Source organism: Haemaphysalis longicornis, unplaced genomic scaffold (genome assembly GCF_048455015.1).
Source record: "Haemaphysalis longicornis isolate Haplotype H1 unplaced genomic scaffold, Haemaphysalis longicornis Haplotype H1 scaffold_8, whole genome shotgun sequence".
In the NCBI taxonomy this organism is placed as follows: domain Eukaryota; kingdom Metazoa; phylum Arthropoda; class Arachnida; order Ixodida; family Ixodidae; genus Haemaphysalis; species Haemaphysalis longicornis.
In genome coordinates this window covers 97825177-97897265 of record NW_027526445.1, presented here as the reverse complement: position 1 = coordinate 97897265, position 72089 = coordinate 97825177, and the positions used below count along the sequence as shown (strand labels likewise).

The window sequence follows — 72089 nt, the reverse complement described above, 5'->3', positions numbered from 1 at the left end:
CCCTGCTTAATCTTGTACAGTGCCACATTAAATGGTATTGGTCAGGTAAAACTTGTGCCCCGCCTTAGGTCACGCGGGTGCCGATGTAGAGGGTGGGGCTCCATTGAACCATTTACGTCTGATGTAGGTCGTGTAGTGTGCGTTTCAATAAGTTTTACTGATAACTATATCTTCTTCCCCATCTGCGGGCTCCCGTCAGGCAGGACCCTGGTCAATCAACCAACCAATCAATCAATCAATCAATCAATCAATCAATCAATCAATCAATCAATCAATTTTATGCAGTACTCGATCACATCGTCATCAGACAGAAGCCTCGACGTAGCACCCTCGTCAATGAATGAATGAATCAATCAGTAAACAAACTAATTTTATGTAGTGCTGGATCGCAAGCGGCCCATTGGAGACTTGGGGCGTTGCTAGAAGCTTACACTGAACTTTTTCCCCCTTTCCGCACGGAATTAGGGGACAATTATTCGTGTTCTTCCTTTCTGTTTTAAACGCCAATGATGGTAACTATTGTGCAAGGTATTTTTGGGTTTCTATAAATATGGCCTGCTGCAACATTGTAAGGGAGGTTATGTACTAGAAAGGGATGAGTGAGCCCTGTAGTAATGGAATATTGGTGACCTGTTTGGTTCCAAACAGAACCCGTCTTGTGAGACCCAGTTATTCAAACTCCCCACAGACCTGCACTGTGGATGTTTATGTACCCACAGGCCATGCTTGCTTTATTTTTGGATGTGGTCCACCATCGGCATTACCTCGGCGCACTGCAAGCTGTGGCCTTTGATCTTTCATTAAATAAACTAGTACAAGGCCTTCTCTTTGAACAGAACTTACGTTTAAAAGTGGACACTACGATTTCCTTCCTTTCTACCTATGGGGATAGCATCAAGCAAGCGTTCTGGACACCTTTCTTGATAATGTTCGTTTTGACAATATGCTGCAATAGAGTCGACTGCACGTTTTAGCTCATAGTTGTGCTTTTTGTAAATCGGCATGTTCTCCATAATGGTAAAGTACCCAATTTAATTCACTAGGAATGTAAAAAATGGCAGAATAAAACGGGGCACAGCAGCATTTCAGAGCTGAGACTCGAGGCTCAAACGCACAAACTTTCAGACAGCGAAAATATTCGGCTCTCAAGGGCGGGAGTACGATAAGGTCCCTGGCACAGCCAGGTTGTGAATGCGGCACTGGCTTTTGTCCCTACGCGCGGAATAGTTAATATTATTCATTACCACCATCATAATCATCATCATTGCCGTCGTCATCACCCTAAGGATAGTTACGTCAAAACAATTGCTTTTAAAATGCCCCTATCCCCATTTGTCCTATTCTATTTGCCTCTTATTTTTTTCCTATCTCACCTCTTTATCGATTCATTCATCTCCAAAATTGAATCTCATCACTCGTCAGCCACTTTCTTACCCTGGTGCGACACACGTTCTCAGATCTTTGTAGTGTATTTCTAGCCCTGCTCCATACCTCTCGCTCAATTTCAGCTGGATATATCAAACCAGTTCTTTCTTTTTGACACACGACAGTCACTCTGACTCAGGACAGGACTGGAGTAACGCTTATAGCAAAGCGTTACTCCCCTCACTCGGCCGGCAGGCATGTGTTTAGCAGCGCAGCTGTTGCAGGTCGGGCATTTTCGTCCGTCTGCTGAAGGTCGTTCGTGGCGCAGACGTATGAGCAGGGTCTCATACGCGCGGGCGGCTTCTGTCGGTGGTTCTGCGAACTTCCACGTGGGCGCTTTCTATAGAGAAAAATAGAGGGCGCAGTGGCCAAACAGAGACTAGTGTTCCTGTATATTGCTTTAGGGGAGCTATACACAGGAACTCTAGCAGAGGCAGTCCCCTCTACCTTTGCTATGGGAGGAAGTGGAGTAGGATCTTTCCTCCCGCGACGTTTAGCTACCGATTCCTTTGGCTAACCTGCAGAATTTGCGCGGTGATGGCGCAGTGGTTCTCGGCAGATCGCCCTTTACGTTAGCGATATTTGGTACCAAGATAGCTACAATGTCGGCAGTTCCGGTACAATGCACAATGTTCATTAAACGTGTTGATATGCCGTGCCCCATGTCTAAAGAGACCTAAAAGATACAAAACCACTTTTATTTACGAAAAAAATGCGGAGAATTGAGCTAACAGAACGTAACAAATCAAATCACGACTCCCAGAAAAATATTGGCATTTACGGGGCCCAGACGCTGGGATTTGTTTCAAAACGCATGGTTACACGGCCTAGGATACCGATGCCGAAGAACGCAGGTGTTTCAGTAGGTTCATACAAGCATAGAAGGAGTGCTTCAATCGAAGCAGTAGATAGGGTCGGATGTGCACTGGAACTGCCTGTCTGGTACCCACAAGGCAATAGAATCACGCTTGACGTTCGACCCAACACAAGAGAACCATGGATCCACCGTTTCAGCAGATTTCACACTGTATGCAACTGCGTTTAATTTATTGCCTGCAGCGCAAACTAATGCACCAAAGCACACATTAGCTTTGGTCAGCCTAGGAGGCACCGTGGTGCAGCTGCTTAAAGGCGAGGCGAATATAGACAATCGGAGCTTTCTTGGTGCGGAACAACCACACACGCAGTTCAGTACCGGCAGCCTGCAACGCAGTCCTCCGCTGGCGGACGATCCTCTGCGACCCTGAGGATGCCGACATGTTTTTGTCCTTCGCGCGCTACTTTCTGTTGAATTGGGATGAACTATGTTGTTCCTAGAAAGGTCGACACACCAAAATAATAGCATTACGCGAAGCGATCTGCTCTTGTCTTTGACGCTTGTAAGAGCAACCAGGGAACTATCAGAAGGGCGTATTTCCGGGGAACGTTACGTATTACTTGAAATCACCCATTTTAACGTTGCTCCGTGCGTCGCGTTAATCAATAGTAAGAAAAAATAGGAAAAATAACATCGTACAATATTTATCGTTGTCACACTTTATCAATATCACATTTCTGTAGGTGGGGTAATTGGAGATAACGCAGATGCGATGAAGGGCCGATTTCTTTCACTTAGGAGGTATGCTGTAGTGTGTCCAGCTATCCCTAAAATTCAGTGCACAGTCGATTATAGAAATTTATAAGCCCAGTGTTATCTGCCAAAATGAACTAATGTAGGGTACTCGCAAGTTCGAAAGCAACTAAAGGTTGACAACCCCGCACTACGTGTATGAAGGCGCAAACATGAGGGGCCACACCAGTTGACTACACCAAAATTCTAATATCCGCTCCTTAGTTTCAGTCCCTGCATATTGCCACCAACATTTTAAAGAACGCCTCAGGAGACGTTATCACGTAAGAAAAACGTATAAGGCGGCAATGTTTTTGGAGTACACAGACCCGAGACGGAAACAAGGATTCATTTGGTGTTACGTAACGTAGTTACCACAGTAATGTTCTTGTCATCTTTTTGTCAGCCGGTATAACACAGAAGAACGAACTATTGCCGTGTTCATCATGCTAGTAGCACGAGGCGCATTTTTTTGTATCAGTACTGACGTAAACAAGGGGAGGGGAGGTCGCAGTATTTAATCATTTTCATTCATTCCAAATACAAAATACTGTTGCCCTAGATATTACAAAAACACATTGTTCCTAAAACGAGTTCAAATATATGCGCTGTTCCCTGCTCAGGGAAATATCTGAAAGGATCTCTTCCAGAACAGAATACGTATTTATGTATCCGGACGCACTGCTTGTCAAGGTGGAAAAAATTTATCCCATATTTCTGAAATACAAAACTTCGTAAAAGATTCGTAGATCCAGCATAAATATTAAATGCATGCGGCTCCTAGTGATGACTTAATAAGGATTCCGCTGGAACACCAAACAGCGAGCACATGTGGCTGTCGGATGTTGCCGCTCTTTGCTTGCACTGGAAAGCTTCAGCGAACCCGTTCAATACTTTGAGGGGCCCGTTACAGTCTCTGTTTGGTTCTCGCAGGTCACACTGAAACATACACCAAAATATAAAAAACAATTGCGTCTCTGTCAGGTCCTCGTGGTTGGGAAGTCTTAAAGGTCGTGCACTTGGCCTCGCCTGCATGAAGGTCTCGTACGGGATGCGAGCTGCCGTCACCCTTCGCAGAAACGTGAGCTTCTCGATAGCTACCACATCCGGGTGGCCAATGGAAAACTTGTCGTTCCCAAAGCAGCGAATACTATCTGCCACTGTTGATACGTTTTGATGCAGTTCTATAATTCTCTGAAAAACGAGAGAAGATAGCGCGTCTGCAACATGCCCTCCAATCGCACCGTATTGAATCGCCTTGGCACCCTGGAAAGTCGAATCGACTGGGAACCATAGCATTTCGAATGCGAGAGGCAGCAGCTCCAGGCGACCATTTCCATCAACGTTGACTAAGTTCACAATGCGTTCGTGCGCGAAGCTCGGCAGCCTAGTGTTACTGTGGGTCCGACGGCGACCAAGCGTGGCCAGCTGAACATTATCAAAGAAGTTGTCCGTCATGCTGGGGAAATGCTGGTACATGGCTTCTAAGTATTCAGGGTTATTTTCTTCGGCGAGGTGAAGCGAGTAGTCCTCTTTTACAGAAGGGCTAGTGGCCTCCACAACAGCAGCAGCGTCGGGCCAGGGTGACTTCACAATTTTACTCCAGAACCTTCTCCGAATGTTGGCCACAAGTTCGGAGAGCTCGGCGGTTCTGCCCTTTGGGAGTGGCTCCGTCACGTATCCAGCGTACAAAGCTAAACCCATGTATATCTCCGTCAAAGACACGCAGTAGCGGGCACGACCTCGGCTCAACTTCTGCTCATTCACGTAAAAGTACGACGCGACTTGAGGATTAGTCATAAATGACAAGGCTTGTGCGAGCACCCAGCCATGGTAGTACGCCATCTTAGCCTCACCCTTGCTCCCAACCAGTTCAAAAAAGCGGTCGATAAAGCCGAAGTTTTGAAGAACTGCGACTCGCACTGCTTCCACTGAAGTGTTCAGATGTTCGCGCAGGCTCTCGCTCCAGGCGTGTCGAGGGATGGCATCCGTAAGAATACTTAGAACCGCATCCATGCTCACATGGCGGAGAACCTTCGGCTCTGTCTTCCTGTACGCACTGTCCAAGTGTGGTACGATTTCCGACTCGAGCTCGAAAAATTTCTCGTAAGTAAGTGGCTCGTTTTCTAGAACTGGTGATATCTTGAAGGCTTTCACCATATCTTGAAAGTACTCGCGGTACTTCCATTCACGGTTGTTGCGCGTCAAGTATTCTCTTCTTCGCAGCGTCTCGAGAAAAAAGGTCGAAGGCGCAATCATGAACCAGCCGGGGCGATCCATAGTGAACTGAACCACGGCTCCACAGTTCCAAAGGGCAGTCATACGGAAGATGGTGTCGAGCAGACGAGATTTGTTTGAAAGGACAGGCCAGTGGATGCCAAGGGCGGAAAGGTGGAACTTTACCTTTCTTCCAAACTGTCCATCCGTGCCCCCGGCATAAGCTGATGTACAGGACTGATAAAACTTGGCCGCCTTTTCTGGAGCAGTCTGCCGTGTGGAAGGGATGAGCATCCCTTCAGCCGCGGAAGCCAAGTCGTTTATGTACCTGCGGCAAAACAGACAGTTCATTTTAATACTATAACTTCGAATATAGCAATAAAAAATTTAAGACCTTTCCGGGACGACGCAGTTTCACGGACTAAACCAAAAATTCCTTCTAACACTGTCAAATTAATTTGGCTGTAAAATACAAAACATCAAAGAGGTGGGCATATGCTTTTAAAAGAATTATTTTAGTGCATACATTTTTGTAATCACACAAAACACGAATTCGTCAGATGTAAAAGTGTTACTAGGTATATTGCTTAAATGGCCATAAAGAAAAGAAAACTTTCTTTCATGAAGAAAACTTCGTGTATCCTAATACCTTCGGAACTTCTGCGGCATACAATGACGCATTTTTGTAATCACACAAAACACGGATTCGTCAGATGTAAAAGTGTTACTAGGTATATTGCTTAAATGGCCATAAAGAAAAGAAAACTTTCTTTCATGAAGAAAACTTCGTTTATCCTAATACCTTCGGAACTTCTGCGGCATACAATGACGCTCTATAGATTGAGAAGTTTACTCATTAAGGACAAATTTCGATTTCGCCGCTGTTATAATTGTTTCAGGAAGTTGGCAATGACTTAATGCAAACAAGTAGCAAAAAACGGCAGTTACGTTGACTTTTCCCGGAATGCTATCGCTCCAATATTAAATAATATGGAGCTGATGGTGACACCATAAAAAGACTGGTAATTTCTTGTTAACCCATCGATAAAGATTCTTGTGGCAGTTACAAAGGTGCACCCGCTGGTAGATAGGCCTTGATACCAAATGAAAGACTTGCGCTTGAGAACACATCCAGCTGGCGTTTTAGTACATGAGACAGGACGCAAAAACGAGGTACCCACGACGGCCGAACGCACGGCGTCAGTATAGCGAATGCACACCTCGCGATCACGTCTTCCTTGTCGTGACAAATGACCATAGGGTGGCACGTTTTCGGCGCGCGTGCCTTCCTCATACTCACATCCCGAATTTGGCGCTCGTTATGGCATCGAGTGGCAATGTAACCAGACCCATTGTTTGACCCCACGCCGGCCTTTGAAAATGAACGCCCACTGCATACGCCAGCAAGATGAAGCAACTCTAAAGCGCCCACTTCATTGCCGTGTGCTTTTGCAAGTGACACAGCGATGCACCGGGCCATATATTCTCGTTACTATAACCGCCGCTTTAAGGCCGGTACAACTTTGGCGTGCCACTGGCAACTTCGGGAGATGCCATTTTGGTTTGAAAGTTCCGGCGAGCAGAATGGCGTTGCCTTGAGAAAAATGCAATAGATAGCGCGGGGACGACGTTGTGGACGTGTTGCTGTTTGATTTAAATCATAAACCAAGTGATGAGCGAAAGATATCACTGGGTTTGTGTGTGCCACTGTGTTCTGCTTCTCATGAGAAAGGGTAACGGATGTTGTGCTGCCTCCTTAACAGCGAGGGAAGAAAACAATGGCTGCGTATCTGATGCTTTCATTGCAAATGTCGACCGAAGACAATTGTTGACTGGCGCCTTACTACAACGGCCTACTACGACGTTTATAGAATAACGTTGCCCTACTCCACTAGCTTTCAAGCTGAATGTGGATCCCATCTAGTGGAACCTTTCGTTGATGTTGGCGGCGGATTTTTTCAATGTCGCCACGTAGCGCGGGAGACAGCAGGTGACGGTTTTATATAGTTGGTGTAGTATTTCATTTGCTATCGCAAAAACCAAGCATCCTGATTTTTTAAATGAAGGAACAGTGCAAATGTCACTCATGTATTGATCTTCTTCCCTATATTTGGATAATATATTGTTTTTGTTCAAAGATGTTGGTAAGTATGAACATCACCAGACTTACACGTTTAGATTTGGCTGTGGGTATGCAAAACTATTGTGCAGCCTCTGTTTTGCTTTGGCCGGGTGGCTGAATGGAGTCACAGAGGCGGACAGACAGACCAAAATTTATGCGTTTAAGTAGCCAAGAAAGAGTATAGTCTTTAAAAAAGGGAGGTGCAAGTGAAACGCAACTGCTGGCAAGCGACAGACAATGCCTAGGTATGCGAGGTGAATTGCGAAGTATTCGTAGCATAGGAACAGCCATTTTGGCTCGTTTTCGTGACAGCATTTACTGTTTGCAGTGGTTCGGCAGGGCAATGGGGCTGGACGCGTGAGCCCTGTTACGCGTCAGCGCAGCTCATTCGAACACAAAGGATAACGAGATACAGTTAAGGCGAAACCACATGCAACGTTTTGGTCGTGTCTAGCGCCCGTCTGCGGCGCCTGGCGCCGACGCGGAACGGGCGTTGGAGAGGGCGAGCAACTACAAGAGACGCGCGAAGAGCACTTCTCCGATCCAAGTTGCCAGACTTACTTTGGTAAAGTCATCATCGTTCTGTTTAAGTCATTCCTAATAAACTGAAGAATAATCAAAACTTCAACAAACAAAACACGTTAAATTGATGTTCTGTTAAATAAAGTGCTAAAGAGCCGCCAAATAAAGAGCCGTCATGTTGCGTGCGGAGGGGGACCGGAAATTGAGGATAGCAACATCCGGCGCAGACGCCGAAAACGGAACGAAAATCTGGAATGCGCAGACAACGGCGCTCCGAGCGCGCTGCTGTGTATTTGGTGGCGGGCGCTGAACGCGCGTCGCCGCGGACGGTCTCCAAACGCGACCAAAACGTCGCATGTGGTTGCGCCTTTATTGCGATGAAGCCATGTGGTTGCCGCCGAACATTTATAAGCGAATTACAGCTGGTCTTGCTGCTGCTGAATATTTTAATGATGGAACCTGCTGTTTCTTTTAAAGCTATACTGAACTCTTCCAATGTTAGGGGAAAGTCCCTTTCTTGTGGGTTCTGGTGAACTATTTTTAAGGAAGAACTGATGAAATATAATGCAACATTTATTTCTCAGAATGACAGCGCAAAAGAACGGGACAACAGAGGAGTAGAATAACAGTAATACAATGGGATAACAGAGGAGTAGCGTCACAGTCAGAGTAACACAGTGCTATGTTAGTTTACTCCTATGTTGTCCCGTTTTTCTGCCCTGTTATTCTCAGAAATATGTACCAACTCTCGCCTACTATCCGTGTTGCAGGATTCGAACGGAGAAATCCAAAGGTTTTGGTTAATTTTCAACAAAATTCCTCAAGACGTGTTCATTTCTCCGAAGAAAAACTCTATGAACTGTTCGAGAAAATACAAATTTTTTTGGCTTTAGTTGCTTTATTACGAGTAAATGATCCAAGTCCTAGCTTGAGCGGTTTTTACAGTGCTTCCAAAACTTCCGTCAAAATGTTCGCAGGGATGATATTGAAGCAGGTTTGCTTCATCATCAGTGCAAGAGCATAGCTCCTATTTTTTTTATATAGATGGCGATCTTAAAGTCTGTCGGGAGAAACGGAATGAAATATGGCTGCGCTCTCGGGTCCGTCGTCGGCAGATCTCGTGATTCTAAGCAATCTTCGCTTCATTTTTACAATGTTAGTAGGAGCTGTAAATCTGAGTGAGGTAGATTTGGCTCTACTAGGGTGACAAAAAAAGGGCCCATCTCCCCCCGAGGGGGACTCGAGTAAATGCGTCGCATAGGGGGTGGGTGTATTGCGTTAACGTTTAGTGTTTGGGAGTTGGTTGTAGCGTTGTATGGGCAGGTTCTTGACGTAGTTTGAATGAGTTAAGGATATAAGGCGCGTTCGTAGCCTTTGATTCTGTGTCGGTTTTGTGGCGCAGAGGGAAGAGCACCATGTACCTCGCGTTCCGCCCACAGGTAGTGAATGCGTTGTATCAGCAGCTTCTTGGCGTAGTTTGAATGAGTCAAGGATATAAGGCGTGTTCGTAGACTTCCATTCTGTGTCGGATTTGTGGCGCAGTGGGTAGAGCACCATGTACCTTGCGTTCCGCCCGCAGGGTCATGGGATCGAAACCAGGCGCCGGTAAGTATTATTTTTTTATATAGTGTAGGGGGAGGGGTGCGGACCTGTTGTTGAAAGCGAGGAGGGTAGCGTGATGCGGGAGAGGAGGAGTGGGGGAGAGGGCGCACCTGGAAGGGCTGTAGCGGACGCCGAGGCAAGCCGACAACGCCGGGTGACATCGTGAGTTAAAGAAATGCTCTGCATTTGAAAACGTACGAATGTTACCAAGCGCACCTTCCCAACTAACAAACTCGCCTAGCATGATTCTCACGATAGTTGCGTAGCCCGCTGTCTTCCCTGCTGCAATTTACAGTACGTTTTTGCAGTGAGCCATCGCTTTGTGCTCTCTAATATGAACATTATCGTCGGTTAAAACGTATTTGAAGCAGTGAGGTACTCTATGAGTGCTAAAAACACCAGGAAAATGTTCAACATATGTTGATGCGAAAGGCCAACATCCGTCGGCCTTTCGCATGTAAAGAAGAATACAGTGGCACACAGAAGGCAGTTATAGCGTTGGGTCAGCACCGATTGTAATAATTTAAATCAAACAGCAACACGTTTACAACGCCGTCCCCGCCAAATATTCAAAGCAATGACGAAAAGAAAAACGTTTCTCTCTTCGTGGGGACATTGCCCTCTCCCATTTACCTGACCATCTGCGTAACCGTGGCAGCTGCTGCTACAGTTATCAGCGTTGTCACTGGTCGGCGAGAGCCCCTGGCTTAAGTAATTCATTGTGATGCGGTATGTTTTACCCCAATATAAACTAGGGGAAGGGTTAGCATTAAAGTACATAGACTAGCAAATTGCCTACAGACTAGTATTCAGTAGACCGATGCCGTGTCCAAAACGCTGCGTACTTGCTCATGATAAAAAAGCAGTGTCCCAGGCGGCACAGAAAGTGCGCCCCAAGACCGGCCCGTCTATGGCCGCTTTCTGGCATGTCCGGCCAGCATCCAGGTTCTGGCAGCCACTGATCATGCGTTGAACGGCCAAAATTCGGCAACCAGCGCTTCGGCATTTTTCCGTCCGCCCGTGTCCGGACGCACAACGGCAGCTAACCGGCTGCCAGATATTCAGTTCTCTTACGGCTGCCGATGTTGAGAAAGAGAACGGCCGAAGTACGGCCTTAGGGCATCCGTTTTTTCTTCGGGAAGCGGTAATCGGCCGAAGCACGGCAAGCGACCGGCCACAGAATATGCGTATTCTTGCGGCAGTTGGTGTTCGAAAGGAGACCGGCCGGAGTGCGGCTGCCGTGCATTCGTTGTTTCAACGGTGAACCGCGCGTCCGGCGGACGTGCGGCCCCAGAATATACGTTTTGCATTCGGTTAGCTGTCTTCGGCCGAATTACGGCCAGCGAATGGCCACAGAATATTTGGCAACCGGTGTTCAAGAGGAGACCGGCCTACGTAAGGTATCTGGTTATACGTCCTTTTTTCGGCAAACGGCATCCAGCCGAACAACGGCTCGCGCCTGGGCGCCGAGAATTCATGCACAGACGTGTTTGGAAGGAGACCGACCGGTTTTTTCCTGGGGGGACAAAGAGCCGTTAGGGAGCCGAACGACGGGGACGCGTTTTTCATCCGCTCCGTGTTTCTACGTTTTAAATGAACGAACATCGTTTGTCAAACAGTAATGAGTGTTCTCGGTGAACGGGCAAGGTGCAAGGACTCACTGGACATTAGCAGGGAACCTTTTAGGCCATCGAAATGTCATTTATTGCCACAAGAAGACTGTGCCACACCGACGGGTGAGCCAAGCCTCGCCAGTCATCGCCGCTACCACGCTTCTGCCTCCGGCTTCGTCGACGCATCATCTCGAGGCTATTCGCCCGCTCAAGAAATGGAGAGCATTGGAGACATCGATCCGCCAGAGATGTCCGATCCGAGATGGAGATGGTTCACCAAAATAACTGGCCTTCAAGGGCGTCGAGCAAGCGGCAACCACGCAGGAGCTAAACCGCCACCATGTCAAGGACTCCCCACCAAAGAAAGGCAAGTGCGAGCAAAAGCGCAAGTTATTCTGCTTACAATTAAACTGCGACAAGCAATGTTGCACTATGTTGTTGGTGATAAACGTAGAAGAGACTCGCTCGTGCATTGGTAGGATCAACTTCATGCCCTGCACTATGTTACTTCAGGGGATTTTACGACTGCCTATTTAGAAAAAAAAATTATTTTAAATTTGCGATAACAACAGAGCCTTGTCACTGACGAAGCCTAGCTGTTAATTTAGTTCCGATGTTTGAAGGTGAGCTTAGCTACTCTTGGGATATGACTCATTTGGGTAAACATAATCGCCAGCATCCTAGCAAACACGGATTTTGTCAGGATTTTCTTGCTCAACGCAGATTGTTGAGTTCACGCACGATTTGGCTCTTGCAATAGATAAGCTTAAAGTGGTTGACTGTATATTCTTGGACTGCAGAAAAGCAAATGATGGTGTTGCATATCACCTTCTGCATAGTACATTTCATCCTATGAACTGAATGAATCGGTTTTTGCATTGTTATTACTATTGGCCCTATAGCTTTGTTCAAAAGTACTGTGTAGTTAACCGGACTATAGCGAATGAACGTGATTCCGTATACCTGCAGCTTTATTCGCATTTAATAACATCCTGGTGTGCTGATTCAGAAAAGCTTTTGGATGCTAAACAGTGTGTTAACGGCACCTTTACAAGAAAACCTTCATTCCAATGGGATACGTATACCGTAAATTATGCTGCTATGACAACGGCCGAGGAATATAAATACCTAGGAGTTTATTTAGAGAGTGGTTAGAGGTTAAACAGGCAGGTTCACACCATAAAGTTACGGCTGCATATGTTTTTGGCTTTCTGAGACGAAATTTCAGTGAACCTCCATCTAACTGAAAAGAACAACCGTATTTCACTCATGTGCGCTCAATCTTGGAGTACGCATGTGTTTTCGTGGATCCCTACACCAAAGAGCTCGTTGATACGCTCGAAAACATACAGAATATGTCAGTGCAATTCGTATTAGGTAATTGGCACGCTCAACTTAGCATGAGAGAAAGTAAAAGTAAACTGGAATGGCAGGACGTGAAAGATCACAGACGAAACCACAGGTTTAACTTTTTTGGTAATATCTATCATTCGAAAACTGTTGTAGAAGGGGCGAAGTATGTCCAAGCGCCATTCTACATATCGCAAAGTGGGACCGCTAGCTTAAAGCAAATTATTAACTTTCCTTTAAAGGTGACGCCTTGCGCGATTCATTTAATTTGACATCAATACTGCAGTGTAATTATCTTCGACGTATGAATGCATTAACTGTTTATATTGACGATTTTCAGCGCGCTTTGTAGAATTATTTTGTTATTTTGTCTCGTATTTAATGCTTAGTGTTATGTATCTCCCATCTGTAATGCATGCAAAGGAAAGCGGGCATCAAATAAATAAATAAATAAATAAATAAATAAATAAATAAATAAATAAATAAATAAATAAATAAATAAATAAATAAATAAAAATAAATAAATAAATAAATAAATAAACAAATAAAAACAATGAATGAATAAATGAATAAAAATAAATAAACAAACAAATAAATAAATAAATAAATAAACTTCCAGAGGGGCAAGTCTGCCTCCGACGGGTTGAGAACCCTACGCATTCAACCTTGACCAATAAAATATTTATTGCCCTATTCGTTGGAGTATGCAAGGTTTCCTGTATACATGCTACCATTGCTATGTTATTGGTTTGAAACAAATTATGTAACTCTAATTTTACGCCTTTCCTTGCGTGAACACAAAGGGATACAACTGCAGCCACCTGAAGCAGGGCCTCATTCGCGACGCGTCTAGAATTTTTTGAACGTAGTATGACATTAGAAGAAAATTAAGCTCTTTTGGGCTATTAAGTGGTGTGGGCGTATACTCATGAAACCAACATTAAAATAGATTGAAAATGAAAGTACCTGTTCGCTCCTTCTTAGGATCAGCCCTGCGCAAGATCATCAGAAAAGTTAATCGAGTAGAAAATGTCTTTGCAAGAAAAATGGGCAAGAACTGGACATACTTTTTTGTGAAGGAGTTATATTAAATGCTCCTGAGTGTTTTGTTGAGAACCAAAACGCTTCGTAAAGGCATTCACGCCGGTTTTATATACATCAAAATTGGTCAAGCAACTGTTATAAAAATAGTTTATGTAGTCATAGCATGAAAGTGTTCTGGAATATTGCCCTAAAAGAAATTGGCTAAAAGCGGCTAATCTCTCTGAAATTCAACCCACTAAAGTATGCGCGCTCCGCCCCCCCCCTCCTCTTTCCCCGTTTATTACAGGTAAGCCGCCCCACAGAGGATATGAGGATCTGGACAATACATCTATTCAAGCTCTACAAAGAACTGAATATTTTCTGTGTTCGGCAGTAAAAGAGGCACAGCAATTAAATGACCGACAATTTGTGAGCACTGTTTAATAAATGAATTTTGCTGTCTACTGAGGCTGGTAATTAAGCCAAGCTGCGCTGAAAGCTTGACGGCTGGTGCTTGCGCGCGAACTCACTTTGATGTGGCTGCATTGGACCCAAAATGCTGGGTTTGTGCTGCTTCTGCACTGCGCGAATGAGTCATCTGCTTGCGCGACATGCAGTGACCGGCCTCAGTATACAGCTAACGTACTGTGGCTGAACTCCAATGCCCGTAGCACGGCCGTATTTCCGGTAGCTGTAGTCTGGCTGGAGTCCGACGACCGCATCTCGGCTGTCCTCCGGCGGACGTACTTCGGCCGTACACGGGTGGCTTTGGAACGGCCGGAGCCCTACGGCTGGAATCTGGCCGTATGACCGTAAGCCGGTCGACTGGCCGACGGACACTGGCCGTTGGACAGCCATCGGAGTACGGCCGTATACGGCCAAAAGGCCCACATTTGGACATGGGCCGAACATGGCTGCCGGAAAACGGCCGGACAGAAAATCACCGGCCAAAGTACACCGGCCTGTTTTAGGCCGAACAGTCCTGTGCTGCCTGGGGTGGTAGGACGAAATACACGACGAAAGAAATCAGACAGGACGAGCGCTGACTATCAACTGAAATTTATTGGAACGAAAAGACATAATAAATAAAATAACATTGAAACGGTGCATGCGCTAACATCCGTGCCATACCAAACATTGATAGAGATAAAAAGAGGAAACCAGTTTGCTCCTGCATTGTATGAACAACAAGAGAGATAGGCCACTTTTACATCATGTGAAGTAACGGAAGCCTGACTAATAGACTCGTGACCAAGCCCGTTTATTTTGAACGCCTCTGTTATTTCGCGCTTTAGCTGATCAAAACGACGTAACAGTAAGACCTTTTTTTCAAATTGGGGCGGACAAGAGCGCGTAGGTCACGAACGACAGTAATCAGAAAAAATTCCCCGCATTTCTCCGAGGGGAAGAATGTGAAAGTTCGAATGCACGAGTTGAATTTGCGCGGTTGGGTAATGTTCGCGAAAGAGAGATCACACACACACACACAACTACAAAGAAAGAAAGATGCATTTATTCACAGACACCTATTTGTGTTGTCGTTGTACTTGATTGCTAGAGCGGATCTCAGCTTTGAAATTTTGTGTCAGTACTCCTTTAAGCGGGTGCATTAGCCCTTCTCACGCCCGATTCCTGGCCAATCCCCCACGTGGGTATGTGCCATGTCAGCGGCCAGGCAGCGCGCGCCCATCTCCCCCCGTTGCCAAGGAAGACGAGGAGATTCCTGGCCAATCCCCCACGTGGGTATGCTATGCGGACATCGCCGGTGGACGCAGGTTCAGGGTCGCTTAAGAAGTGCATTGCACTTAAAATAAGATGTAGGTGTACCTTTCAAAGAATTGGAGTGCTCTCTCAAATGCACATTTACACATTGGCCCATTTGGCCAACGTACACCCGACCACTAGACAAAGTTATTTTATAAACAACACCAACACTACCCGGGATATACTTGTTCTTGTGGTTAACAGTGCAATTGTCAGAGCTAGCCGAATTTTTGTCTCGTTTCTTTCGGTCTACTGAGGCACAGACTTTGCCTAGTTTTTTGGTGCTAATATGACAACCTGTACCCCATATCTGGAAACAACCTTTTTTAATCTGTGAGTGGAACGGTGGATGTACGGAATTACAGCGAACTCTTTTTTTCTACTTCTTTTTGTGCGCTGAGCTTCTCGCAGCCTTTTACCATTCTAACAAGCTTATTGCATGCTGACGCCGGGACAGTAGTTGGAAAACCCGCTTCTTTAACTCGTTTACCTGTTCTTAAAAACTTCGTCCATTGAGTGTATGCATGATTTCGACAATGCTGACCGAAGGCTGAAAAAATGCTATAGAGTTTTTTAAAATCTTATTGTCTCCCGAATTTTAGTTCAGCAAGGGTTTTACTGACCTGGGTGCAAATTTTCAGCAAATGACGTTCGCTCCGAATTTTAACGAAAGGTCAAGAAATTGTATGCAGGAGTTTTTCATGGCTTCAAAGGTGAACTTAGGCATATTGCCTCTTTTTAAAAACCTTCAAGACATCCACAGTTGTGCGGAGGATATCACGCCTTTCAACAAACACTAAATAGTCGTCTACATACCTGTAAACCTTTTGGTGCATCCCCGACAGACTTTCATCCAATGCACGATCAACTTTACTAAGAAAAATGTCACTTAATACTGCAGCTACTTTTAAACCGATGCATGCACCAGATTTCTTCAAGAACACATCTTCGTTCAAACCAGCATACGTAGAGTTCAAATAGAACGAAAGCAGTTCAATAAAACACTCTACACTGATTCCGCTACTGTTTTGGAAGGCCAATTCGTCATCGTCACCCTAATACACTGCTCTACTGCAACCAAAAGATGCCTACCAAGATCTAGCTGCCATATTAAATGAATTTTTTTTAGTAAAATTGATCATGCCTTGGATGAAAATCTGTCGGGGATGGTACAAAAAAGTTTGCAGTTATGTAGACGACTATATAGTGTTTGTTAGATGCGACGCATCTCTTGCTCTGAGGCATCTCCCTCCTGCATCGGCGTCGGCGACGTCGGCACGCCACCTGCGCATGCGCGACTCTCCTCCGCTCTTCTCTCTGACAGCTGTGCGCAACACTCTCACTCCATCTCATTATAATAAACAGAGCTGCGTGCGCGCGCTTCGCTCACTTCTCTCCGCTCCCGTCGCGCAAGTGCGCGCATGCGCGACTCTCCTCCGCTGTCTCCTCTCCTTCAGGCGCTGTAAATATAAAGCCGGTAGCGCACTGCGGCGGTTCAGTCAGCGCTCGCTCTCGTTCGACTTCGCGTCACAACACGTTTCACCTGATTTAGAGAATCAACCCAACTGAAACACCAATTGAACCCCCCCGAGGCGTCACATCACGCCAAGAAGAAGGGCGTAATTTTGAAAGGCGTGATATTCTCCGGACAACTGTGGATGTCTTAAAGGTTTTTAAAGGAAATGGTATGGGCCTAAAGTTCACCTTTGAAGCCATGAAAAACTACTCTATACAATTTCTGGACATTTCGCCAAAATTCGGAGCAAACCATGTTAGCTGGAAATTTGCACCCACGTCAGTAAAACCCTTATTGAACTACACTTCGGGCCACAGTAAGATCGTAAAAACTCTAAAGCTTTTTCCAGCCTTCGGTCAGCATTGCCCAAATCGTGCATACACTCAATGAACGCACGTTTCCAAGAACAGGTAAAAAAGCTAAATGAACTGGTTTTCCAACTAGCGCGCGCGCGCCAGAATGCAATGAACTTCTAAGAATGATAAAAGGCTGCGACAAGCTTAGCGCACAAAAAGAAGCAAAGCAACAAAAATGTTCGCTGTAGTCCCGTACATCCACCATTCACCATACCACTCACAGATTAAAAAAGGTTGCTTCCAGATATGGGGTGCAGGTTCCCATATCATCACCAAATAAACAAGGCAAAGTCTGTGCCGTAGTACACAGAAAGAAACGAGACACAAATTCCGCTAGTTCTTACAATTGCACTGTTAACCATGAGAACAAGTATATCCGTGTAGTGTTGGTATTGTTTATAAAAGACCTTTGTCTTGTGATGGGGTGTACGTTGGCCAAATGGGCCGATGTGTAAATGTGCGTTTGAGAGAGCACTTTCTTTGAACGGTTCACCTGCATTTCATTTGTCTTATCACTGTGGTTCGTGTCCTACGAGCTCCTGTCAGCCCCATTTTGGAAGAAAAAAACGGTTTTACTGTTCCGTCATTCTAATCAGCTAAAGTGCGAAATAATAGCGGCGCTCAATATAAACAGGCTTGGTTACAAGTGCATTAGTCAGGCTTCCGTTACTTTACATTATAATGAAGTGCCCTATCTCTCTTGTTGTTGATACTGTGTAGGAGTAAAATTGGCTTCCTCTTTTTATCTCTATCAGTGCTTGATATGGCATGGATGTTAGCGCATGCACCGTTTCAATGTTTTTTTTTATGAAATATGTCTTTTCGTGCAAACAAATTTCAGTTGATAGTCAGCGCTCGCCCTGTCTGATTTCTATCCACGTGTATGTCCTTATGCCGCGCTTTTACATCATGTCGACGTACCAACTCGCCCAACTTTCCATCCTGCTATACTTGTTCATTCTTACATTTAGAATTCTTCGCCGATACGGTTACCATTTGTGCCTGAACGGAATTATGTAAGGATACGTCAAACGTAACGCCTGTATAATGAGGAACCAAAAATCAGCAGAAATGTTTCGGATTGGGACAGCTGGTTCATATTCACTGAAAATTGCAGCTTCAACGGGACAACAACGAATGCTGCTAAAGAAAAAGGAGCACAGACACAATGCTGCCTGTCAAGCTGGTTTACATCATAGTGTCCCTGTTCTTTGTTCATCTTATGTGCCTGCGGTTTCCCGTCCTACCTGAAATGTTCAGCGGACACAAATTTGGCGTTAGGCTTCACGCCTGACCGAGGAGCGCTTTACTCGCCCTCACCACGAGTACGCCTTCCACTTGATGGTGCTGGATTTTTTCTCCCCTGCACCCGAGCAGACGTGGGCGTGGAAATCTTGGCACGGGTCGGCCGATGCGTTCAACGTTTGGTCCAGCAGGTAGACGTAGAACTGGCAGTAGGGAGAGTCACAAGCTTGAAGGGTTTTGGCGTAGGCCGTCCTGCTGAGCCAGCCAACGAAGACTATCCCGAGAACTAGTACGACAGCGACGCACAGATGTAAGGGGAAGCGCCGAAGGAATGTGAAGCGTCCCGACCTTGGGCTTCCGGGGTTGGGGCTTCCGACTTGGCTTGACAGGCAGTCGCCCCGTGCGGTGTGCAGGGTGTTGAGCAAGTCCTGGAGACCCTTGTCGTCAAACGAGCGCACAGCCTTCTGCAAACGGGAACATCACGTGGCACACATGGTTTTCGATGTTATTGCTTTAATACGAATTATGAAGGTGTATCCACCCTGCTGTCTTTACAGAACCATGCATAGCCCGGTCCAGAGAGTCGCAAACAGACGTATGCCCGCGGAAAGCCGGCATGTGCGAACGCAAAATCACGAGCACAGAAGCACATACAGAACTCCGTTTTCTAGTTAGTTTCCTGAAGGTAAGTTATCCCCTTCATAGCTAGACTCTACTTATATATATGCGGCAATTATGACTGCTCGTGGGAAAACGGTGTGGCGCTAGCGAAGGAATCGACAATGTGTATTTACACACTAAAGGTATTGCGTTCGGTGAGACATCGCTTTAAGTGCTTAACACATGATAAAAGTTTGTAAGAATTCGCGGCTGTTCTGTCACAAAATAACGCCGCTTCACTACACCATGGCAGCAATAATTCATTGCATATTATTCCCTCTAAGTAAGAGCAGAAGACACAATAGGCTGTCAGCTTTTTTAACAGAGAGATAGCGAGAAACAGATAAGACAGTCTTCGAAGGCATAAAAAGCGAGCAGGACCCCTCCCAGTCCGCCAGCAACTACAATAGAAAAGGAACTGCAGAAGTGGGATATAGTAGCATGCGTGGCTCTCAGCATATACCCCTATTCCTTATACTCCACGAAAGACTCTGGTTCGATTGATTGATTGAGGGATTTAAGAAGACGAAGTTACCTCTAGGCTTTGAGGTGCGGTAAAGTGGTGGGCTCCATATTTGATTTCGCCACTGGGGCATCTTTAACGTCCCCCGAAATCTCAGCACACGGGCGTTTTCGCTTTCCGCCTCCCTTAGAAAAGCACCCACAGCTGTCGGGATCAAACCCGCGTCCTTGCGCAGAGCCGCACAACGCAATAGAAATGATACACCATGGCGGGCAGCCCGCTTTGTTTACCTAAAGCCGGCATTAACGCAAATGCACTGTGAAATGCTTCTCGCTAAGGCTTCGTTAAATTCTGCTAATACAAGCTGAGCATGTGTCATGAGGGGGTATGCGAAGAAGGGTCTCATAACACCAATGGCTTGTTTTGTGATGTCTTCAGCGAAAACAATAAATTACGCATTCGGAAAAACTGCCGCACCCTGGTGTACGGCGGCATTCGGAGTCTTGTGTTGACCTGTATTACCTTTATGAGATATTTGTGTCATGACATTGCACATCATCGATTATGCAGTCCAAGAAGGTCCGAGGACAGTCGGAGGACTGCCCTCGGATTGGAGGCTCCGTAGTAATGAAGGAGAAAAATCGAGCGCCAGTTCGCATTCAGGGCAGTCCGTGAACTGTCCGGTACTGATAATTGAGCAAGCCCACTGATACTCCACACTCGCGGGTTCGCGACTGCCCACCTCAAGGGGAGAGGTGGAAGGACATGAGAACGTAAAGGGAGAACGGCCTTTCGGGGCAGACTAATAAATTTCACAGTCGTTGCTCCGCTCGTCATTCATCCTCAAGTTTAAGGTGAACCTGTGCCACGGCTTTCCGTGCACTGCCAAACTTAAAAAAAATTATGAAGCGGTGCTCTACTGCTTACGAATGCTTGACAATTCCAAACTGCTAAGAAGTTCCTAGACATTCTCTGCGTTTGAAAGCAAAGCTTTCTACCTCTACCAGCCAACTGCACTTTTGCGGCGTGCGGGACAATAAACTCCCAACGCGGTTGAGGCAGCGGTGGGTTCACTCGCAGAGCACACTGTAGTTGGGGCTTAGAATGTAATCCACAGTTCCCCGCGTGGAGTCGCCCGCTCGCCGGTGGGCGCGTCGGCGATACGGCTTTGTCGTCTTGTTTAGCGGCGGTTGTTTAGGGCCTATTTTCGAGCAGCTGTGTGTCCATTGCGCGCTTCCGTCACACGGCCATACCTGTTTGACAGCACCCCCTGGGTAACCCGGACGCGACTGAATTAAGAGGTCGTGCGGCAAAGATACGTTTGGATTGGTTTGCACGGTGATGGAAAAATGTAGAGAACACATACAGACATCTGGCCGCTACAAAAAGGCTGCCATTGGAGCACTGCTTGCCATGAATGCGACTACGTTTTATGAATTGGTGAATACCAGTTAGGTTGTCTTTTAAGAGGTATTAGAAAAGGCGAAGGAGAATCTGGCTCTAAAAATAGCGATTATAAATGTTCTCTCAGCTTTCTTGCAAATAGCAAATTTGCTTAACCTACTATTTTTAATCGGAATAAACGGGAGTCACTTAGCTCACATGCCGAATTGTTTCGGTGCCTGCGCTTGTGCAGCGCGGTGGTGTAGCCCCGATGTAGCACATCAGGATGGCTAGGTTCCGCTGTATAACACTTCAAATGGCGCTCCTCTCCATTTTCTTTCCGACGACGCACTGCTTGCTACAACGGCGGCGTCCGCCCATCTATCATGGCCGTTGTCGACGCTGCTGCGTTCGGGAAACCGCCACCGCGAATTACAGGTAACGACTGGCAAAACTAGGGCGTTTGGTGGCGTATCAGTAGTCGTTTCTAGCTTGTAATAGTACGGGTATCGAGGCCACACTAACTGGTAGAAACCGCGGCTGCCATCAAATGCAGTCTCTTAGGCGCTTTTAAACGGACCCTGCATCAAATTTTTCAACTTTTTTGAAATCTTAAATGCTCCCAAAATAAAGTCACCCAACACATCCGGCACTTAGATTAGGGGGTCGCAAATTACTTCAGCCAAAAATTACTGCTAGATGTCCATCAGATAACTTGGAAACTCGCTTACAACTTTTTGCCCTCCTTCCCGGTCTTGTCGTTCTTCAGCGGCTCGACTTAGGTCACTAAGGTCATGTAGCCGCTGTTGGCCGGTTTTAGTTCAGCTACAGCAATGAATGGTTTTCGATAGCAACTTTAAAAAGAAAGACACAAAAACAAAGCAGAAATAGAAAGCGTATCTGCGGGGATGACCAAATCACGCATTGCCGCTCCGCGCTGGCGATAACTATAACTTTCGCAGTACTTCCAGACGAGAAGGAAAGAATAAAAGCGTTCATCGAAAGTGTTGCAGGGTCCCTTTAAGATTATTCAAGTACAAGTGGAAATACTGTAGTTACCTGATTCTAACGCGCACTTTTTTTCCGAAAAAATGGGTCGTAAAATCGCATGCGCGTTAGAATCGGATACGAAACCGAAACCGAAACAGCGGAAATTTCGTCCCACTCATCGCCATCGCCGTGTCAATATGGTGCTAAAGCTTTTAGCAACGAGTTTTCTGGCGCAGGAAGCATAGGCGCCTAGGCTTTTCTATCGGCGTTCACACAAATCGTCAAATCGTTCCACTTGCGCGCTTGATAACAGCAATGGCAGCAGCGACTCCCACGCGTTCCAAACGAGCGGTCGGCTGAAGCGTGCGCCTCTGGAGAAGCTCGCGGGATAGGCGTGTCAGACGTGGGCCACGATCGCATCGACCATGGTTGAACGTTATTTCAGAAGTGTGGCATCGCGAACGTGCTTGACGGCACCGAGGACGAGATGTTGTGGTCAGCCGAGAGCGACGAGGAGTAAGATGAGTGAAATTGCTTCGGGAAATAAATCACCCGTTTCTCTCGCATTCGTTTTCCTTGCTGACACAGTTCCGTGCGTGTTACAATCGGAGGTGCAAGTTTTTTCCTTTTTTTTTGTCAGGAAAATTCGGGTGCGCGTTAGAATCGGGGGCGTCTTAGAATCGGGTAATTACTAGTATTTTTTTGTTTTTTTTTAGAATTCTGTATGTGATGTGAAAGGTACGAATAACTCATCCTTTCTTTTTCCTCATCCTTGAAGACATTCTTATCTGAAATACACAAAACCGAAGTAAAATTCACTGATTACCTTATGAAAGCATGACACACATGGTTATTTCTTCTGCAGACAATACACCTGGGCGCTCTTTATTTGCTCACTCGGTCAGCTTTTCTGAGAATCGCACTGACACAATGTAAGCCCGTAAAAGCTACAACGACCACACAACAATTGCCCCTTTTCTAGATAGATGCAGAATGTTTTCCGTAGCCCCGTCTGAGCGTTTATCGTGCCGCTTAGGGGCCGAGTTATTACGAAAACACGCGCGTGACGGTTTTCTCTTTTTTTTTTATGCCAAAATATGAAGTTATGGGGTGGTACCTGGTCCTGAAGTAAAACGCCATCCCGGATACCTTGTAGGCTACACAAGAAAGGCTTAACAATACTTGGTAGGCTCTTGGGAAAAAAACAGCACTCCTTCACCAGAGATGGATCTGGCTACCCTGGTGTAGTAGTTGGCCGAACCCCCTCATGAGTAACCAACTGAAATATCGGCCCTCAGTCCACCAGCAGCTGTAGAACACCTGTAGACGGCGGCGGTCCGGCAAGTGATACAGCGGAGGGTGCTAAGTTTCCCTGGATCCGGACAGGCCACATATGGAACTTGGCAACGTTCAACGCACAAACCCTCTCTAGTGAGAGTAGCTTAGCTGTGCTATTAGAGGAACTCAAAGATGTTAGGTGGGATATTATTCGGCTCAGTGAGTTCAGAACAGGAGAAGGCTGCATAAAACTTACCAGCGGGCATATTCTGTGCTATCGAGGGCCTCACGAAAAGAAAGAGCACGGGGTAGGGTTTTGATCCACAGGGAAATAGCATAAAATGTGCAAGAATTCTTCAGTGTTAAGAAAATGGTCTGAGTCGTTATAATAAAGCTTAACAAGCTGTACAGGCTAAAGGTAAACAAGCGTAAGTACCCACAGCTAGCTAGTCGGATGAGGCCGTAGATATTTCTATGAAGACGTCGAGTCAGAATGAATACGAGAACCGCACAGTTCACAGTTGTTATGGGAGAATAACGCAAAAGCAGGTGAAAAGAGAGTAGGGGAAAAATCAGTGGTAAAGTTTGGAATAGGCACTCGCAACTGTCGAGGTGATACACTGGTTAGATTTGCGGACAGAAATAACCTAAAACTACTGAATACGTTCTTCCGGAAACGCAAGAGTAGAAAATGGACTTGGAAAAGTCCTGACGGGATTACACAAAACAAAAGTGACAACATTCTGAGTTACAACCCAGGTATTTTGCAAGACGTGGAGGTACTTAGCAAGATTCGGTGCAGTGATCATAGGTGCAAAGTAAGGCTAAATCACAAAAAAGAAACAAGGAAGCTCTTAAGTACAATACGCAGCGCCAGGTCACTCAGTGACACGTTGCCGGAGTTTCAAATAACCCTTCAGAACAAGATCGCGCCTCTAGGCGTTCAGAACGAGGACAGTGTTGACACCCTAAATGATAACCTAGCAGCAGCAATCACACAGTCAGTAACGGCTAATGCAGAAGCAGCATGTAGGAAACAAACTGGAAAACTCACTAGGCAAACAAAGGAACTTATTTCGCAGCGCCACATGTTCATATTTTCGCATGCGGTATATCAAACTGAGCCAGACGAGCTGTCGAAATTGATAAACAAAAGCAAAACTAATGACATTCGTTCGTACAACATGGCGCCCATTGAGGAAACGTTAGAAAAAGGAGAAACCTTGAACGCAACAAGAAGGAAGCTGGCTATTGGCAGAAACGGAATGTATGCGCCTATAGAAGAACAGGGTAACATTAAGGACGATAAGGAAGAGAATAAAAATTGCAGAAGGATTCTACACCAGTCTATACGCTAGCGACCCTGGAGCGGAACAAAGTACCGAGCCTACGAACGTTGCTTGCGATGCTCCAACAGTAACGAAAGAGAAGTAGAAAAGGCACTTAAGGGCGTGAACAGAGAGAAAGCTGCAGGTGAAGACGGCATAACAGTAGAGCTTCTAAAAGAGGATGCAGATACCATTCTAGAAAAGCTTGCTGGACTAGTCTCAGTATGTTTAAAGACTTTGAAGGTACCAAAAGCCTGGAAAAACGCCAAGATATGTTTAATTCACAAGAAGGTAGATAACAAATATCTTAAGAACTACAGATACATCAGCCTTCAGTCAATTGTATAAAAGCTAATTACCAAGATAACAGTCAGCGGCATAAGCATCAGCCAAGACTTCCAACAACCCAGAGAACAGGCTGGGTTCAGAAAAGGCTGTCTTCAATGAATTACATCCATGCCACCAACTAATAGAAAAATGCGCAGAGTATAACAAACCACTTTGCATGATATTTATAGACTATGAAAAAGCGTTCGATTCAGTAAACACCGCTTTAGTGATGGACACCTTAAAGGACCAAGGAAAAGGGAAGACCTACCTACGACAACTAGAAGACAGATAAGAGGAATGCACCGCCAGAACTACACTCTACAAGCGAAGTGAGATGTTCCCGATCCGAAGGGGAGTGTGACAGGGAGATACCTTCTCACCAAAAATTGTTCACAACATTTCTGGAGCGTTTATTCAGGATGATTGGCTGCGAAAACTTAGACTTACAGATAAACGGCGAGTACTTGAGCCACTTACGGTTTGCAGACGACATAGTCTTGCTCAGTGAATCTGCAGAGCAACTCCTAAAGTAGATTGAAGAATTACAATCAAAGAGCTTCGCTGTGGGGCTAAAGTTAAATATGACTAAAACTAAAGTGATGATAGATAAACAAGCCGAACGCGCCTTTTTTAAACTAGGAGACGAAACACTGTAACAAGCTTAAGAATACAAATACCTTGGACAGATGGTCAGTGTGGGCCCAAACCACGAAAAAAAAATCAGGCGCAGAATAGGAACGGAATGGGGTGCATTCGGCAAGCACTTGCAAATAATGAAAAATAAGACACATGTATCCCTAAAAAGGAAGGTATTCAACCAATGCGTCCTGCCGGTGATGACATACGGAGAGAAAACATGGCGACTTAGTAAACAATTAGGAACTAAGCTTAGGTCCGCTCAACGTGCCATGGAGGGAATAATATTAGGAGTAACGCTTAGGGAAACAAGACGAGCTACCTTGATTAGGGAAAAAACTCGGAGAGATGATATCATAGGTCAAATTAAGAATAATAAATGGACTTCTGCTGGCCATGTGGTTCGACGAACGGACAACAGGGGGACCACACGGACAACAAAAGGGACGCCGCGAGACGGGACTAGAAGAAGAAGAAAGCCATTAACTCGATGGAGAGGAGAACTAAGGAAATTCGGAGGCAAAGAATGGACATGGGCAGCACAGGACAGAAACGGGTCGAGGTCAATGGGGGAGGCTATTCGTCCTGCAGTTGACCTAAATAGGCTGTTGTTGTTGATGATGATGATGACTAGCTAAATCTCAGATTGCAATCTTTGTAGAGCCTAGTGTGTGAATTCAAGTGATATCTCATGGGCAATCGTTGCGGGTGAAAGCCTTGCATTCCAATCCCCTGCACAGCGTGGATAAGAGCCATTTTTGAATGAAATGGCGGGCAAATTTAAAAATTTGGCGAAATTTTCACTGGCCTCCTGGAATTCGTTTTGTCCATAAAACCGTACAGGATAGCGCCCCTAGCGCGACAGACACGCAACTTGATAGAGTGGAAACAAAGCAAACGCCAACAGCTTCGTAGAGTAACATGCACGTAATAAAATGGAGAAGATCCGAGGCCAGTATGTGAACATTTATTGCATTTTAGTTCGTAGTCTCCATTGCTCATACATTTCAAACCATTGCTCTTTGGGTACTCCACACGCACAGAAGTTGCGGGCGCTTTCGTGGTGTTTTGAAATTAGCAAGTCACCTAACGCACTGTGTGCCACCCTTATACCGGGCAACCGGCGTAATTCAAGCGGAGTCGCTGGCCCACCCAAAAAACTACACACCATGTTCCCACAACAATATGAAGACACATGACCGTTCTGTCGCCAAGAAAAAGGCACCTTGCGACACGTCATCGCAGAGTGTACGTCACTCAAAGCCCCCATCCCACAAATCCCATTCCCAACCACCACCCCCCTACCCCCTTCCCCCAAAGAGCGATGGGAGATCCTACGGTCCAGCCCCACCGCCACGACCCACGCGGCCCTAGTGGCCCGGGGCCTGGAGGTGTTGGCCGTTTATGGGCCCTGTGAATAAGGGACCACCCCGTCGGAGGCCGCCTCAACGGTGACCTCAAGGGCTTGAACAAAGTTCTATCTATCTATCTATCAGCCGTTCTTACAAAAACTATGCAGGGGCGCGCTCCACACCATAGAAAATACGCAAAAAAGTTGGAGCAGTTCCACTCACCCCGAAAGCTGTCCTGAGCAGAGCAGTGATTCGCCAGAGGGAATCGGCACCCCCTCTTGACTAGTTTTCGCATCAGCCTGGCGTTTATACCGATAGTAGTGAAAGAGGGCGCCGCGGCCACTTAAAGGGCCTATGAAAACACTGTGTTCGGTTTTGACTAACTTGGGGCAACTAATGCATTAATTCATTATTGCTCCTTGTTTTTCAATTTTGTGTACTTATTCCCGTACTGAAAACGGCATCCTCCGGGCCAATAGGTCCACCCAAAGATCACCCACAACAATTTGCATTTGAGTAATGCGTGCCCCTGTAGCAAAATGGCATTGCCATGGCTTCATAACGCGAGAAACACAGGTTCGATCACTCCCAAGGGAAAATGTGATCTTTTCGAAGTGTCTGTTTAGGTTCGTGACGGCACGTGACTGCAGTGATTACATGCCGTGAGACCGGACGAGCTATGACGACAACCGGGACCCGTAAAGTGCTCGGCACTTAAAAGAACAGCATAGCCAGGGATCCGAAAAAAGCACGACGTTTACTTCTTACTACTACGCGTTCAAAAATTGCGAGGACACTTAAGAAAGTGTTGAAGTTCCGGATGTGAGATCATTGTTACCCGCCGTGGGGACTCACCGTATAAAATGGCGCTGCTGAGGCGAAGGACGCGGGTTCGATACAGGCTGCGGTGGCTGATAAAAAGATAGAAGGGACCAGCGAAAAGTCTGTGTCGTGATTTCAGAGCGCGTTAAAAATACCCAGTTAGTCAAAATATACTCGTATCCTCCCGGTACGGCGACCTTCATAGCAGGAATTTTGTAGGAATTTTCTTTCCAAAAGAACTTTGAGCCCAAATGAGTGCCTGAGGTCCTTTCGTCCCGACCAGCGTTTTTGAAGGACCTCATCATGTCGCCGCTTCAGACGATTCTTATGTATTCGAAGGGCTTGAATCTCTCTCCCACGCTTTGGCTCAGCGCGTTCCAACCACCTCGCACTGCCAGAAGTGACGGCGATGGTGGATTTCGCGGCGTTTTTGTTCGCTCCCTTGGTGTGGTTCGTTCGCTCTCTCATTTGAAGTAGGGTGTACCAGCATACGAGGTTGGGTGGATCCCTTTATTTACTGCCGGCTGCTAGCGTACCATGAATGCGTCACGCTAGGAAACGCTTCATAGACACGTGGTAGAAAAAAACATTTTACCTTTTACATGCCGAAGCGGCTGAGTCTTAGCTATGATAATAAATTACTCTCGGTTTCACAAGAATATGTACCAGAAGAGAATCTCTGCACAGCCGGTGCAGTTCCGATCACGTGTGGATAGACTTTATGCCGCGATATTGATTCTGCGTGCCTCCGTTAACGAGTCTGTGTGGAGCCACGATAACTCGCAACTGTGTGTTTTCTAGTTTTTGGTATGAAGCGCCCTTTGCTGCAATTACGATTGGGGTTGCATAAAACTAATGTGATGTGTATTTTCATTCCATGCTACACTCTGTCGATGGTCCCTATTGCTTATTGCAGTTGAATGAGTTAATAAATTTATTTCTTAAGAATGACCTCATTGCCTAAGGGGCAAAGGGTGAAGAACTGGAGGAAAAATAGTCCAGATATTCATTCATAGTCCCTTCCACGAGCGAAGATCGACAGCGAAGGTCGACAGTATGAGCAGCGTGTCTACAACTTGGTAACGTCCCGGTTATGAAATCCCCCGACAATAAAATGAGCTGTCTGTTTCACCTTGTAATACCGGGAGGCTGGTGGGTGTAAAACCCCGGGAACACGGGAAAACAGCAAACTATCATTCGAAATGCTTGAGTTGTATAAAGTGTATCTGCGCTAATGGGAGAAAATGTAAATCCCTATTTGTACTTCTCTCAATATTTCCGTGGTTTTACCCCACCAGTGTCCCGGTATTTACGCGCGAAACTAACAGCACCATTGACTGTCTGGTCATTCCATGCAGCACCAGGATGTTAGTCTGACCATCAAGTCTAAATTAACTTGTGCTATATGGTCGTATATGTTAAGTACTATATGTAGGGTACGCGTTCGGGAGGGGCATGTAAAACAACCTTAAGTAACCTGACTGCTTACGTACAAATTTTAGATATCCTTGCGCGTGATCGCAAGATAGAACGCCCGCGGTTTTCTTCCGCCATCACGCGTGTGAGCCTTTTTAAGCGTGAGATTGCAATTCTTAGTATCTGCACACTGTACGAACGTATCTGCAGTGACGTATCTCCACGTCTCTCCACGAACGCATCTTCAGTGATCTGTGAATAGTGCACATCTGGCCAACATTCTGTAACACACCCTATATATCTAAGGTTAATTTTTTTCTTCTTAAAATAATTCAAGTTTGGAAACCACTGTAGGTTCGTCTTAGGAATAAATATAGCTCATTTTAAGGACTCTTCCCTGAACACCCAGACCGCCAGCCCTTTTGAAGATAGAATGAAGATCAAATTCATCCACTTTTGACGTGTGTATAATCTTTGCATAGTACTTAAGAGACGGCCTCTATAGAATGGTACCACTGCCAACACGTGGTAAATCGTTTAAAGAAACCCCTCAATTTTACCTTTTCACGATAGCTCAACTTTGGAAACGTAAGGCTAGGCAGGTATCTCCCCTTCGGAAACCAGGTTACCTAGCTTCGATACCTACGCTTACAAGCCTGGCAGGGGAGTTTAAATTGATCTTTTTCTTAAATAAGTGTCACAGAACACATGCATACATGCGCGAAAACTAACACCATTTTCCAGATAGCATTTTGGGAGCTATCGACGACTGTGTGTCACTGTGCTCTGATCTTGGATAATATGCTGCTGTGCATAGCGCACAGTGGTTTGATATTTCTAAGCTTCCGTCTTCCTTCCGGCAGTATAACAGAGCTGAGAATAATTACGTGGCGGGTGAGTGGTCGGCTCTCCCGGGTCTGCCGCTCGGTGGACGTCACGGTTAGTTTGACACGATCGGGGTCTTGGTCCAAAAGGTCGAAGTAGTTCGTCTGGAAAATCTGTAACGGCATGGATAGCGGAGAAAAAGGGCAAAATTCACCTCATTACTTCGGACGTCCGCAATGATTTTGAGTAAGGAAGGATGGACCCTCCCGCTAATGCAAACTAATGCGCACATAGATAAGGTACACATATGTAATGTGCAAAAAGTGCGCAGATAATTTGCGCATAATTTGCACATAGCCGGTATTATGCACATAGCGAGCAGTGCACTCCATCATTGACGTCCTGGCTGTTTGGATATCCGGCTACCTCTCCCAGTTTTTCTTGCGCCTTGTTAAGGCGAAGCCATTGCTGACACCCTACCCTTGTGGCCTTCTGTGAACGAGGTGAGCGGTTGCGAGGAACCGCGTTTGGCCTGTTCCCCGTTTGGCCTGTTCCGTATCCTTCGATTAACCTAAGGCATAGTCTACGCTAGCCAAATCTGGAATTGCGACGCGGTCTTTCTACTGGTGGCTGTGGCGGCGCTTTAAGTCCACGCGGCGACATTTACAGCTAAGATGTTACGTCACTCCTTGCGGTTACTCGTCTATATTCGTGTATAATGCGCACGGAAGCCATTTGGACAATGCACATGAAAGCTGTCTTGCCTAACAGAACCCCACAAACTGAAGAAATGTCGCACGCTAGTAGGTGACATTATGCGGTACACACCTGTGCAGGTGGCGCAGCGGTACATCATCGAGATTAGTACACGTGTATTTTTCATAACCAACCCTTCGTGCGGCGGCTTTACAACTTCCCATTTGGAAGGTAGCGAATGAGAAACGGGTGCGGCAAGCACGGTGCCAATTGGACATAACGTGTACGAAAACAACCAGACCGCATATAACACAGTTGCGCGGGCTACATTCAAGGTGGTCGCGTAAACAGAAACTTAAGCCAGCGTATACGTTGTGAACGTAAGCGTTGCTAGCATAAAAGCTTGCAAAACTTTTGATTTTCCGGTCAGATCAACGGTTTTTCAATAAAATTATCGAACACTGTGCTTCAAGCTTACCGATTTCCTCCGCTTCCTCGAAATCTTTGGTCTCTCCTCAATTGCATTTGTGGGATTCTTCTGGGTGCCTTGAGGCGGTGCTGGAGGGTCGCTTTTCGTCTCAGGACATTCAAATCCAGCGATGCTAGTCTGCGAATTGTATCCGCCGTTGCAAACGAACAAAAAAAATCAAAGGGTGAAGAAAAAAACATAAGAAAACAAGGCTCTGATGGTCATTACAGAGACGTTCTTCATTTGTTGAGTACCACCCCACGCCTGTGCTTTCATTTAAGTAGGGCTTCACCATTTATTGGACTTTTCGACCAGAAGCAGGTGTTTCCATAGCGTATGAGGAAATCAAAAGAACAACTGAGGGTTACTAATGCTGGGGGCATTCTTAAGGGAACCTAGAACAATGCCAATAAGTGGCCCCGTTTGCTTCCGGTCCGGTGTATTCTCGGATTATGCTCGGCGTAGGATTTAGTCGTTGGCTGGTTGTGGTTGGTGGTATATGTTCTATCATAAAAGGCGACATGGGCGCACACAGGGCGTAATTTTCGCCATGCATTTTCCTGTTCGAAATAATGTTTTGTACACTAATTTCGTAATTATAACACATACCTTTGAAAGTTTCGGCCGTGAATTAGCCCTATAGTTTGTTAGAGAGCCTTTTTATTTCACAAAATATTGTCTTGTGCTACTACTATTTCCTCACTTTATTTCTGGAAATACTTGTCAGAAATGCCAGCTAGCGGTGGATTTTTTCCTCTATATGTGCGTAATCACACACCGGATGGCGAAAAAGTCCTCAAGCGTCAGCAGGCGCTACTCAAAAGTACGGTAATGCGAGGCGCAATAAAAAGAAGTTCCTGGAACACACGCCCGCCAACACACAAATTTTGAATTAACTAAATACCACGCAATTTGACGCAGGCGATTTTTCAATGCACCCCAGTCATACAGACACTTCCTACATGCAGTCGTGTAGGGGGTGCCTGTAGGAGGGCGGTGTCTTCCGCTACTCCAGCGTCACTGGCAGCTGCAGTAGAAAATGCACGGAAAGGCGGGCAAGTTCATCGTTACCCGCTCCAAGCGACGAGCGTCACAGAACATCGGAATCGTCCACGGGAGGCAGACACGTCCCACATTACCACCTGGTTACTTTCGGTGCTCAAATCGACGCTCCTGACCCCCCTCCCTTCCCGCGAGACAAATTGGAGTGATTCTAGATCTATATGTGAATCATTAGAAACGTGTCCCAGCTTCGCTGGATGTTTTCTAGCAAAACAGTATGCAGTCCCAATCGAAGGTGTTCCGCATGAAATTGCTGTTTACGCGACCCTGCAGGAGCCGCACACTGTCTTTTACAGTCTGCATTAACGGTGACAAACCGCGGCAGTAGAGACGCCTGGAACGGCCGCTTGACCACAGTCGATGCACGCAGGCAGAAACAGCCCAAGTCACAAGCGCGCGGGAAGTCTACAGAGGCGGAAAGGTACAAAATAGGAAGAGATACGCGTCCAAGCGGTGACGTCGCTCTTTCCACTCGCGAAGGCAGTTATCCCTGCGCGCTCTGTCCTCTCTATTTAAAGGGGCCCTAAATGCCTTCCAAAGGAAGCCATTTCAATCGGGCAATCTCTAGAGTACCCCATCACGGCAACCTATACCAAAATTATTTGGTACTCCACTGCGTAAAGCAAAAGCCACACAAAACGCAAAAAAGTTCGCTTCATTCTTCCCTTGTTTACCTACCGCTTCCTCGCCGCCATACTGCCTGTTTCTGATGTAGATCCGGCTCTGACGCGACCTATATGACGCACAAAGTCCTGAACCAACATTACAGCGCCGCTGTTGGTGAACCCCTTTACATGCAGTAGCCAATCAGCCTACCCGGCCCTGGGGGAAACGCGGCTGCGGCCTCGGCGAGCGGCGCTCCGGCAGTAGTAGTAGTAGTAGAAACTTCATTTGAGCTCAATATGACGGTGTCTTCAGACGCCGGGCGGGGCGGTTCCCTTGTCTCGGGACCCGTATGCAGCCAGCAACTCCTGGCCCCTGGCCGCAAGTGCAAGCTGCGTTGGCAGGGCGGGGCTGGACCGCAAGGTCTACCATCGCTCGTGGAGTGGGGTTGTGGGGGGGGGGGGCGATGAAGGGGTGGGAGGTATGGGTGTCTTGAGTTTAGTGCACTCTGCGATAATGTGTGCAAGAGTACCAACGTTCTGTGCGCAGAATAGGCATTTGTCCTCCTCTCGTTCTGGATAGAATTTGTATAGTAGGACGGGGTGCGCAAGCGAACCGGCCTGAATTCGCCTGATTATCGGTCCCTGGTCAGGGCGCGATGCGGCTCAGGGAGGGTACACCGCTGTTCTCTGTACTCGTGCGTTATCTCTTTGTATGTGAGCATAGGGTTTGGGGTGTCGGTGTCGTGCCCTGCCCGGAGGGTCATTGCTCGGGCGTGGTAGTCGGCGTTGACGTTGCCGGCCACCTTTGTATGGGCAGGCACCCACGTGAGCTCTATGGCTCGCTCCCGGTGCCCTACTCTTGAATATAATTGCGGCTGCCTCTAAGGCGATCATCCCTTTCCTGAAGCCGCAGTACGCTCTTTTCGAGTCGGAAACCCGGTTAGACGACGCCCGGTTGGATGAGCGCCAGTGCTACGGCCACCTCCTCGGCCGTCGTTGTGTCCTTGGTCTTCCCGCAGCGCTGATGACCAGCCTTTCTGTGTCGGTGACCACCACCGCCGCGCGGAAGCTTCCTTTCGCAAGTGAGGCATCCACATAGAGCACTCCAGTGTCTTAACATAATCGCTGGGACATCGTCTTGGCACGAGCTCGTCTCCTGCCGTCATCCATTTACCGGGGCCATGTTCCGGGGTAGGGGCTTCGGGTTAATTGACCTGTCCCACTCTGTTGGTATAGGGAACTTTATAGTGGCTTGTTCCTTGCGCCATCCTACCTTGTCCAGCACCGCGCGGCCGTGGATTGTTTGTCTCAGGCGGAGACGCTGGCTGGATAGATGGGCCTCGATGAGTTCGTCAACCGGGTTGTGCATACCCATGGCCTGTAAGCGCTGGGTCGACGAATATATGGTATACCTCGGGCTTGTTTGGTGGCCTTTCGGATTATGGTGTCGAGTGTAGACTTCTGGGTCTTACTAAGGTTAAGATATGGCGCAGAGTATGTTATTCTGGATATAATGAACGCTTGCACCAGTCGTAGGGCGTCTTCTTCTTTCAGGCCCCTATTCCTGGTGGATACTCTTCGCAGCATTGCGAGGATCTTCTCCGCGCTGTTCTTGATCTGATCGACGGCAGCGTGTGCGTTTCCGTTTTGCTGTAGAATTAGCCCGAGGATACGACATTTGTCTGTCGGTTTGATTTCGGCGTCTTCGATTTGGATGGAGATGTCTGGTGGGGACGTCTTGCGGGGTTTGCCTGGTTGGACCACGAGGAGCTCCGACTTTTGCGGCGCGCAGCTGATTCCGCAGGGCTTCGCGTACTGCGTACTCGTGTACAGTCAGCGCTGTCGCCTGGAGGGTCTCCTCTATCCAGCCATCGGAACCCACTCGTTCCGTCCATATTGAAATGTCATCCGCATAAAAAGCGTTCCCGATCCCCTCTATTTGGTCTAAGAGGCGTGGCAGGGGTCAGAGAGACAAATTAAAGAGAAGTGGTGATAGCACAGCCCCTTCAGGGGTGCTACGTTCACCTAGCTCAATAGGTTCCGACTTCTCATTGCCCACCGATATTTGTGCCATTCGAGAGGCCAGGTTCTTGATGCATCCGAATGTGCGGGAGCCACACTTCGTTCCGTTGAGGTTTGTTAGAATGCTTGCATGCGTGACATCAAACACGCCCTTCAAGTCGAGGGCCAGGATTGCCCTGGGGCTGTTCCTTGTGGCCTTCTTGACGACAAGCTCCTGAAGCTGAAGCATTACATCTTGGGTGGAAAGATGCTTCCTGAAACCGAACATAGTCCTTGGTATATGATTTGTGTCCTCCAGGTGTGTTTGGAGTCGACGGAGCACCATTCTTTCCATTACCTTCCCAACGCATGACGTTAGAGAGATTGGTCTCATGTTTTCAATGGCTGGAGCTTTTCTGGGCTTATGGATGAAGCGAACTTCTGCTTCTTTTTATTCTGGAGGAAGCTGCGAGCTCTACCAAGCTGCGTTGATGTGCTCAAGGAGACTCTGTGCCGCTTTGCTAATGTTTGTAAGTAACCTATACGTGATGGCGTCCTTCCAAGGGGCACTCCTCTTGTTGCTTCGTCGACTGCAGACCAGAATTCCGAGAGTGAGAAGGGCCCGTCGAGCTCTTCATTGTTCAGAACCGTATATTCTTGCTGGGTTGGATGTTTTCCTTGTTCTGTTTGTAGGTAGCGTTCTTCGAGGGCCTTCATCAGCTTGTCACCATCGCTGTTGTATGTGTTTAGCACTTTCGTCCGTGCGCGGTTGCTTGCTGTTTTGCTGCCTATAGGGTTGATAAGTACGCGTAGCAGCTTCCATGTTTTCCCCACCGACAGCTGACCTTGGAGGCCGTCGCAGATCTTTAGCCAATTCTCTCTGCTGAGTTTGGCCACGTAGTCGGATATTTCCGTGTTCAGTTGGCCTATGCGCGGGCTAACTTTCTGTTTCGCCTCTGCCGTTTCCAGCGTTTCGTTAGTGAGTGTTGGGCCGCCCACATTTTGGCGAGTCTGCTGTCGACGAATGGCGCTTGTGTCGTTGTAATGATTGTTTGTATGAACTGGTGTGATGTCTATTTTCTGCTTGTCGGCCGAATCCTTGTACGTCTGGCCGGTTGGCGCTGTTGCGTCTGTGTTTTCTTCTTCTTTTTGAGTATGCTTGCGCATCTTGTCCCAGTCTGTGACGTGGGCTGTTCCCAGCTTGGCTCGGTAGTTGGGACCCCGTATCGTGATGGTAAAGACGCTGTGATCGGAGCCCAGATCGTCATCTTCGCACTTCCATGTAAAGTCGAGTGATCCGCTGAGGCACGACAGGTTCGGTGTTGTGTCCCTAGATACAATGTTTCCTCTGCGTGTTGGTACCCCAGATTTGTTCAGTAACGTTATATCTTGGTGGTCTATTGTCTTGATTAGAGCCTTTCCTTTGTTTGATTGAAACTTGTACCCCCACAGCGTGTGCGGTGCGTTGAAGTCCATGAGGATCAGTAGTGGTCTTGTCCCCGCAAGCTTCCTCGCATCCAGAACGACGCGGTCAAAATCGTATTGTTTTTGCGACGGTCTGCAGTAGACGCTCATAATGAATATATTACTTTTACTTCCGATTTCTCTTGCATGTATTTCAACGAGCGTATGTTCGCATCCCGCTTGCGCTGTAAGGTGTTGGGTGGCTGCTATATGGTTCTCTACGAGAATCGCCATTCCCATTTTATTGGGGTCGATATATGTGACATACCCCGGGATCCTCGGAACGCCTCTTGTCTCCTGCAAGCCGAGGATGGCTGGTCGAATTTCTACCGCGTGCATGTATAGCGCGAGTTCCATGTCCTTGTAACGGATGCCCCTGCAATTCCACTGGAAAATCATTGTGGACTCTCTACTGCACTTCCGCTTACTGCTCCTGATGTTTGTGTTCGCTGTCATGTTTGTTGAGGGTCTCACGCCTTCCACGTCCTTTGGCTATGGCCTCTTTAAGTCTTTCCATGCGATCCCTTAACGCAGACAAAGCGTGTAAGCTCCCCTCCCACCAGGACGTCGACGGAGCAAAAGCGCCCGTCCTTCGCCAGCTCGCAGTCAATTACTGTTAAGAATTCGTGTTTCCGGATTAGAATTGCGGTTCCACCCGCTCGGGTGGGTGTGAGGGTGTAAAAACACCAAAACTGGTGGCCGAAAAATCGTACAGAATTTTGAGCGTCCTGCACCGGCGGCACGGCCGTGGCATATGCTTGTAGAGACGAATGTCAATCGTCGCGCTAGCTTAGCTGAGTTTGTAGATATAGCTCGTCGTTTACAGTGCAGGAATAATGCTAAAAAACACGGAAAACGATGAAAAACACTTTTTTGGCAGCGGTGGCAACGGGAACGTCGCCCTAGCCTATCGGCCTGTACCGTTACATCAAACTGCCGCTCATGGGCCGATAACAAAAACGTGGCCGACAACCGGAGGGACATAAAAATTGCTGTTTCATCGACACAAGACCTGCTGCAATATTCACTTGGCGCGGTCATCGAAGCCTATAAAGGGACCTCTTTTACGCCCGAGAGTCACTCTGGCGGGCGCGACGGCTACTGGAACATCGCCCTAACCTGTCGCCCTGTCAAGTTTCAGGTTTCTTAAGTGTCTCACTTAGTTATTGCCTGTGCTGAGGTTTGTCGCTGCTGCCACCAAAAAATGTTGTGTCTAACAATAGTGAATTTCCTGAGTGTGAAGAGTCACTAGAGCGTGCTAGCGATGGCATGCTGTATACTCTTTGTAAGCTCTCGTATCATACATGAAAATGTGCGACATTGAAGTGCAACGGGGATGCGTATCGCAAAAGTTCAGAAATGTCTGAGGTGGAGGGATGCAAAAACTCGTGTGCAACCGGAAGGAAACGAGCACGAACCTAGCGTACGGGATGTGTTTTTAGTGCTGTATGCTGCAGGCGATTAATCAAAACTCCATGTTTTGATGCCCTTGAAAGAAACTGTTGATAAGATAGAAGATTCTGTGCAGTTAATGTCCGGTCAGATGACGGACGTAATAAAACGCACTGAAGAAAATGAGCGCAACATCAAAGAACTACGAACCAGGATTGGAAAAACTGGAAATGGAAGACAAACAAAATACCCCCTTCCTCTATGTGAAACCGAATCACCTGCAAAGCTGCACGCCCTCCACAGAGTTCGCGAAACAAAGCACGTCTTCAAATGTGAACCAACGCACTCAGCAACAGGTTTTGTGAAACTCTAGCTGACGTTCGGTGCACCGGTTCCCCAAAAGGCGACGTTTTCATAGGCACGCTCAAAAACCAACTTATCCGAAATAATACTAAAATAATAAAATCGGAGTCTCTAATACGTTTTTCACACAAATATTGACATTGTTTTTAGCTACCAGCTTGGCCCGCAGAATAGTAGGCACTGCAGAATAGTAGGCACATTCTACAACTCGCCCAGCTGTCTCTCATTCTAAGGTAGGCACTACCATTGCAGCAAAAATACCGCTTACTTCCTGTTTCCTTAGAAAAAACTGCCTGTTTTACTTTCCACTTATATAATACCATAGTTTTTAGCGCTTTTCTGGCCCTGAGTTCGAATATACGGCCAATAAAATCTTTTAATCCGATCCAATGATGAAACTAGGCTGAGCACATGTTCCCATGACGACATAGACGGCCTTGATGTGAGCCGCATAGATGTTATCGCCACATTCCTCTGGGGTGTATATAGCAAGAAACTCTAAGGCGGCAACGGCCGCGGCTACATTATTGCGGCGGCGGTGCCTTTAAACGCTTTTACACCCGTTCGCGCCGCTGCTCATTCTCCGCAATCATCGGATAACGCTGCTACGGCCGAACTCCATCGAATGCGTAACTTGTGAAAGAGGCATCGGTGGTTCCGAAGTGAATAAATTTTGTGATAATCGTTGTGAAAGAAGGGACGGCGGTGGCGAGGAGGAGCCCCGGAGCCGAGTAAACTGGCTTCACCGGAATCAAAACTGCCGGGAGGGGGGGGTGAGGAGGGGGGGGGGGGGGGGCAGAGAAGCGGGGTTGGGGGAGACATACCGCTTTGAAGTAAAAGCTTGAATTCACTGAACCGTCAGCTTGACGACCGAAGGCACAACTTGAATTTCCTGGAATACCAGAGACTGAACAAGAAGATCTTGTTGACAAGACAAATGAGCTGTCCAAAACGAGCTTTCTGAACTATCACGTGACGATGTGGCAGCGATTCACCGTTTACCTTGAAAGCAAGATAAGATTTCTGCAATTATTTGCCGTTTCACGAAACTTAACGTCAGAGATGCACGGTGGGACAACATCCTTAAAATTTCGGAAATGAACAAAGAAGTTCTCGTGCTGCAAAACCTTATAAAACGCAGCAAAGCGCTGTTGAAGGAAGCAAAAGACAGGCAACAAGTAGTCGAATATAAGCGCGTCAGGCATAGAAACAACAAACTCCAGGTGAAAAAGGCTGAGAGGCACCCAACGTAACCCATCTCGGACTTCCTCAATGTTGCTAAACTTACCCATATGTGTGACTACTCTCTTTTTGTGTGTAAAACAAGCCACAGATGGCAGCTGTTTTCTATAAGTTCTACGTTAATCCTTAACAGTTTTCAAAAATGCTCGGTCTAGTCTTTGCAAAATCTTTCAAATCTCTTCAGTCATAAATGAAAAACCATAAACAAAGAAATGCACCTAAATCTAGTTTCGCGGCAGTTAGATACATCTTTGGTTGTAATTACGGTAACTGAAAGTTGCGGGAAAAATCGTTGTGATCTTATCCGTGTTCCTACTTATCAAACATTTTTTTAAACTATGATAATGGTCGCGGGGGTGGTGTTAGTATGCTGCTTAAGAATATTTGGGAACCTGACTTGCTACCGTTACTTACAGTATGCACGTGCGACTATTGAGTGTTATCTGTATGTTCAGGAAGCAACATTTTAGTAGTGTGTTATCGTTGTACACAGGGCTCAGGCCCAGCATTTATTGGTTTCTTTGAATATCTGCTATAATACTGGCGCGAAAATTGATTAGACCTAGTATGTGGAGGGGACATCAACATTATTATGTTAAGTGATGATGTTTCGAAAAGACATTTTGACTTGCTATTGCGGGCAAATGGGTTTCCAAATATCATGGATTTACAAACCCGTATCACGCAAAATTCTTCCACGTTGTTAGATTCGTTTATTACAAACACAGACAGCGCAAGGGTACAATCTGGAGTAATTAGCGCTGATATTAGTTACTTATGGTGTTTTGTTTTACAAAGGGGTCCACAAAATAATTTAGCAATACCCGTTCTTTCCAACCTACAACTGAAAATACACTTTCTACATTTAGGTAAAATGTCGCGCAAGTAAACTGGTGTTTTATTCTGCAAGAAATTAATCTTTAAATAACGTATGCCGAAGGTTAATAAAAGATCTCAAGCCAATTTACAAAGCAAGTTTTCAATGCGACGTTGTGAAGAACAACCCCAAACTCAGAAACCATTGGTCACGAAAGAACTGCTTACTAAAATTAGGATGAAAAATACTATGTATCGCAAGTTGATCAAGACTAAAGATGCGAAGGACTTTCGTATCTTAAAGAATTTCCGTAATTGCCTGAACAATAACTTAACAAATACTAGGGCAGAAAATATTATGCAAATCAGTGTGTTTCCTGCCAGGGTCACACTGATTTAACGTGGAAAAAGCTAAACAATCTTCTAGGGAAACAAAGGTGTGAAAAGCAACTTTCCACACTCGTACTGAACGGAGACGTTTTTGTTAATCTCCACTTTGTAGCGGTTTTAGCGAAGCCAAATTGTTCAATGACATCCGACAAATTACTTCGATTGAAGGTACTCCATCTCTTATCCCAGTTGATGAAGCTGAGGTGATGGACACATTCTACATGCTAAACAACACGATATCTTTTGACATTGATGGATTCCTAGCCCAACCAATTAAGTTTTTTTACATTATTTCGCACATTCTCAGCAAATGTATCACTAAGACACTGGTATGCAAAAGACGCAAAAGTCAAACTTGATTAATGGACACGACAGAACGCAATACAGATAAATAGCTCAAAAACGAATGTCGTCATCTTTAGAGGAAAGAATAAAAATGTCACATTAACAAGATATATCTGTTTTCAGCGTATCACCCTTGAAATAGTGCCATCGAATAAAACATCAGCCGTTATGGAAAAAAAAAACTGTCCTGGGACGACCACGTAACCTGTCCTGGTAGCGAACTATCGCCGATATATACCTTGTTTAGAGAAAACGTGAGGTGCAACCACCGAACACAATGATCCTAATCTGTTAGTCTATTTGATTATCGCCTAAACTACTGTCACTTAGCCTGGTGACCCACGACACAAGAAAACCTACACAAATTACACGTCCTATAAAGGAGCTTCTTACGTGTAATGAAAAACTTCCACGATGGCCCACCACAACCTAACGGTTTGCCAAACACAAAATTGTCCCAGTAACTAAATTTTATCTAAACCATTTATCTAAATCAGTAACTAGATCATTTTGTCTTCACGTAATTCATGTTATCTCTTTCTTTGTGATTTCTGAGCCTTAAAAGTGTGCTTCCTTTCAATATGTCTTGTCTTTTTCTTTTTGTGTTGTTTTGTTTTTGGAAATAGAAACCATTGAAGCTTTTTATTGCTGAGTGTTGGTGCTGTGAATCTTCTTTTTCATCTTTTTTTTTTTTTTACTTCCCTCTAGTACTTTGTAACGACGGTTAGAAATGTTAACCTAGTGCTCCTGTTTGTTGGTGCTATGTGCATTTAGTTGTGTTTTTCTCTTTATCATTGCTGTTCGCCAAGTTAGGGGTCAGCAGCTTCAGTCAAGCTGTTTTTGGACAGCTTTTACTGCGGGCCCCTGTCATCATGTACAGCATGATGACGAAATAAACTCATTATTCTTTATTTTATTATTATGATATTGCTGTTATTTTTTATCGGACAGGAGATGCTTCGTGCATGAAAACGGGCAGTCGCCCCTCTCCTACAAGCCTACAAGTGATGTCCCTAAGGGATCTGTTCTGGTGCCACTTCTTTTTTCAATTTTTATAATCGATATTTCCTCACTAATTCATGATTGTCACTTTCTCTTATATGCTAATGATGTCAAAATATTTAAGGCTGTTTCAAACACCGCAAGCTGTTCCGCTCTCCAGCGAGCGATCAGGTCTTTTTTCAGATTGGTGCTCACGCAACATACTCTTTTTTTAATACACCAAAAACTAAGGTAATGACCTACACTAGAAAACCTGACAGCATATTGTTCTCCTATGACATTAACGTTGAATCACTACCACGTGTTGGGGAGGTTAAGGATCTCGGTGTTAATTTCAACAGTAAAATGATGTTCTCTCCGCACATCCGGGAGGTCACTCGGTGGGCCCTCCGTTCTCTTGGCGTTATATGTCGCCTATCAAAGGAGTTCAAGGAGCCGGGCTCTTTTCTCAAGCTGTACACGATTATTTGTCGTCCGCAGCTCGAGTATGCTTCTTTGGTATGGAATAGCGCATGCAAAACACTCTGTATGCATATTGAAAGTGTCCAGAAAAAGTTTATCTCTATCTTCAATCCTGGCTTTGCTACCCATAACACTTTTGGGTCATTCTCTGTACCGATGCTAGAGTGCTTAAACTCCAGACGAATTAAGGCTGATCTTCTTTTCCTGTTCAAAATGATTCCTGGCAGTGTCTTTTGGTGAAATGCTGCAACATGTTACACTCCATGGGCCCTAAATATCCAATATGACTACACGACACATTTTTTAATCCGAGCTGTCTGCGTGGCTTGTGCCCCATGTTTTGCCTCCTTGTACGTACAATCAGTACCACGAATATTTAGACATATTTAATAATTCCTTGACACAGTTCCGCAAACACGTCTGTGAGCTTGTCTTGCAAGTGACCTTTTTTTATCCTCTGTTCACAAGCGGTCACTTGAGCATGAAGTGATGACAACACAAGGTTTTCTTTTTTATATATTCCCCTTATTCCATGTCTGGTTTTCTCTACACGTGCATTCCTTCCATGCACCTTTTCTTACATATAAGCTATCTCGATTCACCCCGTTTCCGTGCAACTAAACTTTGTTAACGTTTATCTATATTTTTGAAATTATCTGTGTATGACGACCACTGGCGTGATGTCAAATGCCTTACTGCAAGGCACTGTACTTGTTTTTGTGTGTATATATGTGTTTGGCTTTTTAGGGGGTGCATGTATATTCTTGCGTACGACAGTGTGTAATTTTTGTGTCTGTGTCAGTATCGCTGTCCTTTAATTGCATTACTTGTGAGGTGTGGGCATCTTACATTGCCAGTTTTTCTTTTTTTTTCTTCGTGCGCCAGCACAAAGGCCATCCGGCTGTTCCTGGGCACGTTAATAAACGATTGATTGATTGATTGATTGATTGATTGATTGATTGATTGATTGATTGATTGATTGTATCATTCATTGATTTATTGATTGATTGACTGTTGAAAAACACTGTTGCGAGCTATGGCCGAGTGCCATAGCTTGCAACACTGTTTTCTTCTTTTTGCTTTTTTATCTGAATTTCTGTAAGTATTTTCTGTTTATTATCTGTCATATCGAGGATTTTGTGTGTTGTGCCGTGCTGTTTTACGTTTCTTTCATTAAGGGTTTGTATATGCTGTGCCAGCATCAAGACCATAGGGTTGTTCCTGGGCACCGAAAATAAAGGTTGATTATTATTATTATTATTATTATTATTATTTATTACTGTCAAACTTTGTTGCTCTGCCTGTCGTGTGGCCTTTACGACGGGCAGAGCAACATAGGCATCTTCTTTTTTTATTTTTTTACCTGTACCCAGGCTCCGCCTGTGCTTTATTTCTGTCATTTTCACTACTTCAATTTGTGTGTGTCTTGTCGCTTGTTTGTTTCTTGCTATATGTTTCTTGTATTTTGTTTTCATGTAACTACCCGTGCGCCAGCACTCAGGCCTGTGGCTGTTCCTGGGCACGTAAATAAACATGATTGATTGATTGATTGATTGATTGATTGATTATTATTATTTGTTCTCTAATTAATTGAAAACTGTTGTAGCTTAAGTGCCTTTATGTCATTTATGTGCCGTATTTCTGTTCCATATTTATTTTATGCAAATAATCATCTTGCTTGTTTGTTTTTCACTTTTCCTGATTTTGTGTTGCCTGAATTTCTGTCGGTTTAAGTGTCAGTGCTTGTAATGCTGAACTTCGTTTTTCCATTTTGAAACTTCCTAACATTTTGGTACAAAACCTTTGTTTTATGTGTATAATCTATCTCCGTCATGTTCATTGAGTATTTGCTTGTGTATATTCAATTTTTCACGTGCCTTCAACGTTTTTGCTGGCCGGGTGTCATGGCTTCTAACACTAGGCTTCCTTTTTTTTTTTTTGCTGTTTTGCATTCTGGGATCTCTGTTTCTTTCATATATATGGTTTTCTGTGTTGTGTTGTCTTGATTTTAGTTTGTTTTTATGAATGCTTGTATATGGTGTACCAGTACCAAGACCCTAGGGTTGTTCCTGGGCACCAAAAATAAAGGTTGATTGATTGATTGATTGATTGATTGATTGATTGATTGATTATTATTATTATTATTATTGAAAACGCAGGTGAGTCTTTATGGGTCGAAATTCATATCTCTAAAACTGAAAAACTTCTAGTTGGTGTTTTTTACGTTCCTCCTGATGTAGTTCCTGACGCGTTCAATAAGTTAGTCTCCTCCATTGAACAGGTGCTCACTACTCATTGCGACCCCAAGGTCCTCCTCCTTGGAGATTTTAACGCTCCTGGCGTTCAGTGGAGCCACCTCACCTGTTCCCACTACAACCACCACTTTCAACAGAAGGGTAATAGGTTACTAGGTTTTTCGTCTTTCACTTCCATGGCACAGCGTAATCACATAAAAAACTGCAGTGGAAACATTCTGGACCTGTGCTTTTCAAACTTCGATGGTGTTAGTGTGTCGCGTTCTGATTGTGCTTTAGTAATACCCGACAAATATCATCCTCCTCTTTCTATTTCCTGTTGCCTTCCTACAATAATCCACCGTTCTGTTTTTTCAAGCAATGCGCAACCTCGCTACGCTTTCGCCCGGGGAGATTACGTTGGGCTGTATGGCTACTTTTCTGCTGCCCCTTGTTATACAGTCATTGACCTCTCTGATGTCAATGAACAAGTTGACCGTTTTACTGAGATTGTGCTTTTGGGTATGAAGAAATACATCCCGCAATATTTACCAAAGAAGTTCGAGTTCCCACACTGGTTTTCTTCTGAATTGCGGGATGCCCTGAAACTCAAAGAACGTGCGCACAGAAAGATGAAGCGCTCTGGTGCGAATCAGTTCGCTCAGGAGTTCCGGCGCCTACGTGCCCTATGCAAAATATTGCACAAGCGTGATCATGCTTTGTACCTGGCGTCAGTTGAAGCTAAAGCAACTCATCAGCTGGTGCCTTCTGGAAATACATTCAATCTAGATCTAGTACAACGAAAGAATCTATTCGTCTTCTGGATTCCAACGGCGATGAGGTTGCAGATGCGGCCGACTGCTTTGCTCGTCAGTTTTCTTCTTTGTTTGGGCTTAGCGGTGGTAGTGATGACGGCAGCGTCTCTTGTCACCAGGACGGTAACTCCGCTTATTTCCAATTGGATGAGAACATCGTGCGGACCAGCATCAAGCGGCTAAAGCCCTCATTGTCTTCTGGGCCAGATGGTATTCCTGCTGCAATTCTAAAAACGTATGCAAATATATTCGTTCCTGTGTTCACCTCAATATTTAATAACTGTCTCCGGTCTGGCACGTACCCTCGCTAATGGAAAATTTCTCGTGTATTCCCTGTTTTCAAGTCAGGCCCAAAAACTGACCCCATGAACTATAGGCCAGTGTCGCTCCTTTGTTCTGCCTCTAAAATATTCCAGTTATCTCTTCATGCGGTCTTGTCTTTCTCACCTAAACACGTCCTCATTCCTAATCAACATGGCTTCATGCGTGGTCGCTCACTTCCACAAACCTCGCATGCTTCATGGAGCAGGCTGTCCCAGCAGTCGTTGGTAGAAGCCAGCTTGATGCGGTCTACTGTGACATGAGCAAGGCCTTTGATGTAGTCAACCACTCGTTATTGCTTGCCAAGCTCATTCTGTTAGATGTTCACGCTTTTTTAGTGGGTCTTATACGTTGCTATCTCCAGGAGCGATATTGCTATGTAAGTGTTAACGGTCAGACATCATTTAGATACAAAGCAACAAGTGGTGCACCCCAGGGCTCCGTTCTGGGCCCCCTTCTTTTTTCCATTTTCATTAACGATGTTGCTTCTGCCATTCAAAATTCGTCTTTTTTGTTGTATGCTGATGATATGAAAATCTTCAGAGAAGTGCGTAATGTTCAGGACTGTAATTCTCTTCAGGCTGATATCGTGTCATTCCATCGTTGGTGCACCAAAAATGACTTAATTTTGAAGCCCTTAAAAACTAAAGTTTTTTCCTATAGTAGGAAAACTCAACAGCTGCAATACTCGTATAAAATAGCAAGCACTGCACTACCGAGGGTGACCGAAATTCGGGACTTGGGAGTACTATTTGATTCTTCTCTGACTTTCTCTTCCCACGTTACACAAATTACCCGACGCTCTCTTCGATGTCTGGGTGCTGTTTGCAGGTATTCTAGAGAGTTTAAAAGTCCTCTTCCTTTCTTAAAGTTGTATTCAGCTCTCTGCTTACCTCTACTCGAATACGGTTCTGTTGTTTGGAATGGAACTTGCAAGTCCAATAGTGACCGCATCGAAAGGGTTCAAAATAAGTTCCTTTCTATCTTTAGGCACCGTTTCCGTCATAGACAAGAAGACGCAAATGGCAGCATGTCTTGTCTCAAAGGTATCCCTTCCCTTTGGTGTCGACGAATGAGAGCTGACATTATCTTTCTTTATAAACTTCTTCATGGTGATATTTTGTGTGATGACTTGGTTGCACTTATCAATGTCAACTTGCCGAACAAACTTTTCCGAACATTTCGAACTTTTAGAACAGATGCTTTAAGTAGAAGACGCTCGTCCATCTGCAGAATACAATGTGCATATAATGAATATTCTGATCGTCTTGATATATTCCAGAGCTCTTTTTCTTTGTTCTCAAATGACTTGAAAACTGTTGTAGCTTAAGTGCCTTTATGTCATTGCAAATTTATGTGCCGTATTTATTTTATGCAAATCATGTTCTTGTTTGTTTGTTTTTCACATTTCCTGGTTTTGCGTTGCTTGAATTTCTGTAGGTTTGAGTGCCAGTGCTTGTAATGCTGAGCTTCTTTCAAAGTTGAAACTTCCGAACATTTTGTTATGAAACCTTCGTTTTATGTGTATAACTTATCTCTGTCATGTTCAGTGAGTATTTCCTGTTTTTCACGTGCCTTGAACATTTCGCTGTCCGAGTGTCATGGCTTGCAACGCTAGGTCTCCTGTTTCTTTTCTTTTCTTATTATTTTTTTTGCTGTTTTGCTTTCTGAGATTACTGCAACTATCTTTACTTTATTGTTTCTTTCATGCAGACGGTTTTGTGTGTTGTGTTGTCTTTTATTTGAGTTTGTTTTTATGTATGTTTTGTATATGGTGTGCCAGTACCAAGAGCCTAAGGTTGTTCCTGGGCACCAAAAATAAAGGTTGATTGATTGATTGATTGATTGATTGATTGATTGATTGATTGATTGATTGATTGATTGATTAATTGATTGATTGATTATTAAACTTTCCCGTAGTAGTTTCTCAGTGACACTGACTGGTCGCCAGTAGCCAACCTCTGTGACGCTGACGAGCAGGCTGATTTTTTCAATAAAGTTTTACACGACGGATTCAGCAGATTTGTGCCTAAAGTAACAGAAAGGAAAGGCAATTTTTCATATTGGTTTTCAGCCGAACTAAAAAGGGTCCTCTAAAGAGAGGCTAAGGGCCGAACTAAAGAGGGCCGAACTAAAGGGCCGAACTAAAGAGAGGCTAAGAATACGGGGTAGGAAATGTGGAAGAGTGAGTTTCGTCAACTGAGATCACTGTAAATAGCTGCCTAAACGCGATAGGTCTAATTACATTTCCGCAGTTGAAGCTGACGCAATGCGGGACGCTAAAGTTATCTGGGGCCACGTCCGTTCACAAACATCTACATTTTTTTAAGGATATATGAACCTCCTCGATGATAAGAGACAAAGCGTATCTGACGTTTCTAATGCCTTTGCGGAACAATTCCGTTCAGCATACGGCAGGAAAAGTGTAGCTAGTGACCCTCCGGTATCTGCGGAACTCTGTACGTGCTCACAAATGGTAATCTCAGAAAGTCCTGTCTCGAAAGGTCTCAAGCGAAGCGAGGTGTCACTCTCGTGCGGCCCTGACGGCATTCCCTCAGCAGTACTTAAGGCTTTCGGTGATCTCCGGATACCTGTGTTGACGTGTATATTTCAAACCTCCCTCAAAACTGGCCGATTTCCCTCTCGTTGGAAGACTGCCTCGTCGGTGACGTCACCGTATCCACAATGCTTTAAAGGCGCGATGAGAGCTGAAGTGCTCAGGGTCTTATGCTGGCGCTTTTTAATGAACGATAACTGTGGTAACGCTCAACTCCTCTAAACCGTTTTTGCGGCAGGTCGTTCCTTGGATAGTACTCCAGATTTTGCGCACTTCAAATCTCAACCATTTAAACCCTGTTTGTAGCCCATTTGCAGAGAACGCCCTAGTATCTACGTTTCATGGAACACCTGACGTGCAAAAACTCTTTTTAAGGTAAACAGAACCATGCAAAAAAAAGTTGTTCCAGCCGGTGATCCTAAGTCTGGTATTGGGCGTAAGAAAAGGGAAACAGCTGCGCCAAAGAACGGTAAGCCACTGCCGCGCGCGAGATACGACACGCTCAGAGAGAGCGTGGATACCGTGGGAGGGACAGAGTGCAAGAGAGAAGAAACCTTATTACGGGCACCAAATATTGAGTGGGGTCCTCAGTAAAGTACTCTATTACCACTCTTGCCGCAACGGCCCTTTAAATTATACCAAACTGGGAGTCGGAAGCAGAGCTGGACAGTTCCTTCTCCCACTGTTCGCGGGAAGGGTGTAGATTTTTTTAATCTTGAGGTTTGCCGAACACCCCCGGACTATTCAAACGTGGAGGCACCGACAGGGGTGAATACGGTGCTCCTGAAGATGGCGTGCGAGGTGAAAGATCCTCGCAGGCTCTGTGCAGTGAGCTGGTCATGTCATGAATGGTGCAACAGCAAATCAACAAAAGGTCCAACCATATCGTCCCTCAAGAATTCTTATAAAACGTTCTAAGCATACCGCGTGAGTTATTTCTCTGATGGCACATCGGCGCGGCTCGGTTGACGGAGCGATGTAGACATGTTGCCGACCTACGCCATCCATTGCTTACCCAACAATAATATCGGAGCCCTCCTTAACACAACTTGGACGCCATGCAATTCGTAACCAGTAGGCTAAGTAGCCTGTCTAAGCGACAAATATTATTGCCTATTATCATTGCGTATTATCAAGTGTCACGTCTATATATACACATGTTTTACTGGCAGCGTTCAATATCTACCGTATCAGCAGTGTCGGTAAATAACTCTTTTCTTGGTGCTGTTAGCCCATTGCTGGCCTTGCGCTAATAAAGTAAAATAATAATAATTATCGTCATCATCATCACTCGGTATATGTCCAGGGACAGCCCCTTAAACTGCCAGCACTAAATCTATGGATCCTCCTTTCGCGAATCGGTTGGTGGCATGTACGCATGTACATCAAGTCTCACTCCATCGACCTCTACCTTCGACTTGCGGAATACGTATTTTTAATAATTTCTCGTTTAGAACGAGTAGTCCTGAAGTCTGTTTATGACCTGGCATGCAAATAAGAGAAACGGTCCTCGTGAGCTGCGGAGATTAACGCCATAGCAACATGGACATTCGTGGAGGACATTTTCAAGGAAGGCACTTCGCTCACTGAGTTTTCGTTTGCTTGGATGGATTGTCCAGGGACGGCCTGGGTAGATGTGCTGGCTTCGGGATAATCAGGTGCCTCTATTTCCGTGCTAGGGCGAAGTTGACTGGATGAGGCCTGGAAAAATTTGGTTCACACGAACTCATAAATCAAGACCCGTGGAAAATGTACAGCAATTTCTATGCTGGAAAGCGTCAGCTGGATATTGCTTTTTGAAGCTTTCTGTCCAACATCTTGATCGGTGGACAAGAAAATAGTTTCCCCGCTCTAAATAAGATTTTTCTGGCGGTAATAAAACAGCGTTAGTCTAAAGCTGCTCGTATCGGTCCCGACGTATAGCCTACAGACCACTGCGTCTTTCAAAACAAAGAAAATGTAACTTTTGAATGAGGGTACCACAACAATATGGCATTCGATAGTAAAGGATGGGTTGGTCTTTATTTTTGTTTTGACTGTATTTACTATTAGTCGCCAGCACTCAACTAGGTGTACCCTCATGTACAAATGAAATGCGAACCCGGAAGCATACACCAGAACGAGCAATGTCGAAAAATACTGCTTGTGGAGATTAAATCACGGCGCCCTAGTGGTATATATATGGAAAGCGCTTTCCAAACATCGTTTATTTGTTTAAGCTACGAATAAATGTAATTTTTACTTGTATGGAGAGGAATTTCGCTATTTGTGCTTTCTACTTGATATTTTGCGGTCCCATGTAATTTCCTCATTACTGTAGAGGAGTTACTGCCCTTTCCTCTTTTTCTCGTCTTTCAATTTGGTCGCAGAAGACTTTTTTATCACTCTTCATGTTTTGACTCGACCTGGAAACACCTCTTTGTGCCGCGCGAAGTGAAGAGACAAAATTAAGGGCCTCTGAAAAAACAGCTGATGATGAGCTTCGTTATATCCTTGAAGTCAGTGGTCGCGATGTGGGCTCTTCTCGTGCTGCTTTGCACGTGCATAGCGACATTTTGTGTCGCAGCTACCTCCTCCTCAAGAGAGAGGAATAAAACAATGATGGACTTGTCACCCATAGCTTTATTCAGAAGCCAACGAACTCTTAGATGTCATACGTCCTAAAACCGGAGCCTGCCTAAGCGGATTGTCATTCCGGGCCCTCAGAGGCATGCGGAAAGCTCCAATGTCACTTTTAATGCTAAGGTTGTCGAGAACCTTACAATATATAGTTCTATCATAATATCCGAAATCGTTAAACCCTCTTTCTTCCACGAGATTTTACCAGAAGACTGGAAAGTTGGTAAGGTGCTTGCACTTCGTAAGTCCAGAGACAAGCACTCACGATCCAATTATCGCCCAATATAATAACTAGCGCTTGCTGCAAAATTATGGAACATGTCTTATATCCTCAGCCACTTTATTTTGTTGAGTCCTCGTCTTTCTTTTCCCCCTCGCAAAACGAGTTTAGAAAATTACATTCCTGTGAAACACAACTACTATTGCTAGCTGATGATGTTCATTCTGTTCTTTGTCGTCGTTCCGAATTAGGCTGTGTGTACTTGGAATTTTGTAAGGCATTGGATAAAGCTCCGCCCAACTTGCTTCTTGTAAAACTGACTAGAATTAACATTCACCCAAATGTGCATGCTTGCATGGATTTACTCTTTCTTAATCAATCACTCACAATTTGTACATGCCAATGGCTATAACTCTTCTTCAATTTCAGTAACTTCTGGAGTTAAAACACATTAGAAAACATTAGAAAAGATACGATCACGACAAAATTAAAAGGTTCTCCTCTCGTATCACACCTCCTGCATGGTCTGCCTACCAACGCCAACTCCAAAGTTGACGACCCTCTTGCCGTCGAGGCATGATAGGAACAACAGTTTGAGATATTGCCAAAAGAGCAGCATTACTACCTTCGAAGGCGCCGCAACCCTTTTTTCACACGGCTAAAGACTGGAAAATGGCCGTTCTCCCTACGTGCAGTTCGCGACTTACAGGTGTCATGCAGTTGTCATTTGAGTATCCCTTGTGCATCCTCCTGTTCTTCGATACTTTAAAAGCCACCATTGTCACAAAAACAATCAAACATACAGGCCGTAAATCTCTCAACATATGAGAACTGACTTGAGGGATCCAGGTACGATTGCGACTAGGGGCAGGATATTATTCCTGATGCGCTTCATGCGCCTTCACTTATCATCACCATCGTTTGTGAAACCCAATATGTACTGTTTGCTTTCATGCAATGCGTTCCGCGCGATGAATGGTGCCATCGGTAAGTAATTGAAAGCTTCATTTTAAAAAAGAAGAAATGGATCTGGTTTGGTACTGTGGTAACGTGTTGGAAGACTTGGCACCACTCACTTGAGATTTTGCGTCGGGGTCTGACAGCCCATCTTGTTCCGGTTTCTTCGAGAAGAAGTCAATTACTCTCGAACGGCGTCGGCTTATTTCGGCGGATTTTTTCTTAGTGAAAAATGAAAAAAAAAAACAGGCACACGGTGATTTCATTTTAAGAACCCAGAATATGACTAGCGATTATGGGTGTATACAGGTGATCGGTGTATTCTCCTGCAGCGTTGCCCATACACCACATACCTAAAAATGGGTTTATGTGTGTAGACCTATATACCATATACTCATATACTACCATAATTCATGTCAATCGATACACCGAAACCCACGCGAGCACCAGCCTCCCCTGAATCTACTCCTAACATGTTAAAAACACGTCAGTACATTGTTCTTTACGAGAGAAAACGAGATACCGTTCTGCAACAGGACGGACAGTAAAACACTGAACCATGACGCCTTATTCTTCATATTGAAAGGCACAATGCATTGCGGGAGTACTAGCACGAATTGCAGTATTTAGTGTCTAGGCGATGTTTGGACCACTTTCGCTGCGTTTAAGATACTCGATTCTGTAGAAAACAATATTCAAAATGGGGTCCCCCGCTCTGCATCCTCCGTGCCGATTTCTATGACGTTTTGTTTGACGTCAAAAAAAAGATGGCTTCGGTTGACCGCGCTACTGCCTGGCTCGCCGACCCTCCAAAAGACTCAGTCGGTGCAGCGTTTAGTCGTCCGACCGACAGCAGGACGCTGCAATTCGTTCGCTCGATTGAAACTAAGCCACGACACGATTTTCGCCTGGAGGAATTGACTTTTTGTTTATTAGTTTTTAGAGCTTATCAAGCTTTAAGTCCAAGTAGCTTCACACACGCTCGCATGCCACGCTTCGCTGACTGGTACGCTAGCAGAAAATTGTAAGGCCAATTCAAGGCGGTAGATAAGTCGTCGAAGTTAATATCGGTAATAAGGAAATAAAATCAACCGGAACGTTTACCGTACAGCGTAAAACTAGGGTGCAGGACGAACTTTTTTGGCTGGGTGTACAATCACGGCGGTCAGCTCCACGACCACGCATTTACGAACGCTTTTCCGCGTAACAAATGCAGTCGATAGACATGAGACATTGTGCAAATTTGAAGGACGCTTACTGCACGAGCGCTCTACAAGAAATAATCATCCAAGCTGCTTGAACTGCTAAAGCTGAATAGAAACGTAAACTGGCTATACATTATCAACTTTGAATTTCCGGCACTGGCAGCGCTAGCTTATAGCCGGATGGTCTGGATTACTAGGCATGTTGTTTTCCAAGCCCTAAGTTCGAATCCTCGAGAATGAAGATTTTTTCTTTTTTTTTGTGAAGTTCATTTTTTTTGTTTGTGGCCAATGTTTTCAATACTGAATTCCCCATTTTTGCGCTGTAACTTTAATAGCTCCACGAGCGAGTTCCCAGAATGCGCGCAGACTGACACTGAACCGCTAGCGAGTTCTCGTTTGCGTACTGTTGCCATAAGCAGCGACTGTTAACGGGCCCTGGGCACAGTCCCGAAACAGCCGACCCTTGGACTGGGGCAACATGCTTTTTTCGATACACGCATAAGACTTGCAAGCTCCAAAGAGGTTGGAAAGCGCATCGCGTTTGAGCGTCTGCGTTGACGCGGAGGGCGTTCATCCACTACGGACGCCTTGGCTAGTGATTGGTACGATTCCAAGCCATGCTGGTAGGCTTATCTGAGGCATTTTGCAGTCCGGTATGCCGATTACGGAGAAGCGCGCTATGCCGATTGCGCGGTATAGATTACCGAGAACCGCGGTACCGAGAAGCGCGGGAAGCGCGGTATACTGAGAAGCACGGTATGCCGGCAGAAGCGTGGTATGCCGATTACTGAGATATCGAGAATGCCCATACAACGATGCCGTCGCATGCCAAGCATGTTGTTTCACAGATACGAAACCGAAACTTCTGTGAATGCAAATCTTTGAAATCCTCCAAACACGTAGCACTTTTACCTGACGTCACTGCTGTTAGTGGGTGTACCCGCCGCGAACCGCGCATTGTAGTTTTTATTATTTCCGGCTCTATAAAATAAATACCGCCTTATCGCTCTGATACGCGATGAAAAGTACGCTTATTAGATTCAGTCTACGGAGTGTTCACCTAAAGGAAAGTAGTCAGTCCTGCACCGTAGTACCCACCTCCGCGGTACTCACTCGCTTAGGAGAAATTTGGAGGCTCACTAAGACGTTTCAACTTACGTTGTAGACTACTCAGCGTACAATGGAACGGAGGATGATAGGTGTAACATTAAGGGACAAGAAGAGAGCGGAGTCGGTCAGGGACAAAACGCGTGTTAAGGAAATATTAGCAGAAATTAGGAAGAAGAAATGGACGTGGGCAGGGCATGTAATGCTAACGCAAGATAACCGTTTGTCGCTAAGGCTAACTGAGTGGATTCCTAAAGTAGGCAAGCGTCGAAGGGGGCGGCAAAAACTTAGATGGGCAGATGAGATCAAGACGTTTTCTGGCATAAAGTGGTCGCAGTTAGCACAGGAACGGGATAATGGGAGATTAACGGGAGAGCCTTTTGCCCTGCAGTGGGCGCGGATAGGGTAGTAATGATGATGATGACACAGTGCAAGAAAAAACGGGAGCTTGACACATTCACGTGAGTGTACCTTTATAGTGGGTTGTGCGGTTCTAGTCATTTGCAATTGCTCGTCTGATGAAGCTGACGTTTTCAGTTGTATGCGTAAAACCAGGATCCCTGTCACCATTCTGCTACGCACTTTATAATAGAGGGGGCCTACTCCAACCACGTGCGAAGCGGGTTATGGTTATGATGAAGTCGAAAATGCCACATGATGCGCATATGTGGGGGTTGTAGGAGAAAATGCTTGGATCCAGGGTCACATTGTTTTTCATAGAAACAAATCTTGCCCTTTCCCGCATCCCTGGAGCAACGCCATGTTGTAAGTTCAAACATTTTTAGCAAATTCCCACTCTCTGACTCTGCGATTTCTTACTGAATCGCTTTCTGGTGCCGCAGTCCCTTTACAATCTTCGCTAAAACAATGCATTCTCTTCAGGCTTAAAGGAGTACTGACACCAAATTTTGACGCCTAAAAAATAATATCATTGGCTTGGTTAGTTTGTACAGATGCTTCACAGAAATTTTTGCAACGATCCGAGGCGGAACCACAACTAAAATCAGATTTGATTGTCCCGGCCGTGAGCTTCCACAAATCGGCAGCCCTAGAGAAATCGCTTTCGGCGTGAAGAAACATCGGCCGGCGTGTCTGGCTGGTTGAGGGTGACGTCATATAGTCGTTTTCGTAACCGGAAACGATATCCTGCACTGCTGTTGTCGGTGGTATTCGTTTGGGCAGGAGACGTACGGGTGTAGCTGTGTGAGCAATGCTTGTTAACTTTGCGCATTTTGCCGTGCGTTCGACGTCTTTGCTCTTCAGTTCCTGGCCGGCGCATGGTGTTCCCTTGCACTGTGGCCGAAACCTGCGCGATGCCGGTGCCGACGCTCACCGCGGCGACGCGGCGGTGCGCGTCGCCGAGCTCGCCCAAGTTGTGCTATGGCAATCTCGCGGAATGCGATGTACTGCTCGTGGAAACCTGTCCGAGCAAATTGACGACGTCGCCAAGATGCATTATTTTCCACGCGACGACATGCAGCGCTAGACATGGACTGAGTTCGTGCGCGGCGGCGGCCGCAAGAAATGTCGCCCAAGCCAGCGGGCTCGGCGTTGCTCGGGTCAGCTTGGGTGTTCGGAACTTCAGGCTTAGTATCGTGGCGAATATGTGATCGGTGGTATCTGTACAACTACGAAGGGCCATCCCTTACACAACTTTTCAACACACTATCATCCCCTTTTTCGCATACTGAGCTTTATTTTGGCGATAATTGCCGTTTCAGCGATCGGTGACCAAGACATGTGCCATGGCCTGTTTTGATTCTAGCGCGCAGGTGGCGCCATCGGTGGGCCGCTCGCCGCACCGCGGTGCCGGCAGTGCTGGGTCGGAGCGCCGAACCTCCGCTGGCGGTCAGCGTAGGCTGACCATCGCGGAAAATATCTGAACGCCGCTTTTAAATTCAGCGCTGATAACAACCCCTAGCACAATTTTTCACCACACTAACATCTACTTTCTCGCATGTCGAACTTCTTCTTTTTCGCAATGAGATAGATTATAAGAGTGGCGACAAGCTGTTGCTATCGCGGTCAGGGCCGGTTCGAGCCGCAGTGATATTAAAAAACGGACGACGGCGAAGACATCGCTGGGCTAATCGCCTGGCCAAATAACGTCGCTCTGCCTATCGAGTGGCAGCCACTCATCCTAGTCTGACGATTCAGACGACATGTCGACTCCTCGGGCGAGTGCGGATCGTGTGCAATCGTAGCAGATGTTGCGGCGAACGTCCCTGACGTCACGAGTGAGACCGTGACGTCAGACTGGCCCACTTGCAGGCTCACCTTCGAACGGCCATTTTCCCGCGCGGCGACACAATTTGAAAGTGGTTGCAATAAACGTGGTATAATTAATTCTGTGTTGGTGGCTGACGGCTTTCGGTTCGGTTTTCGTAATTACTGGGCAAATAGGTATTCTTCACAGCATAAAAACTGAAAGCGAGAAATTTCGTGTCAGTACTCCTTTAAGGTGGGGCATTTCTATATTGCGTCGACGGTTTGATATGATGCATCGTTTAAAGAAAACAAACCATTTCAAAACCACAGCTAGATATACTGGTAACTGAATCACAGCGACAAATCTCGGTCGGCGCTGTGTAACGCACTTGCCGCTACTAAGAACTGTCTTGACGCCTTATGCTTTCGTTAACGGCTCAACTTTGGTCGTGTACTTCAAACGTGTTCAATGTTGATGTGAAAGCCGCGCCTACTCTGGTTACTGCAGTCTCTGAGATCCCTTACCACGTCATCTGATATACTAACGGTATGGTGCAATTGCAGTTCGTGTCGGCGTCATGCGACTCAGGTCTTCCCAGTTCTCCCATCTCCTATTAACACAGCTTCATTGTCAGCGTTTTTTTACAGTGACTACAAAGAGGTATATGGTAATTATAGATAGTTAACACACAAGCACGTAAATGCGGACAATTTTTTCTAAAAGGAGAGTATACATCATTTTCCCCCAAAGGGAATACCAAAAAGGCTGTTCGAAGTCGAAGATGATGACACCAGTAGCAACAGATAGCTTACGTTAGTGCTTTGATTTTGCCGGTAGAGTTCACTTAACGTGATTCATATACAGCTTGCTGTATTCTTTGCATTTTATAAAGAATTATAACAATAAAGATCTTGACATAAAGGCGCTCTGTGTAGTGGTCTGCACTATACTCCCATGGGCCGTAAATAACTATTCCTCCCGCCACTAAAGAATAATGAGTAAAATACGCATAATTTATACAGGAAGGCGAAGTAAAACTGAAAATACATCTAGAGAATCCAGATTACCAAGTACCTGAGAGTGGGGTATTTTTAAGGGTTATTGTCGTACTAATGGCCGCGTGACTAGGTCATTATTTCAAGCTGCCGGTTTATGCGACGTACCAAATCAGGGACTAATTCTAGCAGACACGCCAAGCTGCAGTGAATCACGTTTGCTGTAAGCCCACAATCGCACATGCCTCCGATTTACCATAAAAACAAGGTATTTTGTTCTTCCAGCATAATGCTTCTTTGTACAGTGTTCAGAAATACGACAAACGAATTCCAGCGAGCTCCCTCTGATTTTCTTGTAGTGCGTCACTTGCCATTCGCAACCGAAAACAGGTGCGAGGTGTCTTTACAGAATGGAGACAAACACAAGATATTATCAACAGTCTTGACTTCAAATTCCTTTTCTCGTGAGAGTCAACACTACGAGTCCGAAATGCGTGCCGCATACCAAATCTTTCTAAATCAAGACCCAGACCCGTGAAATACTGCGGCAATGGCATGCAAAACTTTAACCGTACAGGTCAGTGGTGAGGTCTCCGTCCTCTTTGGACAATTTTTCCCGCAGCCAAGCGCATTCCTATGCGCAAAAATAGCCTAAAGTCTGTTCTAAATGTAGTGAATGTACTGGCGACTCTAGGCTGTGGCGGCGCTCGTGTAGAAAAAAGACATCTTTTGCTAAATTGCCAAATCCCAAGCATCGTTCGGAGGGGACGTTCGGCCATTCCCAACAATTCGCAATTTGTCGCAGGAACCAAGAGGGTTTTTGCCACACAAGCGGCGCTTCTCCAGCTAATTCGCAAGTAAATTCTAAATTCGCTAGTAAGATCGCTACGAATTCGCAAAGTAAAGCTTTCGGCATCGGCTTTTCCGGACTTGCAGAACAGCTTCGCTAATAACCAGAACAGCCGGCAGGTGATAACACCCACGACGATTTCTATCCCTCGTGTGAATATATCTAATCTATTTCAACGGTTAGCGCCGCTTTAAAACCCTCCTCGCGGGACGTGACACCCCCCGACAAATTCGCTAGCGGCGTGGCCTTTTTCAGCTCACCGTGGTCGCTTTCTCGTCTGAGCTCGTTGGGGGCGTGAGACGTGGTATGGGCGAGGCACTGTCGACGCGCGCACGCTGACCAGCCGAACGCTTTTTCATTCCTGATGCGATGGTGCACGATGCGAAATTGCTTCCCGTCGAAAAACGTCTTCTTCTAAAACTGCCGTAGACTCGCTCGTGCACATTTCTCATGGTGATAGCAGCTGGCGACCAATGGGTGCTAGCATAGCTAGTAGCTCCGGATCCTGAAAATGTTTGCATAAGGTAAAGAACAATGAATTTTATTTTAAAAAAAAGATATATTGAAAGCGTGTAAAAATTTTAATGCACAATCTATAGGGGCATAACAATATTATTGAGATATTCAGAGCTACGAAAGAAAAGGTTAAAATTCCATCATTTACTACAATTAAGCAACAAATAAGGACAATCCCCACCATAGTGTATACGATGTAGGAGAGGATGACCGGGCGCGGGCAGTGCGAGATCCAAGCACTGCATTGCCTATTTATAGCGGGCACCTATGGTGGTTTAGTGCATTCTAACAAGACAATATAAAAACTGAAACGAAGCGCCAAAAAAAAAAAAACAGAGAGAGACAAAACAATCAAGACAGAGGGCTACTATAAACCAGTTTTTATTGGAAAATGCGAAAATATATACACGAAAAAAAGAGATAACACACAAAATAAGATACTGCATGACTTAACGCAGATAGGAAGGAAACCGATACACTTGTCACCCAATTTGGCGATATCAGCTGCCTGCACAATCTACCTTAACACATGCCGTATCTTAATTTATGTGTTATCTCTTTTCTTCATGTATATAATTTCGTGATTTCCAATAAAAACTTTAGTTGATAGCAGCGCTCGGTCATGCTGTATTTCTTCCTCCCAGTTTGTCGCTTTTTTTTTCGCTTCTTTCACCATGCATCCTTACCAACATGCCCAGCTTTCTTTGTTAATTAGGACAATTGGAATATTTTAATGCCGTACAAATAGCAATGACATAAAGATAAAACCCAAGTTGTCATATTTTTATTTTTTTTAAAACTCAGGATCCCCTAATTAGAACAAGTGGAACAGCTTGCACCGCTTTATTGTATTTATTGGTCCTCATCACCATGGTGACATAAATCCTTCTGAACCAAAGGCATATATAATTTACTTCATGCACTGAAAACTGTGCGCTGTTGTAGTAACCATATCGGTATTATGTAGAGGTACTCCAATGCCAACGATATAGCACCTCGTGACAGCAGCAAACATTTATGTTTACAGTGTATTTTACTGAAGTAATGTTCTAATGGCATGTATTACCTTTGCCCAGGTTGTGGGGATAACGACTTTCACGCGAACCCCCCCCCCCCCCTTTCACCCCTCCTTTCTGGCTAGCTTTCCATCGCGGCCGGCGTTCCACAGCGCGTCTCGCTCGCGCGACGAGAGCGCGCCAGCTCCGGAAGGTTTGTTGTCTCCGGGGTGGAGTCGCCCCTTTCCCCCTTTGCCTTACGCGAGAACCAGTCCTTCCTCCGCTAGCGCCACCGTTCGGCCAGCCAGGTCTGGTCGAATGTAGCATGACGAAGCGACAGGCTCTTGTCTTGGGGATGCGGTAGCGCGCGCACGTCTCGGCGCGCTGGTCCGGACCTGGGGAACGCGCCACAAAGGAACGCTTCCGGGCGAGCTCGGAGACTGCACCCGCGCTCGCACGCGCGGCGCCGCGCTGCTCGGGTATTCCATCGGTAAGTCGAACCATCTCGATCTCCAGCCCTGATAAATGCTGCACTCCCTGTGTTACCGTTATGGCCTGCTATTAGCCTGTGTGCAGTGTATTGGATTTGAACGCTGCAATAAATGCTGCCATTGGTGTTTTGCCGTTGTCGGCTCCTGCCTTTGTCTGCCTCCGCAAAAAACAAGCCCATCCGAAGCCGGCGCTCGGAAGGCAGGTTTGATTAGGGCAATGGCTGCGGGGTGGGGAATAACTAGTGTGTGAAATGTTGAGCCTCACAAAGTATGAACTTGCTTTGAATAACAGCATCAGGGGGTACGTTACGGAGCACCGGAGTTTTGGCCTAACTCTTCCACTGATGTGTTACAATGCTAATTCGGGCCCGCAGCTTACAGTTCATTGAGAACTTTACTCAATCCATACGTGTGGAATAATTTAAACCTCAAAACATGACTTTACCATCCACGTATTATATTGAGGTATAAGGGTAGGTAGGCTTCATGTACAGCCTTACCACATGCAATGAACCCTTATCTGGGTGAATAGCCCACTCCGCAGACGCCTCTATAAAACTGCTGCTCAAGTAGTACAGTGTTTTTCCGACACAGCCGCTGTAGTCAATGGCCTACCCAGCCTTTGAATAGCGTTGATTAGGTCACTGTTTGTCAAACTCCTCACTATCCTCTTTTCGGGTGCATAACGAATACAAAGCCAGCGATGTCAACTGATAGCACCTCTCCACCCCCAATATGTCTAACGGCCACGCCATACTTGCCAAAACCGAAGTCTTGCCGGCCCTCTGAGCATGCATCGTAGTCATGGCCACGAAAATCTTATACTAACCGTGAGGTCAGGGAACCTCACTTAGTTATGCCAGAACCGCCCACATCTCATGTGTTGGGATGTCTTGTTGCCTTCGTTGTGTTTACCAATAAAGCTGTAGATGTCAATCCCCCGTTCTTGCGCCCCTGTGGAACAAAAACGTGGGAACTTGGTGAGCAATATGGTGGTCAGTATGATTTACTCCTTCTTGTGACTTACACTGCTCGTCGGTACGTGGTGGCTCCATTTCGTGTGATTCAGTGCGTGCAGATATGGGCTGTGCGTCGTTTGAAGTTCGAGAAGCGCACAGTAAAATATGTTGTGAGAGGAGGCTGAGAGCAATCTATCAACGTAGGTGGACAAATGATTTTTTAAATGCAGAGCATTTCAGTAACTCACGCTGTCACCCGCGTTGACGTCCGTAGTCCGCACCGCACCCCTCCCTACTATGTAACAAAAATACTATCCAGCGACCGGTTTCGATCCCTCGACCCTGCGGGTGGAACGCAATGTACATGGTGCTCTACCCACTGCGCCACAAAGCCGACACAGAATGGGACTCTACGAACGCGCCTTATATCGTTGGCTCATTCAAATTACTGCTGACGAGCGCTCTCTCGTCAGCAGTTGCCAAGTGCAACAAGATTAACGTAACGCAAACTACTTAACGACGTGCACCCCCAGAAATGCTCTGCATCTGATCGTGCCCCTCGCGAGGGGGATGTTTCACTGCGTCTTCTCTCGGTCGCGGGACCCGTGATGCCATCTGGCGGAGGCGCGGCACAACTCGTAGCACTTTCTTTGAAAAAGCGCCTCGAAAGCGCGGCAAATATGAAATAGGGATGACGCGCTTTCGAGGCAATCCGCCGACGCGGCTGCTTTGTGTACAGACTCGGCGGCGAGCGTCCCGGGATTCTGGTTTCACCGTCCTACGTGTCATCTCTTGTGTACGTTGCTGTGTACTTGGCTGTGTATCCATTTTTTAAATGTTTTCATACAATATCGTTGCGAAAAAACTATCAAAATCAAAATTTTTGTCAAAATGATAAAAAGGGAGTTGTGTATAACAACCAACCGCTAGTAGAAAAAAATTAGAATATGTATCTTTAGGTACCTATACTTGACAATCGTGGACACGTAATGGCTTGGGAATACTAGAAGGCTAGAAGGAATACGGAACGAGCAGTGGAGGATCCAAAACAGCCAAGGTAACCAATTCAGGGGCAAGCCTGATAGAAACATATAAATGGGGAGGAAAAATGGAAACGAAAACAATGTAAGAGTGGAACAGGTCTGAGAAATTGGACATCAGAATGAAAATTTCTACGACAATTCCCAGGGCAGTAATTTGCTTTTTGAGGCTAGAGCAGGTGGCATGCCAACTAAGAGATTGATGTGGAAGTATTCACAAAATGGTTGGGTATGTGTGCTCTGAGGAAAAGAAACGGAAAGTATCCGGCACATAGTGCTTGAATGCGAGGGGATCTATCAAAATCTATATGAGCGAAATATTCAGCTTCCCGAAGCTATAGAATTTCAGGGTAGCACAGATGTAGTTAACTTCAAGGCTGTCGAGACGACGAAAAGCAGATTAGAATGGAGGGGGACGAAAAGCATAGATGGCAATATTCCCAAGGACAGCTACCACCTGTAAAAGAAAATTAGTATTTTGTGCGTAAAAAGTTTCTGTGCCGGCGCTAAGAGCAGCGCAAGTAAAACGAAGAGTATAAAGCATAAGTATATTAGTTTTTCTTTGGTAAGATGACTCGTCATCACCCCGCTATACAGGGGATACCAATACCAATAATCATCAATCATCGTCATCACCACATCAGTTTACTTCGCGGCGGGTGTTGACCGCATGAAAAAAATCATAAAAAGATGAATGTCTCATTGCCTCCACGTTTTGATTTAATGTGTCTCATATTACCCCTAGAAAAACGCCCTTCCAGCAATGCAGAGGTTTTGGAGGTGAGAAAAAACTGAGTGAATGAACTTTATTTTCTCTAGGTTCAGGCAGTAATGTTTGGGTAGCTCACCTCTAGGACCCGTGCTTCCTTTGTATAGATGTCTCCTCTAGTCAATGAACCCGAGGTGAGGCCGGCTGTGAGGAGAGCGGAGCAAGCTTGGTCTTCCTTACGTGGCTTTCCCACACAACGTGCTACGCAATGAAGCACGACCACCCACAGAGAAAGGGTATAGTTACAGCCTCGCTTTATGCCCCTCTCGAGTCTTCTATACTGCACCCCACGTTCGCCGTCGCTCACCCCCCCCCCCCCCGCCCCCGCCTCTCCCCTCCGGTGATTGCGCAATGCCGAGCGCTCCTCGGCGGCCGCCTGTGTGGCGCCGGAGAGGGTGCGCTATGATTGGCGTGCCTGTGCTATAATAAAAATCATTGTCTCAACGCAACATTCGTGTGGGTCCTTAGTCTCTGACATTAAGATCAGGCCACTGTCCTTGTAACTCAATATATCAAATCCCAATATAGATAAACCCCAGCATAGCAACTCTCTCACCCGGTTGTTTGGGCTTCTGTATTTCCAGATAGAAAGATTCTGAATATCTTTGTTTTTATGCCGTCCGGTCTGATGGAGTGTGTCGGGGGCGCGAAGAGCAGGAGCCGGATAGTTGATCTTCGCGCCCCTCTTCGCACCCCTCACACTCTACATCCACACTACATGTAATAGATGTCTGCTTCCCTATCCCAATTTATCGCGGGGGGTTCAAAAAAGGAGAGCCTTCTGTTGTTTTTAGCCGTCTACAACTCATGTGTCCGTGTCCAGCCCCATAAACGTTTTCCTTTAAACTACACACTTCAACCTTTGCCGTTAAAACATGGCGAAAACAAAATGGCCTACTCGTCCATTGGTATACTAACTGCAGTGTATACAAGAAGCCTGAAACAATAGGAGACTGTTTTATTGATTGCTGGGATGCTGTGTTTCCGGGATGTGGTGCAGCTTACAATAAGAAAAGAATTTGACTTTGCCCCTGCCACCATAGGATTTCTCCCAATATCAAGTGAGAGCAGTGTTCCCTCTAAGATCTTCAATTAAATCGCACGCATAGTCTATGGCGAGCTAGGAAGACAGACCGTAATGCTGAGTCTGCACACTCAACGGAAAGCCAATTTCAAGATATTGCCCCCATGCGCCTTGTGTATGAACTTTCAGTCGAGGCTCTTGTATGTTTGTAGCACTTGGATCACTTGCTATCAAGACGTTACTTCTGATGTGATTCATTGGGTTGATATAACTGTCGTTTAAGTCGATCTTATTTCGGGTAAATCCCCAAGGTGGAGTAGCTGTACTGCTGCATTTAGGTGGATGGTGGATGTTAAATGTTTCTTCACGTATAACTTTTGTTGTAGGTCGGGGTTTGATGTATTGCATTTTCGTTGTTGCCTGTCGCGTTTTATATATGAGAGTGGTTCGCCTACCCTTCGCTCGGGTATTCCAGTGGAATTTGCTTCCATGTAATAAAAAAGAGACGTGCACGGCGCAATCATGGAAGGGGAGAGAATTATCTTTATTTTCCCGGACTCAAGTGTGGAATGTTTCTCTGTATGGAAAGCGTGCCTACGCCCTGCAAGCCCTCCAGTGTGCTCGGAATCACTGAAAAGGATACTCACTAGCCTTGTCAAGCGTTCACCCTGAGAGCCCATGGCTACAGGTAATCTGCTCCTTCTTTTAGAGTCTGGAAGTGTGGGACTTGCCAAGGTTTTTGTACATCCACTGGTTTCCCTCTTTTGTTTTTGTTGAGATATGGGCCACCCGTTCCCTCGAGCAGGGCTGCAACGTCTCAGCTGTGTGCGCACTGGTCGTATTTGCGTCTCTTGTAGAACCGATGTTGGCTGCGGCCCCTAGGGATTTCTCACAGTAGTAGAAATATTCAATCTTTATATTTCTTTTTTTTTATTCAAATACTTATTTCACCTTTCCGGAAAGCAGATAAAACGTGTAATACAGGAAAACTTGCTCCCTGAAACTATGCATCGTCAGCCATTCCTAAATGTCAGGGATGACATTTTCTTATCCCGTCTCAGACGTATGCGCATTCTACCGGCTGCGAAGACATTCTTGTTCAATTTGTATACGGGAACCCTTTCGGTTAAAGAGCGCTGCCTGAGGCCAAACGCTGGTCAGTGGAACGCGGAATGGCGGCGCAGTTGAAGGCGGCTGGTGATGCGCTGCCCCTTCTTCTGCAGTGCCGTTTGGAAATCTCAGTTTACGAGACGGTTTTTCAGACTGAAAAATCTTGGGACAGGCCACGGCCTTCACGAGGGCATGTCGCATGTGAAAGTTCCACAGGTTTCAAAGGCAGGCTACTCACGCCTTCATTAAGTGCAAACTGAATCCTGACAGACGACGCGCAAACGCCCAAAGCGGGAACCTACGAGGTGAAGCTCGAAAGGCAAATTCATTCCTCAGCGTGTCTGTTTTAATGCACGAAACAAATATTATAATTCCATGCAATAAGAGAACATCTTGGCCGAAAATGTTTCGCAAAGCCGGCATGAACGGCGATTAAGCAGGCTGCAGCGGCGGCATGTTCGCCGTTGATACAAAAACGGTGGTGTGCACGAGTGCAAGTGATAGTTTGTAGGAAAGGTGGGAGGTTTCTAGACGATTTAACCTTAGACAAAGGTTTCTTTGCTTTATCAACTTTACATTTTTTCTTGATGGCTGGGAAGTAGCGTGTAACAATAATTACGGATGGACAGCTAGACGATACTAGCCACTATAAAAAATTGATCTCGCTACACTATCAAAATGCCGTGTGGCCTTTGAAAATGTGACGAAGCAATTGTCCTCCGCAACCACCTCAACATCGCTTTCACCAACCACTACTTGCACAACACGCGCCAAGTTGCCTGCCCAGCTGCCACGGTTGAAATGTTCCTGAGGGCATTGAATACGTAGTGCGTGTGTGTGTGTGTCCCCGTTTTGATATTCCATTCATAACCATGAAGACAACTTGTGACTGCTTGCCGGTGCACCAGTGAAACTTCGCGACGTCACCGTTTTATGGCACTCAAGTGCCGTTGTGAAGCGGAATACAACGGCCTTAATGCGACTTTTCTCTGAATCCGGCGTGACAGAGTGAACGTTTGGACTAACTGTACTATTGTGCGTGTGCTGTACGTGCATTTCAGCGTCTGTCAGTTTCTGTGCGCTTATCTGCGTTTGCTGATGTTTGCATGCGTTTTTGTGCCTTTGCTGCTCTCCTTTTCGCCCCTCTCAAACGAGTACCAAGCAAAGCTCGATGCTAGGCTGACTTTTATTTATGAGTAAGAGAGAGAGAGAAGTAAACTTTATTGAGAATGTCCGGCGGAGGTAGCGGGGAGGACCACGCAGGGTCGCCCGCCACCCGACGTAGTTAAGGCGTCTTCGGGGTGTTGCCTCCCCGACTCCCGCTAGGCCGGCCCGCTGTCGACCTGTGGGGTTTATACCCCCGGTCTCCAGCCGGCTCAGCCCCACGCGTTTGTCGGGCAAGAGCCACCTCGAGCCGCTGGACGGCCTGCAATTGTTCTTTCAAGTCCTGCGATAACACTGCACGAGCTATGTCTTCCGGCAGTCGCCCGGGAGAGGCGACCGCTTCTTCCGGATGTAGGTCACAGTCCCAGAGGATGTGGGTCAAAGTTGCTTTAGCCCTTTTGCACACACTGCACACTTCACTTTCGAACACCTCCGGGCACACGTAACGCGCAAGCGCCGGCGTGAGCACGGATCTAGTTTGAAGTTGTCTGTACAACACCACCTGTTCGCGTGTCAGTCCCGGGTGGGGCGGGGGCATGGTTCGGCGACCGTACCGGTGCCAGCCCAGCACCTCCGCATACCCGAGTAGTGGGTCCGTTTTGTCGTCGTCATCACTGCACATATCATAGTCGCCACAGTCCGCTCCTTCCGCCGAGGCGAGGGCGGTGGGGGCGGCCGCGCGGTTGGTAATTACTCGCGCGGCGGCGTCCGCCGTCTCGTTGCGGTTGGGATGGCTGCTGCTGCCGCTGCCTGTAGTTATTGTATGCGCCGGGAACCACCTCAGATGGGTGGCCGGCACCGAGTCGTTCACTGCACTGCACTGGCACACACTGAGTTGCGGGCGTAGTTCTTGATTGCCGAGCGGGAGTCGCTCAGTATCGTCGAGCACCGACGGTCCGTGAGGGCAAGCGCAATGGCCACTTCCTCTGCTTGGCATGCCGACGGTGCCCGGATGCTGCAGGCACTGTACACTTCACAGTTCGTGGCTTTGACCACCACTGCAACGTAAGTGTCTTTTCTGTCTGCGTATTTGGCCGCGTCCACGAAGAGGGCGCCGGTGTCGTTCGCGTACGTGTCTGTAAGGGCCTTGGCTCTTGCGGCACGTCTCCCCGGGTTGTTGTCGGGATTGACATTCCGTGGGAGCGGTGTTATCTTGAGCCTTTGTAGGGTTTCCGCCGGTAAGACTCCGGCTTCTTGCTGCTGGGGTGGTGTTGTTGCCCCTGCGAAGCCCAGCCGGGTGAGGATGCTCCTGCCCGTTCTGGTCGTCGAGAGGCGTTCTAGTTGCGCGGTTCGTTGAGCTTCTGCAATCTCTTCGAGGGTGTTGTTGACCCCCAGCTCGAGAAGACTGGCCGTGCTGGTGCAGTTCAGAAGCCCCAGTGCGGCCTTGTGGGTTTTGCGAATTGCTGCATTGATTTTGTCTCGTTCTTGCACTTTCCAGTAGTGGAACGCACCGATGTACGCCACGTGACTGGTCGCGAAGGACTGGACCAGTCGGAGGAGGCTTGCTTCCTTCATTCCGTGGTGTCTCGTGGCTACCCTCTTTATGAGACGGGTGGCCGTCCCGAGTTTGGTGATGACTCGGTCTACTGTGGTGCCGTTGCTTCTGTTGGCCTCCAGGAACATGCCGAGGACCCGGAGCGTCTTGACTTTGGGGATGACGGTGCCGTCTTTCGTGTGAAGAGTGATCTTCGCGGAGTCTTCAGTTGCCATCTGTTCCTGAGAACGTGCTCAAGAACGCTTCCTCTTCTTTCTAAGCTTAAACAGCATTTTTTATGCTTATTTTCTGTGGGCTTGCGCTCGTCACAGCTCAAGATTCAAATACTGATTTCATGAGTTCGTTTTAGGTTGTACATGAGTATTTATTGCTTCGGAAGCGATTGTGGGAAGGTGCTGGATATGACACCTTACTTTGAGAAGTTTATTTTAATGTATATATTTATAAATATTTTTGTTTTTTTTTTGTAACCGCAAGCGGACGTTCAATTACGTCGATTTTTGTAATTTGGTAATAATTTCTTTTATTTTAATTATTCTTCTAGATTTTTATCCAGATGATGGATGACAGAGTTGTGTAGCGGTACCCCGAATTGGCGGTTTTTCCTTTGGTTACAATATTGCAAACTTTAGTTAACCCACTGATATATTTTAACGCTCTTGGCAGTCTGCTGGTGCCGGCCTTTTCTTGTACTAATTGGGAGAATATGCGCTTGTGGCTTAATCTGTGGATTATTCCGATTGCCAGTCACATGCGGGAGACAGTAGCCGGAGTGAGGCCTCTGCTCTCGGGTTCTCGTGCCGTCATTACAGGAAACACAAGGCAGAAATCTTCCGGTAATACAAAATATTTAAACTTCCACACTATTTTCCCTCCTACACAGTAAAAAAGCACGTGCGTACATGGCCCTCTCTTCCAACCAACCGTATCGAGGTGTAGCGCCTTCATGCTGCGGCGGAAACCATTCCCACTGAAACAGATATAAATTAATCGGCTTAGTACCGCTTGACGAGTTTTCGTTGCTGTTAGCGCAGCCTAAAACCGAACACGTCGGGTTACACTTCATTTAACAGCACATATTCACTAAGAACAACACATACACACCAAAGGCAACAAATCGAAATCAACAAACAGAAAAAACAATGCCAGGTTGGGTATTCATAAACGACACGCTGACACATTTCAGCAACGAGAGGAGCGCCGAGAGGCGGTACCACACGTCCAACTGCCCGGTCCCAATGGCGATGGGATGTTTGAGTGGTGCCCCGCGGCTCCTGTTGCGACCGGGAAGGCCGACCCGCGCCGAGCTCCGTCGCCTCCGACATACGTTTGGTAGCGTGGTATGAAGCGAGCGGCCAGCCGCTGTTGCAGCCGTGAAGAAGCCCATAAGCGGTAGGCTAACGTAACTGTTTACTTCATAGCGAGAGGTGAGCCGAAGCCAAATAACAACGCTCCGACGGGCGAGGTAACAGTACAGGACTCGAGCAGAGTGACAGCAATGATTCACTGCTCAAACAGGAATGAGTTAGAGCGCTTGAGAGGCTCGTATATATACCCAAAAGCGCCAACGGCCCAAACAAGTGTTCCCTCTAGATTGTGCACACGCAGCGAACGTCACAGACACACATAGCACTCCTTCCGGAGTTCGTGAGCAGTCGGTAGTCCCCACGACGAAGTGGTGACGGAGACGCCCGGCGACGTTTGTGTCCCTATGCACTTCCTGCGTGTCTCGGCCTTTGTTCCCGTAATTATTTTATTTAGTAATCTAGCACGGTGTACACGTGTACCAGCAATATCGACTGCTTTAACCTAGCACGTCTTTGTTCTCAAGGTTTTGCACCTGTTTATGTACAGTACAAAACTAACTTCTCATGTTGTGTTAGGATTAAACTTCTTGGACACCCCCCCAGTTTATGATGCAAAATGGTGTATATGACAATAAGATGTGTGCCAGAAGACTATAAGATATGTGCCAGTAGATGGTTACATGGGATAGAGATCGGCTCATTTTGGCTGTGCGGCCTTGTTAGCGTGTCGACTTACCGGCGCCAGACAACTGGTGACTGGACAGTGAGTGCTGAACTGCTCCTTCGAACACGCTCATATAAGTGAGTTCCTGTTAATCGGTGGGAGAAACACAGAACATTGCGTACGCATGCTCGGGGCTAATATATAATGGTAATTAAACTTTGAATCGGATCACTCTAGTTCGCTTTTAAGCGAGCGTAACATCCTTTGAAACCTTCTTAGGTTTCCTAGAATTTGCTGAAACAACAGTGTTGGGCGCCCACGCTACAGGGGGCGCTACATATTGGTTTCAATAGTGAAACTAACGCGCGAGAACGAGTGCAAAAGACGGGGAAAAATGAGAGGGAAAAAAGAAAATAATTTTATGGAACCCTGCACTCACTCGCAGGAAATGAAGGGCGAAGCTGTTGGAGCTGAACATTGCCGGACACTTAGTTATGTTTCAGTATCTTTGTATATTTACATTTTTGCGGTTCTAGTCATGGTCGTCATTGCATCGAAGAGGTTTCATTCGCGGCGGGTGGTGGATGCAAAGGCATCCTCAGCATTGTAGACATCCACCAGCTCTTAGTAATTGACTCGAGGCTGTGGTGGCGGGATCTGAATGTCGTCTCGACAGGACTAACCGCACAGTCGTAGTCGTGTCTCCAATTATCCATAACGGTCTCAAGGGAATGCGGCGGCAGCGGCGAGATTTCCAATGCAGGGTGTCTTCTCGGCTGTAGCAAGCACTGGATTTTTTTACATAGGCGGTAGCGCTAAACAACAGCGTTGCAATTCTGTTTTTTTTTTGTGCTAAAACCACTGCTGCAGGACGGGAATGCTCAGCGGTAGCAGCGCGGCACGCGCTGTTTTGCTGCAACGGCGAAATTACGATTTGTACAACAGCTCCTCTGTTAATATAGAAAAAGGGGACAAATGAGCGTCATACAAGCAAACCCTCAGTGTGCACAAAAGCGACCGCCATTAGCAGCGCTCTGGTGACATCTGCCGACGAAAGCGCGCACTGCGGAAGCGTTCGCGCGCGTCAGTGGCGCTGCGAATGATGGCGGGGAATTTGTATGCATCGCGGGTCTTGCACTCGTTGCATTTAATCTTTCCTACAAAGTTGCTCGGCAACTGTCGCAAACCCCTGCGAAAGTACCCGTTGAATTATTTGCAGTGCCCGCACGCGCGCGCGCACGCACACACACATACACGCACGCACACACGCACGCACACGCACACGTGTATGTGCGCGCATGTATGTGTTTGTACTTGAGCGCACGCTCGCGCGACCACGAGTGGCTGCGTCTTCCCATATTTAGCAACCCTGCTCCTCCCTTTAAGCTAAAATTTTACTTGAATGTCGTTTAATGTTTACATTTGTTTGCTACTGGGAGTTTATGACAATACTCACCCGGTTGTTAAGAAATTGCAATATAGAAAAATAATTTTTCTATGGTGGTCTCAACCAGAAATAAAAAAATACCCCCTTGCAGCAAGGCGGTCCTACATGCTTCATTTCAAACACTGCGGAGTGCCGTCAACAAAGGAATTTTTTCTACACTTCGTTGGCGAAAGATAATGAGTATATGTTCGCTGCATACATCCATGGGTCAAAATCCAAATTATTCTGTTTTACCTCCATTTGAACTGACCCAGACCATTTCTGGCTTCATTGCACGACCAGCAGGTTGTACAAGGAGGTTCGACTTCGAGGTCAACTGCTTTGAGGTGCACTTGCGACGCTTGGGAGTCTGAGTTAGAATTATTGAATTTTTATCTCGGATCACCAATCTAGTGACGCCTTTCTGAAATATCCGAAGAATGCGTCAAAAATCGAAATCGTACGTCTGACCGAGGCAGGAGAGCGAGTCCAAAGCTCTAGACCTATGGGCAAAGGGCACGTAAAGGTTTCTTTCTCCCTTTCTCTATCTGTTTCTCTCCTATTCGACAATTGCGGAATTGAGTGAACCCCAACCCTACAAACATGGAATAATTCTGTAGGCACCTACGCACTTCCGCTACGTCTGAAATTCAGAAGCCTAATGGGGGCACTACAATATTCCCCGAACCATGGAAAGCACCAAGAAAAACGCCAGCGCACTCGCATGCTCGTGACTGCTGCTGCACCACTGGAAGAGCTAGCCTGTGCCGTGTCTTTACACAACACCGGCTGCGATGCATCGGGGCGAATGGGCGCGTTAGGGTGGGCATACCTGTTTTCGTAGCCACTGGTTCTTCGCTTAGCACCTCCCCCTTTAGATTTAA

General features: G+C 46.2%; 1 long non-coding RNA gene across 1 annotated transcript; it reads right to left on the bottom strand.

Annotated features, from left to right (window-relative positions):
- Positions 1-31027: 31027 nt before the first annotated feature.
- Positions 31028-52106, bottom strand: LOC144149453 (uncharacterized). Its single transcript, XR_013318310.1, has 3 exons — positions 51999-52106; positions 49671-49784; positions 31028-31150 (listed from the first exon to the last, which is right to left on the bottom strand). It is a non-coding gene; the product is annotated as an uncharacterized LOC144149453 (long non-coding RNA).
- Between the last annotated feature and the right edge of the window lie 19983 nt (positions 52107-72089).